We start from the raw sequence: 70,324 nt of genomic DNA on the forward strand, positions 1-70,324 counted from the left end.
AACGCAGGACCTTATGCTTGAGAATCCAATGTTTTATCCACTGCGCCAACTCCTGGACCACTCTTGCCTATTTTTATTTTTTGCCTCCAGGGTTATTGCTGGGGCTTGGTGCCTGCACTATGAATCCACTGCTCCTTGGAGGCCATTTTCCCCATTTTGTTGCCCTTGTTGCGCTTGTTGTAGTTGTTATTATTGTTGTCATAGCTGTTGTTGTTTTTGGATAAGACAGAAATGGAGAGAGGAGGGGAAGACAGAGAGGAGTGACATCCTGCAGGTGGGGAGCTAAGGGCTCAAGCCGGGATCCTTACCCTGGCCCTCGAGCTTTGCGCTATGTGCGCTTAACCCGCTGCGCTGCCCAGCTCCCAGGCTTGCCTATTTTTTAAATAATAATAATAGTTATTATTATTATTTGCCTCCAGGGTTATCGCTTGGTGCCTGCACTATGAATCCATTGCTCCTGTGACTTATTTTTCAATTTTTCTTTTGATAGGACAGAGTGGTTGAGAGGGGAGGGGAAGATAGAAGGAGGAGAGAAAAACAGACACTTGTAGGCCTGCATCACAGCTTGTGAGGTGACCCCCTTGCAGGTGGGGAGCCGGGGCTTGGACCAGGATCCTTGTGCTTTATACTATGTGCACTTAACCCAGTGCGCTACCACCTGGGCCCGTGGCTTTTTTTTTTCCCCCACTGTTGTTGCTGCTGTTGTTGGATAGGACAGAAAAATTGAGAGAGGAGGGGGAAAGACACTTGCAGACCTACTTCATCGCTTGTGACACGAGCCCCTGCAGGTGGAGACCCCGGGTCTTGAAACGGTATTCTTGTGCTGGTCCTTGTTCTTGCACTATGTATGCTTAACCCAGGATGCTACCGCCTGGGGCCTTCTATTTTTTTTTCTTAATTATCTACTTATTTACTGGATAGAGACAGAGAAACTGAGAGAAGGGTTTTAGAGAGGCAAAGAGAGATACCTGCAGCACTCCTTCATCACTCGTGAAGCTTCCTCCATGCAGGTGGATACCAGGGGCTTGGACCTATAATTCAGTCCTTAAATTTGTAGTCATTTTTAGGGAAAGAAGTGACATAGGGGTGTTAAACAAATAGATAATAGTATAAAAGTAGCTGTTCCGGGAGTCAGGCTGTAGCTCAGCTGGTTAAGCGCAGGTGGCGCAAAGCACAAGGTCGGCATAAGGATCCCGGTTCGAGCCCCCGGCTCCCCACCTGCAGGGGAGTTGCTTCACAAGCGGTGAAGCAGGTCTGCAGGTGTCTATCTTTCTCTGCCCCTCTCTGTCTTCCCCTCCTCTCTCCATTTCTCTCTGTCCTATCTAACAACGACAACATCAATAACAATAATAACTACAACAACAATGAAAAACAACAAGGACAACAAAAGAGAAAATAAATAAATAAAAATATAAAAAAAAAATTTAAAAAAAAAAAAGTAGCTGTTCCCAGCAGGGAGGCAAGAAAGAATGAATAAAATGACTCATGCTCAGATGATTTCACCAATATGTCCTGGAACCTCATCTCTCCAGAGTCCTATCCAACTAGGGAAAGAGACACAAGCTGGGAAAAAAAAAAAAAAAAAAAAAAAAAAAAAAAAAAAAGAAAATAAGTATGCAAAAGATTTCCATGCCTAAGGCTCTGAGGTCCCAGGTTCAATCCCCAGCACTGCCATATGCCAGAGCTGAGCAGTGCTCTAGTAAAGGGGAAAAAAGAAGTGTTGGGGGCAGGCAGTGGCACACCTGGTTAAACACACATAGTATTGTGCAAAAGGATGTGCATGGACCCGAGTTCAAGCCCCCGCTCACCACCTGCTGGGGGAAGCAGTGAAAAGGGTCTGCAGGTGTCTTTCTCTCCCTCTCTCTATCTCCCCATTCTCTCTGAATCACTCTCAGTTCTACTAAATAAATAAACAAATAAATAAAAGGGAAAAAAATGGTCGCCAGAAGCACTGGATTCGTAATGCAGGCATGGAGCCCAGTGAGTGGAGGAAAAAAAAAAAAGAAACGGGTTCAAGCCTCCAGTCCCCACTCAAAGGGGGAAATTTTATCAGTAATGAAGCAGTGCTGTGGGGGTCTCTCTTTCTCTTTCCCTCTCTCAGTTTCTCTGTCTCTATCAAATATATATAGTCAGAGAGCTGAGGAGGTAGCATAATGGTTATAGAAAAACTTTCATGGCTGAGGCATGAAGGGTCCAGATTCAAACCCTAGCACCACTGTAAGTTAAAGCTTAACAGTACTCTGGTAAACTAAACAAACAAGAATTTTTTTAAAAGATTTTTTCATATTTATTTTCCCTTTTGTTGCCCTTGTTGTTTTCTATTGTTGTTGTGGTTATTATTGTTGTTGTTGACGTTGTTGGATAGGACAGAGAGAAATGGAGAGAGGAGGGGAAGACAGAGAGGGGGAGAGAAAGACAGACACCTGCAGACCTGCTTCACCGCCTGTGAAGCGACTCCCCTGCAGGTGGGGAGCCGGGGGCTCCAACCGGGATCCTTGAGCGAGTCCTTGTGCTCCACACCACGTGCGCTTAACCCGCTGCGCTACCGCCCGAATGCCAAAGATTTTTTTTAAATATTGATTTATTTATTTATTCCCTTTTGGTGCCCTTGTTGTAGTTATTATTATTGTTATTGATGTCGTCATTGTTGGATAGGACAGAGAGAAATGGAGAAAGGAGGAGAAGATAGAGAGGGGGAGAGAAAGGTAGACACCTGCAGACCTGCTTCACCGCCTGTGAAGGGACTCCCCTGCAGGTGGGGAGCCGGGGGCTCGAACTGGTCCTTGCACTTTGTGCCACATGCGCTTAAGCCGCTACCGCCTGACTCCCAAGATTTTTTTTTTAAGTCAGCCTAGTTGGGGGGAGGGGTTGTCATATAATGAATGGCTCTGCAAAAAAAAAGTTCAGCGGAAAGGCAATTACAGAAGCCAGGCCTCCCACGTTCTTTCTGCACTGCACAATGATTCTGGGTCCATACTCCCAGAAGGATAAAGAACAGTGAAACTATCAAGGGAGGGGATTGGGTTATGGAGCTCTGGGGGTGGGCATTTTGTGGAAATGTACCCCTCTTATCCTATAGTCTTGTCAATATTTCCATTTTATAAATAAAAATGAAGACTTTCATGCCTGGGATTCAAAAGTCCAAGATGCAATGCCCTTCACCTCAGTAAACCAAAACTGAACAAAATAAGAAAGAATCTTGTGGCAAGAGCATTGGGCCCAGAAGCATGAGAGTCCCAAGTTGGATTCCCAGCATCACATATGTCACAGTGATGTTCTGACTCTCCCCCTCTCTTCTCTCATTATTATGTAAGCAAATAAATTATTTTATTTTATTAGAAAGATTTTATTTAGTTATTAATGAGAAAGATAGGAGTAGAAAGAGAAAGAGCCAGACATCACTCTGGTACATGTGCTGCCAGGGATTGAACTCAGGACCTCATGCTTGAGAGTCTAGTTCCTTAGCCACTGAGCCACCTCCTGGATCACAAATAAATATTTTTTAAAAAACACATTAGCCTGGGAGTGTGGAAACCTGGGTTCCAATCTCCTGATAATTAACTCTGTGAACTTGAATAGGAGCCTTGGCCACTTTGGATCTCAGCTTTTATCATCTGTACAAAGATTTGGGGGGATAGCTCCCCCAGTAGAACACACACTTTACCATGCACCAGTGCCCTGGTTTGAGTCCTGGCCACCACATGGGAGCACTTGCGTAGCAGAAGCTTTACAAATGGTGAAACAGTGCTGTGATGTCTCTCCTCTTTGTGTTTCTCTCTCCCTCTCTGTCTCTCAGCCTTTATCACTAAATAAAAGTCTGTTGAGTGTGATGGACTCAGGGGCCAGGTGGTGGCACACCGGGTTAAGCACACACAGTACAAGCGCAAGGACCCATACAAGGATCCATGCCATCCTCCCCACCTGTAGGGGAGCTCGTTGCACATGCGGTGAAGTGGGTCTGCAGGTGCCTGTCTCTCTCCCTCTCTATTTCCCCTCCTCTCTCAATTTATCTCTGTCCTATCCAATAAAATAAAATTTTAAAAAAGCCTCCAGGTGTAGTGGATTCATAGTGCCAACACCGAGCCCTAGTGATAACCCTGGAGGCAAAAGAGAGACAGAGACAGAGAGAGACTCAGTCAGGTTTAAAGCCTCAAAACTTGTTGGCAAAAAAAAAAAAAAAAGGTGGAAGCACGGTGCATTCTTACTGTATGTTCCATGTCCTCTTAAAGCCTGTGGATACATTATTTTATGTATTTCTTTTTTTAAAATACTTTATTTATTTTAATGAGAGATACAGAGAGAGGGGAGAGACACCAGAGCTCAGAGGGGAGAGACACCACTGCTCAGCTCTGGCTTATGGTGGTGCTGGGGATTGAACCTGAGACCTTGGAGCCTCAGGCATGAAAGTCTCTTTGCATAACCATTATGCTGTCTCCCCAGCCCTATTTTATGTATTTCTGATAAAAATTTACCATGAGGGGTCTACTATAATCTCTTTATTACAATAAATAATTTGAACCCAAATGGGCTAAGCAAAGAGCCCCAAATCAAAGGGCCAGTAAGTGATATTTAAGGGCAGAGTCTGATTTCAGCACCAGTCCATATGTCTGACCACTACAAGGCAGCTGCCTTTCTAAAACTAGAATCAAGTGACAAGAGATCCCTAAAAAGCTGTTCAGTCCTTCTAAGATCCTGAAAGTTGGCACTTCTTTGAAGAGTTGTAAAACAGCTTTCCTTTCATATTCCTTGAAGGTATTTCAAAAGCTTTGGCAAGCAGAAAGAAGCAACAATAGGAATTGAGGTCAGACTTCAGGAGGGACTTCCCAGTGACCAGTCGCGTGTGTGTGTGTGTGTGTGTGTGTGTGTGTGTGTGTGTGTGAGAGAGAGAGAGAGAGAGAGAGAGAGAGAGAATAAATGATTCAGAGGACAGTAGGAAACCCTGGAGTGTGAGACCAGAGAGACCAGACCTTAAGGAGACTGCCACCCCTCCCGAATCACTCTCCATGGTCCCCACACCCAGTTCTGCTCCAAAGTTAAGACAGAGGGAAAGGAGAAAAGGCAGATAAGGAAAAGTATCCCTTGAGCTTTCTCTCTTTTGGCAGGAGTGCCTAGAACGAGGTCCTTTTCTTTCTTTCCTTTTTTTTTTCTTGACGATGCAGAATTCACACCTTTTAGGGGGAAAGTGTCTATCTTGGGGAATACTTAGGAGCTTGTGTCAGTGTCTTGTCTTTGTCTCTTATCTCCGAGCCCAGGCGCTATCGCAGACTTTTTGACGCTATCTCTCACCGCTTCTTTGTCTCTCTCCCTCTGCCCATCACTCCTATAGGCTGGCTGCATCTCTGGTACCTCCGTTATCGCTTTTTTTTTTTTTTCCCCTCCTCCTCTCGTCCTCTCCCTCCTTCCCCAGCGCCCCCCGCCCCGCGCCGCCCTCGCTCGCCCGCACACTCTCTCTCTTTCGCTGTCTCTTACAGGCAGATTTATGGTCAGCCCAGGGCCTTTCATTGGCCCAGCGCTGACAGGACTTGATTTAACGCCGCCTCTCATTGGCTGATCTTGACAGGCCGATTTACGAGGCATTCCACCATTGGTCAAGCCGCCCCGGCCCTGATTTATGGCTCAGTGGCTGCAGGGAAGGGGGGCCCTCCGCAGCTGGGCCAGGAGCATGCCCCTCCCCTCGCCGCTGCTTCCGTCTCGCCGGCTTTCTCTGCTTTTTTCTCCCTCCTCTCAGAAAAAAAAATGCATTCCCTCTACCTGTTCCTTGAGCCCCCTTCTCCCCCTACCCCAGCCTTTCTGGTGGGAAAATGGGGTGTGATGGTGGTGGGGACCGAGGCTCTGATGAGGGCTGCAAGGGTGGAGTAGGGACAAAAGGGGAGATTGACGAGGGGGAGAGGGCTCTGCACTGAAGAGGGAAGGGGAAACTGAGGGCGAAAGGGGTGACGAAACAAATAGGGCTTGAGGAGTAAAGGAAGGCCGAGGGAGACAAAGGGCCTGCAGAGAGAAAAAGGGAGAAGGTAGAAATAAAGGACGTGTGTGTGTGTGTGTGTGTGTGTGTGTGTGTGTGTGTGAGTGTGTGTGTGTGTGTGTGTGAGTGTGTGTGTGTGAGTGTGTGTGAGTGTGTGTGTGAATGTGTGTGTGTGTGTGTGTGTGTGTGTGTGTCCCGAGACGGAATTTTCGTGTTCAAATCTCACTATCCAAACTGAATTAGAGATGGGAATTTTCTTTTCATACAGTAGCTTGGCAGAGGAGAGGCTTAGAAGGAGTTAAGCGGTGGAAAAAGAAGTCATAAAGAGGGGAGAGCGGGAAAGGATAACTGGAAGGTACTAGGAGAGGAGAGAGAGAAAAAAGAACCGATGGAGAAGACAGGACTAAGATAGGGTTTCATTGGGGTGGGAAGTGCAGTGAGAGAGAAAAAAAAAAAAAAAGCAAAAAAAGGAATCCTCAGAAGAACTATTCATACAGCTCCCGTACTGTGAACCAAAACCCTCTGGCCTCTGCCAGGAGCGGGGTGGGACAGTCAGGCGCTTCCCCTGGGGAGATGTTCTGCTTCCTCAAGCCTGCAGTAGGCTTCCCACTCCCTACACCTCACTCCTCCCCCCTCGTCCCCACCTCCGTTAAATTTATGAGTTCAGGGTTGGCCTTCAGGAATTAAGAATATGCTTCTTTGAGAGTGAGGTTTTGGAAGGTGATAAATAAGGGACCATTGGGGGGTTGCAGTTAGGGGGCTCCTATTTTTAGCGTAGTCACTTTCCCAAGGCCCCCACCCACCAGTTCCCTCTCCTCCTGAACCAGTGAAGGGAGAACTGAGGGAGGTGGGGAATCAGGGTTTCAGGTATCAAGAAGGGAGCTTGAAACTCCAGGAGAGACACTCAGGACTGAAGAGCTTTGCAGCAGAAACAACTGAAAGAAGATGGGGGAAGGACTGCCCAAGAACCCTGGGGTTCAACGCAGAGAAGCCAGTTTCCCCTCTGCCTCCCTAAGCTCAGTTGCTGAGGGATAGGGGAGAGAAGCCAGGAAATTCAGAAGCGGTTTCTCTCACACATTGCTTTCCTCACCCTCAGGAAGATTTGAATCCCCACACACCACGCCCCTACACCCACCCCCAGACCACTCTGGGCCCCTGGGAAAGGAGGCCAGGAATGTGGGATTCAGGGCATCTCCTAGGAGTCTGAGCAACCCAACCTGACCACCCCCACTGCTGGCTGAGAATTAAAAACAGCCTGTAGTTCTTGATACCCCCTTGCCCTAAGCCTCCAGGAAATGAAGGAGGATGGAGCCACATTCCTTCCGGAATGTTTAACTTCAACAACCAGGAGCCTGAGACCACCAGCCTGATCTGAGGGATTCCCCAGGGAATGAGCAAAGAAGGGGTCAGGTGCAGAAAGGCCACTTAAGTCTAAACAGCTCAAAGAAAGCTGGGACAGAGCCACCTACTCACACCCCCACTTTTACCAAATGCCATCCACTATGGCCTTAGCAAAGGCCAATACTTCTAACAACACACCTGAGCACACACACACACACACACACACACACACACACACACAAGACTGCTGCCCGCCCCCCCCTACACACACACAGACTGCTGCCCCAAATGATGGGAGAAGGGAGAAAAGGGTCTCTCTCTCTCTCACTCTCTCTCTCTCTCTCTCTCTCCTGGCCCTTTAAGAGGCACTTAGGGTCAGAAAGCCTGGGCTGCAGAGAGGGGAAGGAGCTGATGTCAGAAGATGGATGGGCAGCAAGATGGGGATTGATGCTAATGGGGGAGTTAAAGCTAAGTACCCAGACACTCTGAGGGCAGAACTGCATATCTGTCTTCCTTATGCTCACCCCCCCTCCCCAAACCCAGGCTGTAAATCTGCTTTTTCAATTGGGGGGAGGGGAGAGGAAAAATGAGATGTTCTCTCCTTTTCCTGTTTTTTTTTCCCCATACCCTGTGTCCCATTTCCCACCCCCACCCCACCCCCACTGTCCTTTTGTCCTTTCCCAATCTAAGATCCTTCCCCATAAAAATTTCCAGTGTGGAGCTTCCCATAAGGAATTGAGGGGGTTGCTTTTTGCTTGTGAATTGGAAAAGGAAACCACAGAAAGAGCTTCCTCACTAGACCCCAGAGCAAGAATGGGCACATAGCACAAAGCGCAAGGACCAGCGTAAGGATCCCGGTTCAAGCCCCTGGCTCCCCACCTGCAGGGGAGTCGCTTCACAGGTGGTGAAGCAGGTCTGCAGGTGTCTATCTTTCTCTCCTCCTCTCTGTCTTCCCCTCCTCTCTCCATTTCTCTCTGTCCTATCCAATAACAACAACAGCTATGACAACAATAACAACTACAACAAGCACAACAACAACAAGGGCAACAAAATGGGAAAAATAGCCTCTAGGAGCATTGGATTCGTAGGGCAGGTACCAAGCCCCAGCAATAACACTGGAGGAAAAAAAAATCGGTGTGAGGGCTTCAGAGCAGGGTTTGTGGAGGCCCCTGACATACTGAGATTCTTGAGAGGCTAGTGGGCCTCTGAGGGCAGCCAGGGAAGCTGCAGGAGCTGTCCACTGGCAGATATATGGTCGGTTTTCTCGGAAAGTCCTGGATCAGACTGTTCCCTCTCCTTGAACACACACCCTGCTGCTGAGTACAGCCCTGAGTTCAGGCCAATTGTCTGTTTATTATATAGATGGGGTCCAACTATTCCTCAGACCTCTGAGGAGTTGGGGGGTGAGGGTCTCAGATCTTCTCAGAGTGGCTGAAGCTAGTTCCTCTGGGAAGTCCATTTCTTCCTTCACTCGCCACCTCTCCAGATTCAAAGGACGTCTCGAAACTTTACATCAGGCTCAACCTGACGCTGTTGACTGGCTACGGAAGAAGGGCCAATGCTAGAAGAAGAAGGTGAGACCGTCTGAGCTGTTAAGAGCCTTACCTCCCTTTCTTCTAGCAATCTAGGCCTGTTTGTGAGAAGTCCCCAAGTAAGGGTAGATAATGTAATGGCTGTGCAAAAAGACACTCATGCCTGAGGCTCCAAAGACCCAGGTTCAATTCCCTGCACCACCATAAGCCAGAGCTGAGCAGTGCTTTGGTTAAAAAAAAAAAAAAAAATCCCCCCCTTTTTTTTTTGCCTCCAGGGAGGCCCCGCTTAATGGTTATGCAAACAGACTCATGCCTGAAGCTACCAAGTTCCAGGTTCAGCCCCTCCACACTACCATAAACCAGAGCTGAGCAATGCTTTGGTTAAAAAAGAGAGAGAGAAAGAGAGAGAGAGAGAGAAAGATATACACCCACAGTCCTGCTTCACCACTTGTGAAGCATCTCCCTGCAGACAGGGAGTAGGGGCTCAAACCTGTATCCTTGAACGGGTCCTTGTGCTTTGTACTATGTGTGCTTAACTGGGTGCACCACTGCTTGGCCTCAAAAATCCCTTTATGGGAGTTGGGCAGTAGCGCAGCTGGTTAAGTGCACATGGCGCAAAGCGCAAGGACCAGAATAAGAATCTCGGTTCGAGCCCCTGGCTCCCCACCTGCAGGGGAGTCACTTCACAGGTGGTGAAGCAGGTCTGCAGGTGTCTATCTTTCTCTCCCCCTCTGTCTTCCCCTCCTCTCTCTATTTCTCTCTGTTCTATCCAACAACGATATCAACAACAATGACATAAATAACAGCAACAATAATAACTACAATAAGGGCAACAAAAGGGAATAAATAAATAAATAAATATTTTTTAAAATCTTTTTTAAAAATCCCTTTATATCAGAGGAAGCCCTCTCCCTCTCCCTCTCCCTCTCCTCTGTGGCAGTGCTAAACCCAAACTCCTTCCTAGTCCTGAAGACTGTTGGTGGGTGAGTGTGCCCTGTTTTCCAAGTCCTCCTCAGTGTCTTTGAGTACCCTCTGACCACAGACTCATCTCTTCTCTCCTCCAACTTTTCCTTCAGAGGTCCAAAGTTACCTGGAGACCTTATTTTGTTAGTTGAATGCCCAGGTACAAGGGGGAAAGATGCAGACTAGAATGGGAAAAGGTGGGGATTGCAAGCAGGAGTCACTAGAACTAGAACCCGGCCTCCCAGCCTCAAGCCAAACACTCCCTCCCATCCTGGGAGCTTAGCCATTGCCCTTAGCCCTGGGCTCTGGCTGTTTCTCTATCCTGGTGATAAATCCAGTCTTTGTCTCCCCTCCAACCCAGGTCCCAGGAGGCTAGGGGTCAGAGGCTGAGGGAGGGGTCAGTGTGGAGGAGGGAGAGCTACAAGGCAGTGGGAGAAGATGGACAGGAGCAGCTGGTGAGCAGGGGGCTGGGGGTTGGGGGGTGGGCAGTGAGGGACTGGGGCCTCTTGATTCTGCAGATCCTAACTGTGCATTCCTGCAAGTCTGCATTCCGAGCAAGAAAGTAAGAAAGCCAGGCTTGCTGAGATATGGAAATACCTTGGGAATGGTCCCTGAAGTGTCAGGAATACTGGGAGTTGGGGTGCCTCAAGGAAGGAGGCTGCAGAAAAAGAGGAAGAATGAGAATATTGTAGGCATCACCTCTAGTCCAAATACAGATCCTTGCACATGTGTGTAGGGCATGCTCACTCACAGACATGTGCGCGCGCGCGCGCGCACACACACACACACACACACACACACACACACACGATTGATTTATGGCCCATCAGCAAGAGTGAGCCCAGGAGAAGCAGCCTGCGCCTTCCTTGGCCCCTCCCCAGAATCCTCCTCTTGCTGTGACTTTCCTGTCACCACCCCTCTATTCTCAGCTCCCAGCTTTGCTGCTCTCTTCCTTTGTGTTGATTTTGTTCTTCCCCAGTTTGTTTGCTTCAAGATTCCAGCTTGTCTGCTAGTGATTTATTTTATTTATTTTATATGAAAGAGTTTCACAAGGGGAAGGAAGGAGGAAGAAAGGAAGAAATAAAGGAAGAAAGACAGGCCAAGCAGTGGCACACCAGGTTAAGCACAAGCACTACAGAGTGCAAGGAACCAGGTTCAAGCAACTGGTCCCCACCTGCAGAGGGAAAGCTTCTCGAGTGGTGAAGCAGGACTGCAGGTGTCTCTCTGTCTCTATCTTCCCCTCCCCTCTCAGTTTCTGTCTGTCTCTATCCAATAATAATAGAGAGAGGAACTTGGTGGTGGTGAACCTGGTTGAGCAGGGGGGGGGGGGGGGAACAAGCCAGATCATCACTCTGGTATGTGCAGCTCTGAGGATCAAACCTAGAACCTCAAGCATGGAAGTTCAAGCTGGTGAAACTCAATGGATAACTCAAATGGATAACGTGCTGCTTGATCATGTGCAAAATCCAGGTTCAAGCCTAGCCTCCACCATATTGAAGGAAGCTTCAGTGCTACGGTCTTAATTATTTATTATCAGAAGTCTACTCAGCTCTGGCTTTTGGTGGTGCTGGGGACTGAACATAGAATCTTTGGTGGCCTCAGGCAGGAAAGTTCTTTTTTAAAAATTATTTTAAAAAAATATTTATCTATTTATTCCCTTTTGTTGCCCTGGTTGTTTTGTTGTCGTCATTGGGTAGGACAGCGAGAAATGGAGAGAGGAGGGGAAGACAGAGATGGGAAGAGAAAGACAGACACCTGCAGACTTGCTTCACCGCCTGTGAAGCGACTCCCCTGCAGGTGGGGAGCCGGGGGGCTTGAACCGGGATCCTAATGCTGGTTCTTGCACTCTGTGCCACGTGCACTTATCCCACTGCGCTACCACCTGGCTCCCTTTTAATTTTTTTTTATGTTTATTTATTTTACCTTTTGTTGCCCTTATTGTTGTAGTTATTGTTGTTGTTACTGATGTCATCATTGTTAGATAGGACAGAGAGAAATGGAGAGAGGAGGGGAAGACAGAGAGAGGGAGAGAAAGACTCTAGACACCTGCAGATCTGCTTCACAGCCTATGAAGTGACTCCCCTACAGGTGGGCAGCCGGGGGCTGGAACCGGGATCCTTACGCCAGTCCTTGGGCTTTACTCTTAACCAGCTGCACTACCACTAGGAAAGCCCTTTTTGCATAACCATTATGCTATTTCCCCAGCCCTGGTCTCTTTTACTCTCTCTCTATCTCAGTCTTTCTGTCTCTATATAAAACAAACAACCAAACAAAAAAAATCATGGGAGTTCAGTCCTCTGTCAGCTGAGGCATTTCCCCAGCCACATCACTATTTTGTCTTATTTATTTTATTTTTATTGCGAGTAAAGTTATCGCTGGGGTTCAGTTCCTGCACAATGAACCCATGAATCCACCACTCCATATCCCCCCTCCCCACTTTTTTTCTTTATTTGCTAGAACAGAGAGAAATTGAGAGGAGACGGGAGATAGAAAGGGGACAGCTACAGCACTGCTTCACTACTCATGAAGTTTTCCCCCTGTGGATGGGGAGTGGGGGCTTGAACCTGTATCCTTACACATGGTAATGGTGTGCACTTAACCAGGTACACCACCGCCAGGTGCACATTATTTACATATTTATTTATTTATTTACTTGATATAGAGAGAACCAGATCGTCACTCTGGCATATGTAGTGCCAAAGATAGAACTCAGGACCTCATGTTTGAAAGTTCAGTGCTTTACTCAATGCACAACTCCCTGAGCCACTCTCAGTTTTGTTATGCTGATTTTTTAAAAAAATATTATTTATTCCCTTTTTGCCCTTGTTTTATTGTTGTAGTTATTATTGTTGTTGTTATTGATGTCGTCGTTGTTAGAACATAGGGAAAGAGAGAGAGGAGGGTAAGACAGAGAGGGGCAGAGAAAGATAGACACCTGCAGACCCACTTCACTGCTTGTGAAGCGACTCCCCTCAGGTGGGGAGCCGGGGGCTTGAACCGGGATCCTTAGGCTGGTCCTTGTGCTTTGCGCCACTTAACCCACTGCACTACCGCCCGACTCCCTGTGCTGCCTTTCTGATAACTCTGAACCTCTCTTTGTCTTGGTCATTTTTTGGCTCCCATTGTGCTTCTCTTCCAGTCTTCCTATACCTGTACCATCTCTTCTCCTGCTCGTCCTTCTTTCTCCTTCCATCCTGTCTGCTATTGTTTGACTCAGCCATCCCTCTGCCTCACTGCCACCCCAGAACCCTATTTGGCCTGGGTTCAGTGGAGAGTGAAGAACAGTCAGACTGCAAAGAGGAATGAGGAGGAAAGAGGTTCTGAATGAATCCTTGTTTTGGTGAGAGTTCTCAGATCATATTATGTTAACAGTATTGGAGGGAGAGGGGCGCCAAGGTAACCAGGACAGAAGTTCAGCTGAGCAAGGGGGGTTGCGTGAAATGGGAGGGAAGATAGGAAAAAAGAAGGAGGAGGAGGAGGAGGAGTGGGAGTAGATATTATGGCTATGCAAACAGACTCTCATGCCTGAGGCTCCATCAAGTCCCAGGTTCAGTCCCCCACAGGATCATATGCCAGAGCTGAGCAGTGCTCTGGTAAAAACAAACAAAAAACAAGAAAAAAGAAAGGGGGGGGGGGCAGGCAGTGGTACACTTAGTTGAGCACACACATTACAATGCACAAGGACCTGGGTTCAAGGCCCCAGCCCTTGCTCAAAGGAAGAATACTTCAGGAGTGGTGAATTAATGCTGTAGATGTCTCCCTCCCCTCCGAAATAAAAATGAAAGAAAAGGAAAAAAAGAAAGAGCAGGCCTAGTGTTCCCTTTTTTTTTACCTCCAGGGTTATTGCTGGGGCTTGGTGCCTGCACCACGAATCCACTGCTCCTGGAAGCCATTTTTTCCCTTTTGTTGCCCTTGTTGTTACTATTATTGTTGTTATTGCCATCATTGTTGTTGAATAGGACAGACAGAAATGGAGAGAGGAGGGGAAGACAGAGAGAGGGAAAGAGACACCTGCAGACCTTCTTCACTGCTTGTGAAGTATCCCCTGCAGGTGGGGAGCCGGGGGCTGGAACCAGGATCCTTCCGCTGGGTCTTTGCACTTTGCTTAACCCGCTGCACTACCGCCCGACCCCCTGACCCCCTAAGTGTTCCCTTTAAGCATGCTTTGGACCAGTCAGGGGAGAGACAGAAGGGTGTCTACTAAGTCATATCGCCATGAGGCCGCCCCAGAGACAAGTTCTGGAGACCCAGTAAGTGAACACCATACCATGGCTGGGTGGGTTACAGATGCCATGCCCCCCAGGCAGATAGTTCTGAGCCCTCTCACCTTCCTGGGAAGGTCTCACAGACCTCCTCCTCCTCCTCTACCCTGTCCTCCTCCTTCTCCCCTCCCTCCTCTGCAGTCTTGAAGTGGTGGTTCCCTCCTCTCCCCTCCTCTTCTCTCTGTCCTCTCCTCCCCCAGTGAATGACATCAGCTCCGGCTGCCACTGTTCTCAGCCCGCTGATGTCCTCTCCAGTGGGTGACACAGAGGCCAAGCACCTCTACCTCTCCCATGTGTTCTCCAGTCCAGGAGCTGGGACTTATATAAGGCAGCACCCTGGGGTGGGAAAGGAGACTGCTGTACCAGGAAGGCCTCTGCAGGATGTAGGGGTGGGGGTGGTAATGAGCTCCAGGGGGACAGAGAGGAGCTGGAGGAAGGCATTTGACAGAGGGGCTATAGTACTAAATCACCCTGGGGGGGGGGGAGCTCTGGGCCTGAGCTCAGTGGGGTGGGGATAGACATTTGGGGAGGGAATGTTGGGGAGTCGCCACATCTGGCAGGCAGGTGTCTGGCACTGTTCAGGCTGCAGTCACTTTCCCAGCCAAAGGGGAGGAAGCGAGAGAAGGGAGGAGGAGCTCCCCGGGGGGCCCCCTGGGAAAGAAGGAAAAGAGGCTCCACTAAGAGAGAAAGAGACCCAGGGAAGGAGCTACTCAGTGCTCCACTGTGCTTCAGGCATTGCTAGGGGTGGGTAGGCTCATGGTCCTGAAAGAAAATGCTGGCTGGGGGCTGGAGTACAGAATAGGGCAGCAGAATTCCCTGTCTGGTGGGAAACAGAAGGCAGGGCAAGTTGAATCCAGGCCATGCCGGTGATGGACAAGAAGCTCACGAGATGAGAAAGGGAAGGTTGGGTCTACTCCTGGGTCACATCAGGACAAAGAACCTAAGCCAGCCAGCCCCGAGAGCCAACTGTGGGATGGGACACCCAAGCATGTTTCTTTTTCTTTTCTGTTTTTTCTCCTCCAGTGGTGAGGGGCTCCCAGGCACAGGTGCCCCATAGTCACAGAGCAGGCCTCACTGAACAGCTCTGGGTTTCAGTCTTTCCACTGCTGTTCCTTTCTGCCCCCTTCACTTCCTAGCTAAGGCCCTAAAGCAGTCTCTCTCGCTCAGACCTACAACTAAAAGTCCATCTTGTGGGGAACAGAGGTGACTGAGAAGACCTTTCCCATTTCAGCGCAGAGGGGACACACACACACACACACACTCTTCCCCTCCTTAAAATCCTGCAGAGGAAAGGGGAAAGAAAACCAAAGCATTCTCCTGTCGCCGCGGCAACCATAAAACCCCCAGCCAAATCCATCTTGTGAGCTCACCGCCCCATTAAGATGCAGGGCCAGGCTCTGCGCCAGCCCAGCCACATTCATTTGTGCGAATAAAGGTGGAGGAGGGGGAGGGGAGCAGGCTCTGGAGGGACGGGGAAATGGCGAGAAGAGGTTATTTACACCACCGTCCTGACCTTCTGGAGCAGCGCTGGCTCCGATAAATAACCCGCTCAGCGCCATTTCAGAGCAGGAGTGGGAGGTGTAGGAAGGGCGCTGGGCTGCAGGAGAGCCCCACGCAGGTGTGCGTCTCTGGGTTACTAATGGCTGAGGCGGGAGCATGCAGCTGGCTTTGGGGGTGGTGGGGGGGAGGGGGGACTCCATTCCCTGGGACTCCCACTGAGAAAATACCATCCCACCCTACCCCTGGCGCCAATTTCCAGGCGAGGGGACTGAGAGATGCCAAGGAGGCAAACAGCCCCGTAAATTAGGGATTGGGGGCTGGGGGTGGACAATACTAGAGAGTCTCTGAGGTAGGAAGGAAAAAATATTTTAAGACGGGGCGTGTGTGTATGTGTGTGTGTGTGTGTGTGTGTGTTAAGAGGAATGGGAACCGTTGCCAAAAAGAGAGGAACAGAAACATCACACAAAGGCAGTTTGGAAAAAGAAATCTGGTTTATTCGTCTTTGCACAGAGCAGTACATGAAGGTGGCATCTCCTGATTCCGTAGCTGACACAAAAGATGCCCCTTGAATGTGTCCAGTTACCCACCCCACCTCAGTCTTGAAGAATTGGCAGTTGGAGGGTGGGACAGAATGTTTTAAGTCTCAGGAAGGTGTTTTGTTCAGTTTTGAGACATTTTGTGGAAAGGTTTAGTTAGGTCAAGGGGAAAGATCAGACCTGAGAGTTGCCAAATCCTCCACCTTCCTGAGGAAATCCAAATCCCAAAGATTTTCTGAAGAAAGTCAGCACTCTCACTCTCTCTTTCTCTCTCACTCACTCACTCTGAACCCTGGGGAGAGGAAGAGCCCAGGCCTACTGTCAGATTGGAAGGCAGAGGCAGAGAAGACAGGGTTAAGCAGCAAGAGATTGCGAGCCGACACAAAGGAGGGAAATGGGTGTGGGGGAGCCAAGGGGACTGAGAGAGCCCAGAGGCCCAAGTCATAAATCCCGCCCCCTCCCCAGGTCTGAGCAGAAACTTCTTCCCAAGATTAGCAAGGAGTTTCAGTTCAGGGACTGGCTTTGCTCCAGAGCACAGGGAGGACATGCCAGGCAAAGATCCCTATGCGTAGGGACAGGACAGTGGAGAGTTAAGGTTATCAGGTCCAGAGCTGCACTTCCCCACAATGAACTCACAGGCTACAGTTCTGAAGCAAAATACCAGGATCAGGGTAGAGAATGTTATCTGTGGCTGAAATACAGACTTTTATAAGCCCTGTGCAATAAAGTTTAAAACACTGCTTCCTCCACTCTGTCTCCTGCACAGGTGCTGCCTGCCCCCAATCTTCTTTCCAGTGCTGGCAGACGGGACATAAATGCTGAGGCCAACCAGTGGGGCTGTCTGGGGCTAGTCATACCTCTCCCCACCCCCACTCTTCCTACAGATAATTCTCTCTCCCTCCCCTTGCTGGATGTATGGGCTGTTGGGATGAAGGCTGGGTAAAGGCAAGGGGCGGAAACACTCAGCACATTCTTTCTCTGGCTTTGATCTCAAGTGTAGCTGCAGTAAAGGGCTTAGGGCTGAGAAGCAACTGTGGGGGACAGGAGAGCACAGGAACATAATGCAGTGTAGGAATGAAGAGGGTGTTTCCCCTCTCCTGCATCTAAATCTGCCAGGAGCTTTACTCCTAGAACTCAAGAAAGAAAGAAAAAGAGGTGGAATGGGAAGCGTGGGGCAACCCCAGATAGGATGGAAATTTAAGGATCCCGTGTGTGATCCCCAAGATGACCCTGAGAGCATCAGTTGGGGGACTGGATGAGAAGTCACAGCAGACATATGGATTCTGGAGGGGGTGAGGAGTCAGGAACAGTGGGGTCTTCACCGAAGGAGTGACCACTTGATCTGTTCTTTGGCTGACTGCAGCACCTGCAGGGACAAGGGGGGGGCATTGAGGGCATGGGGGGGCACAGAGATGGGGGTTGGGCATCTCCTTCCCCTCACTTGCCTTCCCTGTCCTCAGAAGAATGGCAAATAGAAAATCCCCAAGGACAGAGGGATTGGGAAGAAGCTTTCTAAGGCCCTAGAGGACTGTCAGTTTGGGAAATTCCAAAAAAATTCAAATCCACTGGGGGGATGAAGAGAGAAGAGGTATACCTGGGAGGAAACAAAACACAAAAAAACTGGGGGTTACCGGACACATGTTTTAAAAAAAAAAAGGAGTACACATCCAGATGGACTTGCGGGGAAGAATTCCAGGTGGGGAAAAAACAAGACTCCCCCCTTACCCCCCAAATCAGGTAGACAATCTATTTGCAAAGTAGCAGAATGGCTGTGTAAAACCTGTCTGTTTTGGAATATGCATTTCCAGCTTAGCCTTCATTTGAATAATAGAGAGAGTGTGAGAGCACGCACACACACAGACCATCTGCTTAAGGCAAGCCTCTGCTGGGGAATAAATCACTGAATGAGGCAGCAGGCAGGGAGAGTTTGAAGGGTACAGAGCAAAGCTGACAGCCACTGCTCACAGCAAACTGAGTAAGGAGTTGGGGTGGGGGGGGAGCAATTTGGCTGTTATGAGTTCAGTTCTCTAGAACGAGAGGGAGCCAAGGCAGATCTGTCTTCAGCTCTGATCACATTCAGACTTGGCAGGTTGGGGTGGGATGCTATTCCAGGTTTTTTTGGAACCCAGTCTGTTGGAGAGGAAGAAGGGAGAGAGTCCTACCTGAGACACAGTCTGCTCCGTAAGGGGGACATCTTCACCCTGTGGCACACAGAGAGAAGCATTTAGCATCTGGCGCTGCAGTAAGGCCTGACTGCACTTACTGGGAGTGGAAAGGCAGGAGTGGTATTTCAAGCTGAAGCACAGGGAGGATGCCCTAAACTTCTTAGTCTCTTCATGGGACTAGTAGAACCACAGTTTTACATGACCAGAGGGACTGTGAGCAAATAAAGGGTCATTTTATCCACCCTCTGTTTGATGGCAGGACTTCCTAAAAGATGGATTCTATTTCAAATAATCAGCAGGTTATCTGAGTCTCAATTTGGGTGCAAGGGCCTGACTCCCTAGTCAGAGAAGACCTTCCCTGAATATCAATATTGCTGGGGAGAGGATGAGGGGGAGCCAGGGGTAGTTTAATGGATCCCGCAAGGCCTGATGGGTAACGGCAGCATGTTAATTTGAAGAAATAAACTGCTGCAACAGCAGCATGAGAAGAGGAAGGAGGGAGCTGGTGGAGGGGGAACCCTCTCACTTGCCACATAGAGACATATGTTAGAAGATTAAACTATGCAAATGGAGCCCAAGGCAGTTAAGGGAGAAGATTTCCCATTACCCGGCACTGTCAGCCTTCACTCTGTGGAGGTCAGAGCTGGGACATTCTGTGAAAACTCTGACATTTCTGCACTCCCACAGTTTGCTGGTGGGCTCTCTGCAGTTACCATCATCGCATGAGCAGACTTGGACCTAGAAGCTCATTTCTGACCATATCACTGAACTCAAAAGAGAGCTGAGAGTCTAGCAAGTATTTTCTGATGCAGAGGTGTTATGTAAGATTTTGAAAGCCAAGGAAGATACTCTTCTGCCTCAGATGACTAGGATCCACTCCCCAAAGGGAGCCTAAACCAACCTCCTCATGTTCCTTGGTAGTTTCAGAACCTTTGATATTAAAGGATCTTTCACTTCAACACTGATTCCATAAGTATATTTAAAATGGATATTCTGAACAAAAACTGTATGAAATGCTAGGTACCAGGCTGGGGGTAGAAATACATCCATCTCTTTTACTTTCCTTCTCTGGAATAATGAGAATTCAAAAGGGGAAAAGAAGGTTGTATATTGTGAGTCCTGACACTTGGATGCATTCAGCAAGTCTGGACCCAGAGAGTGAATAGGTAGGGGTGGGGGTGGGGGACACAACACAGGGAAGACATTCCTGCTTACCCTTAGTGCCACCCGGTGTACCACTTGCTGGGGATCACTCTCGAGGATCACCCTACAAAGATAAAGAAGAGACAACCATCCACTCCATCCTGGGGGACCAACTTATTTTGGGGGACATTCTGGCCACTCAGCCCACTTGCCTCACAACAGAGGGCAGTTACCTCACCTCCTCATCCCAGGCCAGGGAGATCCAAGCAGCTCAGAGAACTCACCCTCCATCTACAATTTCGTCCACAGCCAAGAAGAGTCCCTCCATGTTCTCCAGCAGAGCTCGCTTTTCTACATTTTTCCTGAGTCCCCAAGAGAAGAAATAAACAAAACAAAGACAGTTGTGTGTGAAAGAAATCTTACTGTCTGAGTAAGGGATCCTAAACTAGGCCAAAAGATGTATATACAACCACACACGATGAAGAAGTAAGGCAAGGTGGAGGTGGATGGTGGGGGAAAAAAAGTAAGGCAAAACAAGACTTTTTTTTTTTTTTTAAGTTAACACCCTCTAAACCCTTTACTACTCTCTTTTTTTTTTTTGCTGAGGAATGTATGGAAGAAGATTTTTAAAAATGCAATCCCTTTCTAACTATTCCGGAGTGATTATCCAGAGCTACTGTTTATTTGCATCCTGCCATGATACTGTTTGTAACACTGATGATACACCCTGCCATCAGTGGGCAGAAAAATAAAATAAAATGGAGCTAAGACTTGGTCTGGAAGTGACAAGAGGTGGAGAGAAGCTGAACAAACTGTTTGCATTCAAACTCTGACAAAGCTCTCTGAAGTCTCTGTCTGCCCTCCTGTACCCAGTTCCTCATCAGCTCTGCTCAAGCCTTGAAAACAAGGCCAACTAGAGGGCTGGAACGGCCAGGGCCTGCATCCACCAACCTCAGATCCGGTGGTCGGAGCATATGGCCACTCACATCCGTCAGTTTGACTTTTTCACTAGATCACCCGAAAAAGAGTCTATTCATTCACCTGGCTAAGAAATAAATCATCCCTTCCTGAGGAAACCTGAGCCATTCACCCTGCTGATTTGGTGGGGCTGAGAGCGCCTGCTGTTCTGTTCCGGATGGCTGCCTGTACTAGGTTCACTTAGGAGCTCCTGGGGGACTGAAGTTCAGAGCCCTAGATGTTTTCAGGAAAACATATCTTATATCTCTTCTATTTTCCATCTGCACGGGGAGGAGTGGACTGGTAGGAGGTGGAAGAGGAGAGATTAAATAACACATATATTTTTCCTGTTCTACAAAAGAGGAAAACTATGGGGTAAGAAATGAACAATTGCTGAATATGGGATGACCTCACTCTCAGGCAGAAGCTGAAAAACAAGATCAGAAGAGAAAACACAAGTAGAACCTGAACTGGAATTGGCATATTGCGCCAAAGTATAAGACACTGGGGTGGGGGGGTGGGGGGGGAGAATACAGGTCCTAAAAGGATGACAGAGGACCTAGTGGGGGTTGTATTATTATATGGAAAACTGGGAAATATGATACATGTACAAACTATTGTGTCTACTGTCGAATGTAAAACATTAATTCCCCAATAAAGAAATTTAAAGAAAAAAAAACAAAACAAGAAGTGAACAATTGAGAGTTCTGCCTCCACCATGATGGTTTCATCTGAAACACTCCCTTACGTTTCTTCTCCTTTCCTCCAGTGTAAAGGCTGAAGCCCAGGAAAGCACCTCCTGAATACTCAGAACTCTCAGAGTCACTGGGGAGTTCAGTCCCCAGCACCACCATAAGCCAGAGATGAGTAGTGTTCTGGTCTCTCTCTCCCCTCTCTCTCTCTAGCTCACATTATAATAAATAAAATACTTAAAAGAGAGCAAGAGAGTCACTGGGGACTATGAGAGGAGACACTGGGTGAAGATGTGCTCTCTGCACAATCCCCTCCCTAAGAAGAATTATTCCAAAGCAGGGACATACCCTCCTTCCCATCCTCCCCATCAGGGCCAATTACTCAGAAACAAGTCCAATCTGTCGAGTTAAATCAAATCCCTCGACCTTCTACTGATACCTTCTTGCGTGTACACACACACACACACACACACACACACACACACACACACACACACACACACACACACACACACACACACACATATACCCACCCACCCTTTCCTGGGTCTAAAGACTTTTTCTCCCAAACAGATGTCAGGAGTGGCCTGCTCACCTCAGCATCTGGCTCAATGAGTCGAAGAGGCAGTTCAGAACAGCCATGAGCATCAGCTGTTGGAATACAGAAGCAGCAGAAGGATAAGGTGCAAGGCCCCGGATGCTGCTAGTTAGAAACAAAACTATCTCATGAAGCATAAAGACCCACAGGCTCATGGTCCGGGAGGTGGTGCAGTGGTAAATCTTTGGACTCTCAAGCATGAGGTCCCGAGTTTGATCCCCGGCAGCACATGTGCCAGAGTGATGTCTGGTTCTTTCTCTCTCCTATCTTACTCATAAATAAATGAAATCTTAAAAAAAAAAAAAAAAAAAGACCCACAGGCTGTTAGAGAGGACCAACAGGACAAGGTGGAAATGAGACCAAGAGAGGAAGAGGACCTTCGCTTCTCACAAAAATTAACTACATGATCCTACAATTTGAAGTCTCTCGTTGGCCAGATTATTCAAACAGAACTTTTCTTCTCCTAACTATGGTTCTCTCCATGTCTTTAACAACTGTAAACATGTTACCTGAAGTCTTAGGTAGGCCAATCACTAGCCAGTCAATAGCTAAGTGCAAAGAATTAGTGCCAAGAACAAGAGCTTTGGAGTCAGTTAGATATGGGCTCAAATCCTAGAGGGACTATTTTCTAGATGTGTGGCACTCCGAGAAAATCAGTAGGTTGAACCACGTGGAACTGCCACTTCTGTTGTTCAATACTGATCAAATGCAAAGAAGCTCATACGGTTCCTCCTGCTCTGGTTTTCCCATCTGTAAAAAAAGACCACTAATATCTACGATTTATACAAGCACTACAAAGTTTAACTGTCAATGTACTTTACAAAGCACTTATAGCAGTAAAAGCTCAATATAAGTTGGTTCTCTCAAACTTTTGCTTTTGCCTTCAACTGTGTGGGGGCATATTTTACTTAGCTACTTTCCTTGACATTGCTACCTGGGGCAGTCTTTTCTGCATAAGCAGGTTAACACTGTACTGACAGTCTTCTTAGGTGCCCCAATCACAGTGAATAGCTTCAACATGGCCCAGAATGTTGGTTAACTGTACCCAACTCAATCAGGTGTGGACCTTCAGAGCATCTCCCTAACCCTGACTACACCTCAGAAAGTCACATTTAGGGCTGAAAAGATAGCTCATTAGGTATGATGGTGTGTGGGACTTGCCATATGCACAACCCAGGTTCAAGCCTCAGCATCACATGGGGAGGAGAGGAAGCTCCAGTGCTGTGGTCTCTCCCTCTCTCTGTGAAAATGAATGAGAGGCTAGGAAGTGGCACAGCAGATGTCTAAGAAGACTTCATGAGGGACTTGGAAGCATGAGTTTGATTTCCAGTATCCCATGTGCCAGAGTTCTCTCTTTCTTCTCCATCATGCATTAGTAATTAAAAACAAATAAAGTAGGGAGTTGGGCGGTAGCACAGTGGGTTAAGTGCACGTGGTGCAAAGTGCAAGGACTGGTGTAAGGATCCTGGTTCAAGCCCACGGCTCCCCACCTGTAGGGCAGTCACTTCACAAGTGGTGAAGCAGGTCTGCAGGTGTCTTTCTCTCCTCCTCTCTGTCTCCCCTCCTCTCTCCACTTCTCTGTCCTATCCAACAATGATGACAATAATAATAACTATAACAATAAAAACCAGGGCAACAAAAGGAAAATAAATAAATACTAAAAAAAAAAAAGTATTAAAAAAAAACTCAGCCTAGGAGCCAAGCAATGGTGCATCCAGCTAAGTGCACATATTACCACGTCCAAGGACCTTGGTGTGAGCCCCTGCTCCCCACCTACAGGGGGTATACTTCACAAGCAGTGAAGCAGGTCTACAGGGACTTTCCCTCTATCTCCCCCTCTTCTCTCAACTTCTCTCTGTCCTATCTAATAAAAATTAGAAAGAAAATAAAAAAGGCCACAAGGATCAGTGGATTCATAGTGCAGGCACAGAGCCCTGATGACAGGGCTGATAGTGACAACCCTGATGACAAAAAAAAGAAAAGAAAAAGAAATTGGGGTAGGCGGAGATAGCAAAGAGATTCTCGTGCCTAAGGACCTGAAATCCCACATTCAATCCCCTGCACCACCATAAGCCAGAGCTGAGCACTCAGTAGCTGGGGAGGTAGGTTCCACAGGATTTGCATGTATGAGGCCTCCAGTTCGATGAACCCCAGCACTACATATGCCAATACAATGTACTATCCCATTAAATAAGCAAAATTGTTAAAAGTAAATAAATAAATTAATTAAAAATAACCACTAGTCAGGAAAGGTCACTGATATTATAAGCTAGTATGTATAATGTGTCACCTACATGGGTAGGGGTAGATTTAGGAAAATTTCCATTCTAGGTTGACTCATTTGCTAGATCTTCTTGTTTATGAGGCTGGCAATGATTTCTGGTAACTTCATTAGCCCAGTAAGAAGCCTGAAGGCCATGGCACTCCCAGGGCCCAGAAACAGCAATTGTGTCACTTGCCTGCAGTTTGGAGGGAACTATCAGAAAGAGCAAAGAAGGGTGGAGATTCTCACCTCATTTTCATAGGAGCTGCCGATCACATAGAAATAGAGATCAATACTGCTTTTGTATACCACTGTCAGGCCTTCCAAGAGGGCGATTTCACCTGAGGGGGAGGAGGGTAGGGAGTAAGGGCAGAAACAGGAGGTGGTTGAGATAAGGAAGTAGGACAGGAGTTACCAAAGCATTCCCAGGATCCAGCTGCTTGGAGCTGAGGTAAGAATGAATCCCAGAGACGGAAATCTGACCAGGGACCAGATGGTGGTGCACCTGGTTGAGAGCACACACATTACAGGTTCAAGTTCCCAGTCCCTACCTGCAGGGGAGAAGCTTCTTCATTAACAGTTACGCAGTGCTGGCTGTAGGTCTCTAGTTACCTACCTACATACCTATCTATCTATTTATCTATCTATCTATCTATCTATCTGTCTCCCCTGCCCCTCTTAATTTCTCCATCTCTATTCAAAGCAAATAAATGAAAAAAGAGGAAGAAAACAATAAAACTAAGTAAGAGTCTCTTTTTTAAAAAAAATAGTAATAAAAAAAAAAGGCTAAATTTAGCCTGTTTTCCTTTGGGGCAGCTGTAGAAGCAGGAAAGTAAAAACTTCGAGGAGTCAAAATGTATCTTCTCCTCTAACTACCCTCCCCCACCACTCCCCTCATTTCCCCTCCTTGTGTATGAGACAGGATACTAGTCGATCCTTAGGAGGTGAAAATGCAGAGCGGTCACCTTTACAGACTTCCATTTACCTGCCCTAATGGATGCGGTACAATAAGCAGAGCTGCAGTTAAATTTGTCAAGTGAGGCTCATAAATCCAGGGACTAGACAGGTAGCTAACAGCCAACCTTCCAGCACGGTATTCCCGCGTGAGGTACACTCACCTCCCCATTACATTTCTGAAGAGTTTATTATATGAGGGGAGGGGGAAGGAGGTAGTCATTTTATCCTTTCTCCGCAGTCCTGCCACCCCCACCCCCCTTCCCACTACGGTGGTTCCACCAACACAGGGAGTCGTGCAAAGAAAGCAACTTACTATCAGTTCGATGAGTCTTGTTGAAAATGTTTTTCTCAAAGGCCTTTTGCTCCTTGACACTTGGGTAAGTGTCGTCATAGTACTGGTCAGAGGAAAAAGGAGACGGGTTGAGTCATTAGAGCTGGGAGCCCAGAATGATTAGTGACTGTTTTTTGCCCTGGATCTTGAATTTCTCTCCCTCAAGCGTGGAGTGTGGGAGACATATTAACCTGAAGCAGGAAAAACTGTTGAAGCAGAGAAGGGGCACTGAGTAACTAAACACCAAAAAGAGTTTAAAGGACTCTGCTGTAAGCAACCTCACATTTCTAAGGCTGTATGGACAGGCCTGTGTGCTGATGGGGCTCTGCCCATCCACCCTGTGGGAGGCCCATCCTGAGAGCCCTGGCAAGTGCTCTGAGGAGCTGCACCATGTCAGCCAGCAGAGCTAGAACACAAAAGGCACTAACAGCACAGAACAGTTCTTTCAGAACTTCACTCACTGTACAGAACTGAGGAATAGGGAAAAGGCCGCAAAAGAAAGAAAAAGAAAAAAAAAAAACCCTTTAAAAAAGGAAACCCAATGGGAGTCGGGCTGTAGCGCAGCGGGTTAAGCGCAGGTGGCGCAAAGCACAAGGACCGGCATAAGGATCCCGGTTCGAACCCCGGCTCCCCACCTGCAGGGGAGTCGCTTCACAGGCGGTGAAGCAGGTCTGCAGGTGTCTATCTTTCTCTTCTCCTCTCTGTCTTCCCCTCCTCTCTCCATTTCTCTCTGTCCTATCCAACAATGACGACAACAATAATAATAACTACAACAATAAAACAACAAGGGCAACAAAAGGGAATAAATAAATATTTTCAAAAAAATTTTTTAAAAAAAGGAAACCCAAATCATTTCACAGCCTGATTTCTCTTTCTTATGTTTATTTTTATTTATTTATTTATTTATTTAGCAAACTGAAAGACGCAGGAGGTGATCTAGCATGCTAAGCCCACTCCAAGCTCTCCTGGCAAAAGGGCGGAGATGCAGGCTGCTAAATCGCTCTGCTCTTTAGGGGCTAATCTGTCGCAGTCAGCTGAAGACCTATGACAGGCCTGGCATTTAGTAACCGGATAACTGTTTCAAAAGGTGTCTTGCATAGTTACATCCAATTACAGGGAGGAACAGCTGGTGAATTCTAAACTAATCTCTACCTGCTGATTGATTTATGCCATGCTCATCCAGAGTTAACACACCAGGGACAGAGGGGAAAATCCTACAGCAGGGGAAGAATATGAAGGGACAGGAGAGATATGTCCTTTCAACAGCTTCAGAATTAGAAACATTCTTCTGAGGCGACCAGTGGGGAAATAAGCTTGGTGACTGCAGACCTAAGGCTGGAACCCTGGAGCTACAAGAGAATTCCCTGGATAAACCCAGGCAGGGTGACATGGTGGAAGGAAAAGGGATAAAAGTAATGGATATGGGCAGGTGCTTCTCACATAAGATGCTGCTCTGTTTAAAAACCAAGGTTTCAAAGTTTTTCTCTGGTTTCATGCTGGTAACAAAGGAGTTCAACGTCTAAGGGTGACTCAGGGCCCCCCAGAGATAGAAGTTATTTAGGTTTGATCTGGCATCATCATGCCAGAAGAGAAAATAATTTTTCTAGGACTGAGGAATATGAGTTAGTAGGGGCAGCCCCAAGATTCAGATCTCAAAATAATAAGGCTGTGTCTTACCCCTAAACTAATCTGAAAAGGAAATCTCACCTTGGCGAAAAGTCGATCTCCATCATTGTCCAGAATCAGGATGGCTTTGACAGTGTACAGGGAGGGTTCCTGAAGAGATAGGAATATAGACTTTTAGACCTGATGGTTCTTGCTGCCACTAGCAACTAGATTCCATTCTCTATCCCCACTGGGGCTGCGTGGTGATACAGAAGTGACTCTGAATATGCCCCCAGTCCCAAACTGGTCAGAGTTCGACATTTCCCACAGAGAATGGCCAAGTGGTGAACTGAAGGAGGGGTTACTTCAATAAAGGATTCTGAAGCAGCATCAGAAAAGTAGTTTCTCTAAGCCAGATTCACTGAAGGCTTAATCAAGGCAGGTCACATTCTTATTTCCAAATATTATATACAGTTATTCTCCAAATGATCCTCCTTCCCTGGTCTCCCATGCACAAGTGGGTATGGAATCTGACCAGATTAATAAACAGACACAGTGAACACTCCAGTGTACTTGGAAGCTTCTGCAGTCCTAGTGCAGTAGCAATGCAGAGGCATAAACACCATTCAACTTGCCAGGATTAAAATCCATCTAAAATTTTGGGAAAGCTGAGAATGGGAAAGTGATCTAAGAAACACTCAGAGAGGGAGTCGGGCAGTAGCGCAGCAGGTCAAGCGCACAGTGCGAGGCACAAGGACCGGCATAAGGATCCCAGTTGGAACTTCCAGCTCCCCACCTGCAGGAGTCGCTTCGCAAGTGGTGAAGCAGACCTGCAGGTGTCTATCTTTCTCTCCCCCCCTCTGTCTTCCCCCCCCTCTCCATTTCTCTCTGACCTATCCAACAACAACGACATGAGTAGCAACAACAACAATAATTACCACAACAATAAAAAAAAAAAAACAAGATCAACAAAAAGGGAAAAAAATGGACTCCAGGAGCAGTGGATTCATGGTGCAGGCACCAAGTCCCAGTGATAACCCTGGCAAAAGAAAGAAAGAAAGAAAGAAAGAAAGAAAGAAAGAAAGAAAGAAAGAGAGAGAGAGAGAGAGAGAGAGAGAGGGAGGGAGGGAGGGAGGGAGGGAGGAAGGAAGGAAGGAAGGAAAAGGGAAGGGAGGGGAGGGGAGGGGAGGAGAGGGGAGGGGAAGGGAAGGAAAGGGAAGGGAAAGGAAGGAAAAGAAGAGAAGAGAAGAGAAGAGAAGAGAAGAGAAGAGAAGAGAAGAGAAGAGAAGAGAAGAGAAGAGAAGAGAAGAGACTCAGAAAACAAGAGCCGCATAGTTCTTAGCCCAGTTAAGCACAGCTGGGAGTGGTGGATTTGTAGTGCAGGCACCAAGCCCCAGATATAACCCTGATAGGGGGGGAAATGGATTTAGATTTATGCTGGCTTCCATAAAGAAATAACTTCAGCTTTAATAATGACTTCAAACTCAAACTGTAAAATATCCCACTTTGTAAAGGCTACAATCCTGACACTACTATAGAACCAACTGAGGGCAGGCAAGGGCCGGTGTACGTGGATACAGATGAGTTCACTTTCCTCCTCTTTCTAATCAACAGATACCTTCCCCTGTACTTATGAGACAAGGCTGTTGCTTTGTTACCTCCCCTTCCTGCCTTAAGTTAGGAAACCCACAGCTCTCGAAGGGGCCAAGCAAATTCTCCAAGTGTGTATTTAACAAAGACTCAAGAGTCAGAACAAGAGAATCACTGTCAAGGATGCAGAAACTGTCAGAAAGGTAAACTGTCCCATGGGGCTATAGGTTTATGGTCATATAAAGAACCAACCTCGCTCAACCAATGTGGTGATGGTGAGAAAAAACAAACAAACAAATAAAAAACCAGAGCTCAGGGATTTAAGAATGACAGTAAAAGGAACTCAGTCTTTTGACAACAAGGAAATAAAGAATTAAATTTTCCCCACTTGAATTCACTTTATTATTTGGAGGGTGCTAAGGATCAAACCCAGGACCTCACTGATTTATGGGAGTCGGCGGTAGCACCGCAGATTAAGTGCACAGGGCGCAAAGTGTAAGGATCCTGGTTCGAGCCCCCAGCTCCCCACGTGCAGAGGAGTCGCTTCACAGATGGTGAAGCAGGTCTGCAGGTGTCTTTCTTTTCCCCTCTGTCTTCCCATCCTCTCTCCGTTTCACTCTATCTTATCTAACAACGACATTAATAACTACAACAACAATAAAAAAACAAGGGCAACAAAAGGGAAAATAAATAAATAAATATATCAAAATATATTTTTAAAAAGATGAAAAAAAAAAAAACTTACTCATTTATGGGGCCAGGTGGTGGCACACCTGGTTAAGCACACACACTATAGTGCACAAGGACCTAGGTTCAAGTCCCTGGTCCCCACCTGCAAGGGGAAAGCTTACCAAGTGGTGAAGCAGGACTGCAGGTATCTCTCTGTCTAATTTATCTCTGTCTCTATCCAATAACAAATAATTTTTTTTTAAATGTATTAATTTATTGAGAGAAGGAACCAGTGCGTCACTCTGACATATTCCATGCTGGGGATCAAACTCAGAAGTCTATGCTCTTAAGTCCAATGCTCACTACCCATTCCTTTATCTTTGAAAAGTACTTCTTGATCAGTTTTATGAGCTAGAGAGATACAGAAAGAGAAAGTACAGACCAGTTCTTTGCCCTGTCATATGTGGTGCTGGATATTATCAGGTATACAAGCTCTTTTTTTTTTTTGCCTCCAGGGTTATTGCTGGGGCTCAGTGCTGGCACTATGAACCCACTGCTCCCAGGGGCCATTTTTCATTTTTATTGGATAGGACAGAGAGAAACTGAGAGGGGAGAGGGAAAGAGACAGAGAGACACATGTAGACCTGCTTCACTGCTTATGAAGCGACACCCCTGCAGGTGGGGAACTGGAGGCTCAAACCAGGATCCTTGTGCAGGTCCTTGAGATTCGTACTATGCATGCTTAACCTGGTGCAACACCACCTGGCCCCCAGGTATATAAGTTCTTTGCTGATACGATTTATCCTAAGTGTGCACTGACTTATCCTAAGTGTTGAGGAGACTACCTGACATTGACATATAGTAAGCTCAGTAAGTGTCAAATCACTGAGACAGTAAACAGAGTGTGGGGATAAAATAGAAATTTCTTTGTGCAATAAGCAATAATTCTGGTAGGAAAAAAAAAAAGAAAAGCCCTACTCTATCTACATTACTCTAGAATTAATACTCTCATAAACTAAGGAAATGTGTGTCAAGTAAAGAGACATCCTCTTAGAATCTCATCTAAAAAAAAAAAAAAAATCACAAAGGGGTGGTCCGGGAGGTGGCGCAGTCGTAAAGCTTTGGACTCTCAAGCATGAGGTCCTGAGTTTGTTCCCCGGTAGCACATGTGCCAGAGTGATGTCTGGTTCTTTCTCTCTGCTCCTATCTTTCTCATAAATAAAATCTTTAAAAAAAAAATCACAAGTGGGCCTAGGCTACAGCTCAATGGTAGAGCACATGGTTCTCATGGAGGAGGCCTTGGTTTGATCTCCACTATGCAAAACATACAAACCAGCAAATAAATAAAAGCAGCTTCCCTGACTAATTCCCCACAGAAAGAGCTAGTCGTAAAACAGGAGAGAGAAAATGAGAGTATCACTCTGGCACATGTGATTCCAGGGACCAAACTTGGAGACCCCATGCTTGCAGGTCCACCACTCAGCCACTTAGCCATCTCCTGGCAGATTCAGTTCTACAGCAATCTGGATCCTCAGTTCACCAAAAGAGACACAAATGTGAATGAGTTTCCTTAACAAAGAAAAAGAAGTCCACAGGGAAGAATGGACACAGGTAACTAACTGGATCTTGCAGCTAGAGGCTGGCATCCCTAGAAAGAATGGGATCCTGATGAAAAGAAACTACCCTGCAGCTACTAGCCATCAAGTCAGACAAGCCCCTTTGGAACCGACAGAGTGTGAGTGCTTAGCACAGCTGGCAAGAAGAGACATAGATCTCTGGGGTTTTGCTCCTGGCTCTTTTCACTAGCTTCCTAGAGGAAGTCATCAGTGCCCCCCCCCCCCCCCCGCAATAAAAAAAAAATGAAAGAAACACTGTTTTTTTCTGGGATAGATGAAAGACAGGCAAATGAGGCAAGGAGAAGACCAGATCTGACTTATTATTATGGCCCTGCAAGGGGGCAAGAAGCCATTAGAGAAAAAGCTGGTGGTCATTTCAAACGTCTAAAAGCACCCACACTCCATGCAGCTGCGAATCTGAGCAAGCTGCTCTAATCCCCGGCTCTGCTACAGCTGCAGCCAGCAGCGTCTCCTTTACTTCTCCTGCCACCTCCTGACTGCAGCTGGTTCCACTTCAGTCTGAGGCCTTTACCTCGCAGGAGTGGCGAGGGCAGGAGCTCCTTTCATACCATAAAGCCAACCAGTCTAAAGGCTCCGGAAGCCATTACTGATAATGTAATTTCATTTTGATTTTTTTTTTCCCTTTTGCAAAGGGTAAGTTTATAAATAACTCCCAGCTACTGAGAAATGGGTTTCCTGGACATTGTGCTACGTTTGACAGTATAATACATTTAATGCTGATTACTGGGGGAGGAGGGAGTAGATAGCATACTGGTTATGCAGAGACTCTCATGCCTAAGGCTCCGAAGTCCCAGGTTCAGTCCCCTGCACCACCATAAGACAGAGCTGAGCAGTGCTCTGGTAGAAGAGAGAAAAAAAAAGGAAAAAAAACTGATTATGTAGGAAGATTCTATAAGAGCCAGGAAGGTATTGTGGATAAAAAAAAAGACTTGCATGTCTGAGGTTCTGAGTCCTAGGTCCAATCACTGGCACCACCATAAGTAAGAGCTAAGCAATCTGGTAAAAAAAAAAAAAAAAGAGGGGAGTCGTGCGGTAGCACAGCGGCTTAAGTGCACGTGGCACAAAGCTCAAGGACCAGCGTAAGGATCCCGGTTCCAGCCCCAGGCTCCCCACCTGCAGGGGAGTTGCTTCACAGGCAGTGAAGCAGGTCTGCAGGTGTCTATCTTTCTCTCCCCCTCTCTGTCCTTCCCTCCTCTCTTGCTTTCTCTCTGTCCTATCCAACAACAACGACATCAATAGCAACAACAACTACAATATAAGGGCAACAAAAGGGAATAAATAAGTATTTAAAAGAGAAGAAGAGGAACAGGAAAGAAAAGAGAAGGAAAGGAGAAGGAAACAAAAGACCCCTATAAATTTGGGCCCAGGTTCAAAGGATTTTTAAGAAGTCTAGCCCTCCTCCACCCACCAAGTGGGCAGCCGCTGGAAAGCTTTCAAGACAAAGTTCTGTGATGCACTGACTTTCAGAGAGCCACAGCCTGAGTGTATAACAGAACTTCACCTCAAATGCTAATGGTGCCTGAACATGATGTGCAGGCAAACTGTGGGCTGGCGGCTCAGAGAGGTTGCCATGCACGTTTTCTTATCAGGAAAGCTAGACTTCAGGAGAGCTGAAACAACACTGAATAACCAGCAAGGCTGCTGCAAACAGCTCTGATCTCAACCACGGCCTTCTGAAGCCTGGTGGAAAATGTTAACATCTCTTAGTAAGCCCTCCCCCAGCACACAGAACTGGAGGGAGAACCGTTCGTGGTGCTGCCCCCTGTGGGCCTTCTGATGGCCTGCAGTTTCCCTAGGACTACAGTAGTGGGCAAAAGTATTAAACAGGCAGCTCTGGATAGAAGCATCTGTGTGTTTTACAAGCTAAAGCAGAAGAGAAAGGCCCTGAAAACGTACTGAATGAAGTCTGTTCACAACACATAGTAAGATAACACTCTGGGTATGCCAGCAGGAGAGGACTGGGGGAGTGTTTGGGCAGTGGCCAAGATATTGGGGATCTATGACTAACCACTTATATATATAATTTATTTATTATTGGATAGAGACAGAAAGAAATTGAGAGGGGTGGGGGAGAGAGTGAGAGACAGAGAGACACCTGCAGCTCTGCTTCACCAGTCGTGAAGCTTTCGCTCTGCAGGTGGGGACGAGGGGCTTGAACCTGGGTCCTCGCACACTATAATGTGTGTGCTTAGCCAGGTGCACCACCACCTGGCCCCTGACTAACCACTTTTGACTAACTTTGAGGAGTTAGTCGATGCTATGCATGGAGCTGAAGGGCACAGGTAAGAATCCAGCTGGGCTTTCTAAGAGGTTTTTTTTTTTTTTTTTTTTTTCCAGAGCAGTATAGTGGTGCTGGGTATTGAACCTGAGACTTTGGAGCCTCAAGCATGAAGGTCTCTTTGCATAACCATTAAGCTATCTACCACTGGCTTTTCTTTCCACTTTATTTTTACTTGTCAGGACAGAGAGAAATTGAGAGGGGAGGGGAAGATAGAGAGAGAGAGAGAGACACCTGCAGACCTGCCTCACCACTCATGAGGTGTCCTCCCTACAGGTGGGGAGGAGGGGAGAGCTCGAACCCAGATCCTTGCACATGGTGATGTGTGTGCTTTTAATCCAGTGTGCCACTGCCCATCCCCAACCCCCTAAAAGTTCCTCACTTAAAGTCTATGACTTGCCTGGCTTGGCAACAGATCAACTTGATCAGCTAGAAATTAGATGCTCTTCCTTCAATCCTATCTCTAAAGTAAACCCAGAGAGAAAGAACACTAAGAGAACTTCCTAAGTGCCACTTCCAGCTCCACATGGCAAACTCTGACTCTGTGCCAACTTCTTTAAAATAAAAAGCTCCTCTGGAGCTAAGGGCAACAATTTGCCAGCCACAAGCCCAAGAGCCTCAGATGAAAAGAAGCATGAGCTACAGGATTTGACAAGGGAGAGTACATGCTACCCACGAGTTTGCTTCGATTCAAGAAGCATAGTTAGGAAAAGAGCAGAAGCCACGAGTACCAAAGAGCTGCGGTGAGAACAAATACTGGTTACAGAGGGAAAACTCAACACCTAGAGCTCTTTTCTTCAGAGAGAGGGAGGAGAAAGGAGAGGGCAGGCAAGGTCATCTTGCCAGGTGTCTGCATTGCCTTGTGGGTGATGCAGGCTCAAATCTCTGGGATACCACATGGGAGCATAAGCAAGGTGACATGGGGGTTTCTTCCACTCCCTCTCCCTATCTGAAAAAAGGGGGCTCTCAGAAGTAGTGAAGCCCAGTGACAACCCTAAGCAGGAGAGACAGTTCAGCACTGTCCCACCACCCGTAGAGCTCCCTCAGGCCATGGGCGCTGCTCCCATGGGGTCTTGCAGCTTGAACCCAGGCCCTTCTTGCACAAGGGTTAGAGCAAGTTCTACTGAGTAAGCCCCCTCCAGATCCTGAGGACTCTTACAATCCTTACACTGTACGCCAGGCCAGCCATTAATTCCAGTTTCCCCTTTCTCCAGGACTCAGCTTCCTCATCAGAAAAATGAGAGTCCTGACCTGGATCAGTTAAGGTTAATACCTTTCCTGAGTTACAGCAGACCCCTTTGATGAGCTGATGAAATCTATGGACCTTATTACCAGAAAAATACACATTCAGAAATTTTTATGATTTCAAAGAGCTCACAGACCAATGTTTAGAATTAAATGAGATTCTCTCTGAAGATAATAAGATGGTGAGGGAGGAAAGAGGAAAAAAAGGGGTGGAGAGGGAATGAGTGATACTTTTGTAGATCATGCCCTCTCCTCTGCCTAGCACCAAGCAACCACTTCAATAAATACGTGTGTGGCCTCCGCAAGGCCATAAATATGATGGAGAAAACTAGCACAGCCAGCAGGGGGAGCAAAGGTCAATTCTACATCCCTTCAGCTCCCAAAGACTAAATTTGGAGGTTGTGAGATAAACAAGACAGAGATAATGAAGTTCCAAGTGTTTCAGCAACACAAAAATCTCAATACCTCTCTTAAAATTCTCATAACCTGCCTGCTGGGAAACTATTGCCCAGGAGTCACACAGCTTATTCCTCAACTATTACAGAACTGAAAGAATTATAAAAGGGAAGGGAAAGGAAGAGAAGGGAGGGGAGGGGAGGGGAGGGGAGGGGAGGGGCAGAGAGGGGAGGGAAAGGGAAGGGAAGGGAGGGGAGGGAAAAGGAGGAGAGGGGAAGGGGGGAGGAAAGGAAAGGTGGGGGAGTGGCATACACAAAATAAGCAGTCCTATTGGGAAGAGATCAATTGAACAAGCACAATCTAAATACCCCAGGTGGGGGGAGATACCATAATGGTTATGCAAAGATATTTTGACGTCTGAGGCTCCCAAATCCCAGGTTCAATCCCCCGAATTACCATAAACCAGATTTGATAAGTGCCTTGGTTAAAAAAAAAATTTTTTTTTAATGGGGCCAGGTGGTCTGGTTGAACACATGTTACAATGTGCAAGAACTCGAGTTTGAGCTCCTAGTCCCCACCTGCAGGGGAAAGCTTTGAGAGTGGTGAAGCAGGGCTCTAAGTGTCTTTTTGTCTCTTTCCCTCTCTATCATCCTTTTCCCTCTGACTGTCTGGCTGTCTTTATACAATAAATAAATAAAGATAATTAAAAAAAAAAACCTAAATACAACACTGAATGCTGAGCCTGAAAGCAACATTAGAACTTTTGAAAAAAAAATTACTTATTAATATGAGAGTGGGAAAGAGAGAACCAGAATATCACTTTGGCACATGCAATAGCAGGGGTCAAGTTCAGGACCTCATACATGCAAGTTCAGCACTCCACTCACTGCATCATCTCCCAGGCCACCAGTTCAGGAACATAAACCCTTACTTAAGGATTACTCAGCAGGGCTAGGGAGGTGGCTGAGTCGGTAGAGTACACACACGCCTCTCTTTCTTTCTTACAGTTTATTTATGGGAGAGAGAAACAGAGAGACTGAGAATACTAGAATATCACTTTAACATATGTGAACCTTTAGACTGAACTAGGGGGGTTCGTATTTGGAAGTTCAACACTTACTTACCCACTGCACCCCCACAAGAACATCTGTACTCCATGTGCACAGCCCTGGGTCCCATCTCTGGCACCACACGAAAGCATCAAAGATAAAAATGGGTAGAACTCCATGGGCAGTGGAATAGTGCTTTGGTGTCTTTGTCTCTCCTTCACTCTTTCCCTCTCTCATAAAAAATGTAAAATACTGGGGAGTCAGGCGGTAGCACAGCGGGTTAAGCGCAGGTGGTGCAAAGCACAAGCACCAGAGTAAGGACCCTGGTTCGAGCCCCAGGCTCCCCACCTGCAGGGAATCGCTTCACAGGCAGTGAGGCAGGTCTGCAGGTGTCTGTCTTTCTCTCTCCCCTCTGTCTTCCCTTTCTCTCTCCATTTCTCTCTGCCCTATCTAATAACGACGGCATCAATAATATCTACAACAATAAAACAACAAGGGCAACAAAAGGGAATAAATATCTAATATATATATATATATATATATATATATATAATGTTGTGAGTGGGGAAAATAGCATAATGATTAAGCATGCAAAGAGACTCTCATGCCTGAGGCTCCAAAGTCTCAGGTTCAATCCCCAGCACCACCATAAGCCAGAGCTGAATAGTGCTCTGATGTGCCTGATGAAATAATAATGTACTATTTGTGATTGCAGTGATGCGAGTGAGGATGGATTCCAGAGAAATCTGGGAAACTGACCTACAATTAGTAGGAAGAGGCTATACTTTAGGTATGATTCTAGGGAATTGACTGTCTACGGTATATTAAGTTTTACCTGGACAGCTTTATGTATAGGAGATAGCATAATGGTTACGCAAACAAACTCTCATGCCTGAGAGGTCACAGATTCAATCCTCCACACCGCCATAAACTAGAGCTAAGCAGTGCTCTGGTTTAAAGAGAAAGAGAGAGAACAATATGTGTATAAGGATCTTGTTGTCAGTCAAAACTAATATTGGCTATGTAAATATATTTCAGTATATATATATATATATAACTGGAGAGTGGGGTGTCAACAAGATAGCTCACCGGGCAGGGTATATGCCCAGTTTGAGCCCTGGCACCACTTGGGAGGTGCTATGGCTCCAGGAAAGTTCCAGTGCTGTGATGTCCCCATCTCCCTGAGCAAAGATAAAGACCAGGAGTGGTGAAATCATGCAGGCCTCAGGTGCGCGCGCGCGCGCACACACACACACACACACACACACACACAGAAGTGCTGAGAAGTGGCTCAGTAATACAGTGCACATATGAGGTCCTTGGTTCCATCCAAGAACTGTATTTAAAGCTTTTTGAGTGGTGAAGCAGTATTACAGGTGTCTCTCTCCCTCTGTACCTCCCCCATTCCCTCTTGATTTCTGGTTGCCTCTATCAAATAAATAAAGATAGTAAAAAAAAAAAAAAAATCAGCTGGGCTGCCAAGAACCTGGCCCTCACTGCACTTCGGCAAGTTCTGGTGCTGCGTCTCTTCAACTGCCTCTCTCTGCTTTTTCATCTGTCTCTTTCTATTGGGGGTGGTGAGGGGAATCATCCAGGAGCAGCAAAACCAGCAGTGACAAAAAATTAAAAACAAAAAAAGTCAGTCATGGGGCCTGGGGGTAACACATCAGTAGAGCACACATTACCGTGTGTGAGGAACAGGGCTGAAGCCTCACCTGTAGGTGGGAGGTGGGAGGCTTCAAAAGTGGTACAACAGATGTCTCTCCCACAACCCACCCCCAATTTCTGTTTTGACCAAAAAGAAAGAAAAGGGGGGGAGGCTGTTAGGAATGGTTGCTGGTGGTAGGGGGGATTTAGATAGCATAATGGTTATGCAAACAGACTCTCATACCTGAGGCTCTATAGTCTCAGATTCAATCCCCAGCACCACCATAAACCAGAGCTGAGCAGTGCTTTAGTAAAAAAAAAAAAAAAAAAAAAAAGGGAGTCGGGTGGTAGCACAGTGGGTTAGCTCAGGTGGCACAAAGCGCAAGGATCCGCTCAAGGATCCCAGTTCAAGTCCCCAGCTCCCCACCTGCAGGGGAGTCTCTACACCGGCAGTGAAACAGGTCTGCAGGTGTCTTTCTCTCCCCCTCTCTATCTTCCCTTCCTCTCTCCATTTCTCTCTGTCCTATCTAACAACAATGACATTAATAACAACAATAATAACTACAACAACAATAAAGAAACAAGGCAACAAAAAGGAAAAATAAATATATAAAAAATATTTAATAAAAAAAAAAAAATCAGCCAGGGAGGTGACTCAGAGGCAGGGCCCCCAACTTGCACACATATACTACCACATGTGCTAGAGTGAAGTTCTGGCTCTCTCTCAGTAAATAAATGGATAAGTGATTTTATTTAAAAATTAATCAACCAAGGACTGGTGGAAGGATCCCAGTTCGAGCCTCCAGCTCCCCACCTGCAAGGGAGTCCCTTCACAGGCGGTGAAGCAGGTCTGCAGGTGTCTATCTTTCTCTCCCCCTCTCTGTCTTCCCCTCCCCTCTCCATTTCTCTCTGTCCTATCCAACAATAAAAACAGCAATAATTACAACAATAAAAAAAAGGGCAACAAAAGGGAATAAATAAATATTAAAAAAAAATTTTTTTAAAAATCAACAAAGGAGGGCAGGCAGTGGTGTGCTCAGGAGAGCAGACATGCTCCTAGTCTCCATCTGGGGGGAAGCTTCACCAGCAGTACAGCAGGTACTATACATGTCTTTCTTTCTCTCTTCATCTCTATTCTCCCCCCACCCCCATTTCTCTCTAGGTTTCTATCCAACCAACACATAACATTTTAAAAAATAGGGAGTCAGGCGGTAGCGTAGCAGGTTAAGCGTACGTGGTGCGAAGCACAAGGACCGGCGTAAGGATCCCGGTTCAAGCCCCCAGCTCCCCACCTGCAGGAGAGTCGCTTCACAGTCAGTGAAGTAGGTCTGCGGGTGTCTATCTTTCTCTTCCCCTCTTCTCTCCATTTCTCTCTGTCCTATCCAACAATGACGACTACAACAACAATAAAAAACAACAAGGGCATCAACAAAAGGGAAAATAAATTTTTTTAAAAATTAAAAACCACTTGAGAATTGTGTTGTGATTAGAAGAGATTAGATTGTTGAACCACATCCCCGCTCATCAATAAAGAGATACTGCTTCCCAACTCTGCCATGAGTCCCTGGTCGTCTCTCTCTCCCACCCGGGAAGCTAACATGACACCCCCCCCATTTAAAAAAAAAATTAAAAACCACTCAGCAGCGTGAGAAATCGAATGAGGCTAGCCCCATTTCTGCTGAGTCCTTCACCTGGATTTATAGCGTGATTCACTTCCCCACCGTCTCACATGCTCCTGAAAACAAAATGCTTATCTTTAAAACATGCAGTTGAATATCTCTGTTCATCTTTCAGCCTCTTTGCCTCCCCCTAACCCCCATCAATCCATGGCAAAAATGATGTCCTCTTAAGTTTCAGACTTCCTCTAAGAGGTACACAAATAGCACAAAATTTGAGAAAATTGGTAAGCAAACCAAGTAGCTATGAATGGGCAAATCTGCCTTGATAGTGGGAAATTGTTTAAAGGCAAAGACGGCACTGGCTTAGTGTGCAGCCTGTATGCCTTAGGTTACACGAGAAGACTACCTGAAGACTTGAAAAAGGTGACACTGGCTGGAGAATCTCAGGTCAGGAGAACACCTCTAATAATCTGACCCGCGAGATAAGTCTATTTTGTGGAGAATCAGGGAGGTAGAGTGTAAGAGGGCCCTTGTCAGTACAGGCGTCTTATAAGGGATGTGGCCTGGTCCTCCTGATTCATCTTAATAGCTGCACATGGACACTCTGGCTTCTGTCTTGCAAATTCATCTAGCCTATGGGGCTGGCAGTGGCACACCCAGTTAAGCGCACGTTACCGTGTACAAGGACCAGGGCTTCACGACCCCAATCCCTACCTGCAGGGGAGAAGCTTCGTAAGCAGTAAAGAAGAGATGCAGATGTCTCTCTGTCTCTCTCTCTCTCTCCTCCCCCTTTTTTTTCCTCCAGGGTTATGGTTGAGGTTCAGTGCCGGCACTACAAATTCACTGCTCCTGGTGGCCACTTTATCCATTTTATTGGATAGGACAGAGAGAAACTGAGCGAGAAGGGCAAGATATAGATAGATAGACAGACAGACAGTCCTGCTTCACAGCTTGTGAAGCTTTCCCCCTGCAGGTGGGAAGCCAGGAGGTTGAAACTGGATCCTTGCACTTAGTGCTGTGTGCTTAATCGGATGTGTCAACCCCCAGCCCCCCATCCTCCTTCCTTCTCAATTTATCTCAGTCCTTTCAAATAAGTAAATAAAAATGAAAACAAAGACAAATTCATCTAGCATATGCAGGTAGAGATGTACTGGCTCTTTATTCCTGTTGTGTCTTCTACTTGCTTCTCTGGTCCTCCTTACCATAACCAATTTTCTTGTTGATATCCTGACTCTACCAAGTCCTGCTGATGGAGTCAAGTAAAAAACAGTAGCAGAGAGTTGGATGAAAAAAAGACCTTAAATCTGCCACCAGGCTCCTGGCAATACCTGGATAATTGCATTCATCCTCTGCCTCCCGGGAGGACCTGGCTCCACAAGGGTCTGGCTTTCTTCACCTGGGGGACCCCCTCCTCTTCTTCTGACTGTGTGACAACTCCTCTAGACCTCTGCTATAATTTATACCTTGCTGGGGACCAACTCTTTCCCACTACTGTGAAGGAGAGGGAAAAAATATATATAAATACGTCGGAAATCTGTAACAAGGTCTTCTTGGAGGGCAAGACATGGGGAGAGTTAGAAGCAGCGTCAATTGCTCTTTGGGGGTTTTAGTTCAAGCCAAGGTCTGCTTCCAGCAATCAACCATTAAAACAAGCCGGCCAGAGTAACAGCACAGTTTATTCTGATCATTTAATTTGAAGTGTCAATAAATTAAACTTCAATCAATTAAACTAGGTGTGCAATAACCCAGATGGACACCCCGACACCAACATAATCACAATAAAAATGTTTATGGCTGCCGGGGGCCTCACCGGGGGCAGTACTGGCACTGCTCACACCCTAGCTGAGAAATACATCTCCACACTGCAGGAACGGGGAGATTGCTTCGCCTAACGAAATGGAGGGGCCAGGCACCGGCAAGGACGCAGCTGGGAGAGGGGCACAGGGGACTGCCAGGAATGAGATGGGAGTGCTTTGGGGGCTTAATGTAATTGATACCTTTGCCCAGAGCAGGGGGAGGGGGCATTTAGGCCAAGTACCTCTACTGTTAGTGCCAAAGGAATTTAACAAAAGCCCCATTAAAATGATTCAGGAAGCAAAGGCCACAGAGCAGTATCAACCTCTCAGAGTCACTGATGTATTCTGCATAGTTTTTTCCTCCACATGGACACAGGCTTGTGCACTCTGGATGGCCTGATTTCTGAATGAGGCTTAGCACTCAAGGTTTGGTCACTGTTTGGGGAGGAATAAAAACTAGTATGGGATGAGAAAGAACACAATTAAACAACCTAGTCTATGAAGCACTGGAAAAACACTCAAAAGTGAATCCAGAGAGGACTAGGAAAAATGAAACCTGTGAGGACAGACGTAAGGATCTAGACAGTTGGCGTGATTCAGCCTTATGGGGGGAAACTGGTAAAGAGGAAGGAGCTAGTCATTATCTTTTAGTTTCCACAGACTATTAATGGAGAGTGATGACCTGCACAGCTCCCTCTCCATTCACAACTAAGACAAAGCAGAGCCAGCAGAAAACAGCAGGAGAGAGGAAGCTGAGTCCAAGACGCTGGCTGGAGGCATGCTTATTAAGCACCAGAAAAGGAAGAAGATGAAAGGTCCCTAGAGGCTACAGGACCTGAGAAAAATCAGACAAATCTGCCTGAAGATCCGAGCTGGAGTACTTAATTCAAGAAACAGAGGTGACTGGAAAACAGCTCACCTGTGGGCCCTGAATGCCTGTAGGTCTTGATTCAATCCCTGATGTGGAATGTACTGAAATGATTCTTTGACTTCTCTCTCTCAATAAATCTCTTTTTTGAAAGGTTGTATTTATTAATGAGAGAGCCAGTTAGCATTCTGGTACATGTGCCGCCAGGGATCAAACTCAGGGATCAAACCTCATGCTTAAGAATCCAATGTTTTAGCTACTGCACCATTTCCCAGAACACTTTATGCTTCTTTCTAAAATAAATAAATACATAAATAAATCAGAGGCCAGGTGGTGGCAAACTGGGATGCATGCACATGTTATTATGTGCAAGTACCAGAATTCAAATCCCTACTCCCCACCTATAAGGGGGAAGCTTCACAAGTGAAGGAGGTCTACACGTGTCTTTCTCTCTCCCTACCTCCCCGACCCCCTCAATTTCTCTCTGCCCTATCAAAAAAAGAACGGTCCACTGTAAAGTATCTAAATGAAGGGACCCTGTTAGTATTAATTCCCAAATTGAATTTTTTTTTTTTTTTTTTTTTTTTAACCAGAGCACTGCTCAGCTCTGGCTTATGGTGGTGCAGGGGATCGAACCTGGAACTTTGGAACCTCAGGCATGAGTTTGTTTGCATAACTATTATGCTATCTGCTCCTGCCTGAATCAAACTTCAATTGATGATTCTTCTAGCTCACCTTTCCTTTCTTCTCAGTGTCCTATAGCAGCGTGCCTTGTAGAAGAGAGGATAAAAGAAAATGCTTCTGGTCACATTTCCCCAGAGATCCAGGGGAAGAAATGTAAAAGGAAGACATCTACAGAACTTCAGAAGGTGTGCACCCTTTCTAAGGAGTTGGGCTGTTAAATGCTACCCAGGCAGGCTTCCTGCATTAGAGAACTAAAGAAAGACCCAGGGAGCCCTCACACTCTCATATTGAAGATAACAATCTAAGACTCAGGAAATGCTACTGAGTACACAACCAAGCAGATGACATAAGAAGGAACTGTGAACAAGGATGATTTTTTTTATAAGGACACACACACACACCCAAAGTTCTAGTGACATCACTCCAAAGAGACAAGAATAACTGGGAGATCAGCTGGAGTTAGTTTGTGGGCCAATATGAGAAGGTAGTGAAAAGAAAAATAAAAAACTTAGGAAATATCTCCAGACTCTCAACTCAATCTCCTCATGGGGACCACTGAACACCGAAATTTAAGGGCCGGGGGGTAGGTAGCATAATGGTTATGCAAAGAGACTCTCATGCCTGAGGCTCCAAAGTTTCATGTTCAATCCCCCACACCACCAAAAGCCAGAGCTGAGCAGTGCTCTGGTAAAAAAGAAAAGAAAAAAAGAAAAAAAAAAAACACTGAAATTTAAAAGACGATTTTTCAACTAGTGTCACTGTGAATACAGAGGAAAGAAATGGATTCATCACAGACTATGAATACCTTAGAACATTAAGGATGCATTCTCTTCTGGGACTCCAGCAAAAACTAGAATAGTGCAAAAAGTATATAAATTATTATTTCTTATTCTTTTTCTGTTGTTGTAGCTGGGGTTTCACTGCTTGTGGCTGCCTTTTTTTTTTTTTTCCTCCAAGAGAGAAAAACACATCCTCCAATGTGGGAGAGGCTGGGCAGTGCATATGGCAAAACAAGTACATTATCCAGGTGAGCTATTGTACTAGCCAGTAATATATTTTTTAACAGTTTCTGTATTTATTTCAAGAACACCATTCCTGGGGCCAGGTTGAACACATTATAATGTACAGGGATCTGGGTTCAAGCCCCAGGTCCCCAGCTGCAAGGGGAAAGTTTCACTAGTGGTGAAGCAGTGCTACAGGTCTGTCTCTGTCTCTCTCTGTCTCTCCCTCTTTCTTAAAAATATTTTATTTATTTATTTACTTACTTACTTACTTTGGATAGAGACAAACTGAGAGGAGGAGGAGGAGGATATAGAAAAGGAGAGGTCCAGGTGATGCAGTACATAGAAAGGGAGAGAGGGGAGTCAGGTGGTAGCGCAGCGGATTAAGCACAGGGGGCGCAAAGCAAAGTGCAAGGACCGGTGTTAAGGATCCCGGTTCAAGCCCCCGGCTCCCCACCTGCAGGGGAGTCACTTCACAGACGGTGAAACAGGTGTGCAGGTGTCTATCTTTCTCTCCCCCTCTCTGTCTTCCCCTCCTCTCTCCATTTCTCTGTCCTATCCACAACAATGCCATCAATAACAACAATAAAAAAAAGGCAAAAAAAGGGAAAATAAATAAATATTAAAAAAAAAGAATAAACCTTAATAACTGAAAAAAAGGACTAGAAAGAAGTGATGCACTATAAAGAAAATATTAAGTTTAGTACCCTAAGGACTCTGGACACTAGGACATGAATTCATATCTGTTGGTACTTTGTCCCAAACAAAAGCGTTCTATAATTGATGGTTGAAGGTACAGTTTTGCAGACTTACGTGGCAAAAAGGTGATAAGAGAACCTACAGTAACATGAGTCAGAGACCTTGTCCAGGAGCATGAAGAAGCAAAATCGAATCCGTTTTGACACATACGTCCTCGGGCAAGCTTCCTTATACCTTGGCTCTGTCCTAACCTGATTACATAGGTTCCTCATGACAAAGAACCAGCATGGTTTGTAAAGCAAAATTCAAGGGTAACTGATCAGGTAAGCAGGGATCTGTAAGTGCATGTCAAAATACAATAGGGTAGCTGGAGGTGGCTTAGAGGTAGGCAGCAGGATTTCTACACATGAAGCCCTGAGTTCAATTCCCAGCACCACATATGCTGGGACAATGCTGATTTTTTTTTTTTTTAAACAGAGCATATGGTGGTGCCAGAGACTGAACCTGAGACCTCCAAGTATGAAAGTCTGTTGTGTCAATGTCTAATGTCTACACTATCTCTATGATTCACTGCTATTTATTTGCTACCTGGGTTATCACTGGAGCTTAGTACATGCATGATAATCAAATGCTGCTGGCAACCATTTTCCCTTTCTTCCCCTCACCCCCTTCCTTTCTTTTACTTAATAGGACAGACAGAAGTTGAGAGGGAAGAAGGGAGAGAAAGAGGAAGACAGACATCTGCAGATCTGCTTTACTGATTGTGGAGCTTCCCCCTGCAGGTAGGGACCAGGGGCTTGAACCTGGGTCCTTGCACACAGTAACAAGTGTGCTCAACCAAGTGCAGCACTGCCCAGGGTTTTCATTCTTCTTAGCTTTCTCCCTGTAAATATATGAAAAACAAATCTTTTAATTTATTTTTTGGTCACTCTGAGTCAACTTTTTTCAGATAGATTCAGAGAGACACAGGGGGAAACGCCATACCACCAAAACTTCCTCCAGTAGTGAAGGGCCCAGCTCAAACCTGGGTTACAGTCATGGCAGACTAGGCTTCTTCCCTGAGTTATCATGCTGGAACAGGAAGGAAAATATATATTTACCAGAGCATGGACCAGTTCTGGCTTATGTAGATGCTAGGGACTAAACCTAAGGCCTCTGGTACCTCAGGTATTAGAATCATTTTGCAAAACAGCAAGGGCAACAAAAGGGAAAATATATATACATATATATATAGCAGTGGATAAAGCATTGGACTCAAGCATGAGGTCCTGAGTTCAATCCCCGGCAGCACATGTACCAAGGTGATGCCTGGTTCTTTCTCTCTCCTCCTATGTTTCTCATTAATAAATAAATAAAAGCTTTAAAAAAATAATAAATATAAAGAAAATGGATACAAGGAGCTGGGTGGTGGCGCACCTGGTAGAGTGCACATGTTACTGTGCTCAAGGACCCAGGTTCAAGCCCTCAGTCCCCACCTGCAGGGAGAAAGCTTTGCGAGTGGTGAAGCAGGGATGCAGGTGTCTGTCTCTCCCCACCCCCTTCTCTCTCGATTTCTGATTGTCTCTATCCAATAAAGATAATAAAAATTTTTAAAAAGAAAAGAAAATGGATATAAAGAAGCTGGAATATACTTCTCCGAAAGCAGAGACTAAGAACTGAAGAGAAAATGCGACAGACTTTCACATATTTTACTTTCACTCCCTCAATTCACCAGACGATCCCTTGTTCAGATCCAAGGATGACAGAGGACCTAGTGGGGGCTGTATTGTTATATGGAAAACTGGGAAATGTTATGCATGTACAAACTATTGTATTTACTGTTGAATGTAAAACATTAATTCTCCATTAAAGAAATTAAAAAAAAAAAAGATCCCTTGTTAAAAGGACTCCAAAGTAGCAGCACACTTACTCTTTTACTTTTAAAAGGCCTCTTTCTAAAAAGAGGCAAGGAGTGATCTAACAACTTCTAAAAACTTCCAAAGAAATTAGTTCCCTAGAATTTATCCTTGTGTGTCAACTAGTTAAGAATACTACTTAACTGCACTGTACAGAAAGTAACCGGTTAAAAAAGACACTGAGTTTAAGCTTTCCATCTACATTTAGCTAACCTGTATAAGAAAGAATTGTCTTTATTTCTGCCATTCTGAAAGAACTGAAACCTGATAACCTCTTTCACCTGATGAAAGAAAAGACAAGAAAGCTTTGAGCAAACACACACACACACACACACACACACACACACACACACACACACACACACACACACACACACGCCAAACAGGGCAGCTCTGATAGAAAAGCCTTGTGGTCTGCTTCCTTTTTTTTTTATCTTTATTTATTTATTTTGAATAGAGACAAAGAGAAATTGTGAGGGGAGGGGAAAATAGTGCGGGAGAGAGAGACACAGAGCCACCTGCAGACCTGCTTCACCACTAGTGAAGTTTTCCCCCTGCAGGTGGAGACCAGGAGTTTGAACTCGGATACCTGCGCACTGTCCTATGTGCGCTTAACCAGGTGTGCCACCGCCTGGCCACCCCTGTGGTCTGCTTCTATAGAAAGGAAAGTAGTGTTTTGTTTGCGTAAGAAGAAAGGATAAAATGGACAAGGAGCTGACTGCCAAATTCTCATATAACCCGGAGTCAGAGAGTTAGCATCTCAGTCAGATCCTATGGTAACAATTCCTAAAGTCCATGTTGGCAAATAAAAAGGAGAAACCAGGTGTCTGGACAAAATATTCCATAACTCATGCTAAATGCATTACATATTCCAGAAGTTTACTGGAATGCTGATTAGGATGGATTATCAGGAAGCCAAAGTAAAAGGAAGTTTTGTCGTTTTTATTTTATTTTATTTATTTATTTGGATAGAGACAGCCAGAAATCGAGAGAGAAGGAGGTGATAGGGAGAGAGACAGACACCTGCAGCCCTGTTTCACCACTTGTGAAGCTTTCCCCCTGCAGGTCGGAGCCAGGGGCTCAAACTCAGGTCCTTGTGCACTGTGACAAGTGTGCTCAACCAGGTGCGCCACCAGCCGGCCCGTTAGTTGTTTTTTAAGGAATCTAACAGAATTATCAACAGTGAGTCAATGTGTGACAAATATCTGGAGGACCCCTACTCTAGTTTTGCAACTTGAGGCTAGTTTGACGATTTAGGGAAACTCAAACCCAGATATCACCCACCACATTCTCACTCGGCAAACAGGAAGGATCGCAGTCCTGTACGCGTGCCGCCCTATGTGTCCCAGTACGCCCAGCAGCCCCTCCAACTTTCCTCCGATTGCGCCCTCTCCCCGGCAACAGCTTCCTACTCTAAGCCGGGGCTTTTGCTCCTGCACTAGGCCACAGACTACTCCAGGGGCTGGCAGAGCCTTCACCCCCTGAGGATTACTGGGAACTCCCCCTACTTTCCACCCTCCCAGTCAGGTTGAGCCCCTACTCCCAGCCCCTCTAGACACGGCAGCGTCTCGGTTGACCCTCCAGCTCCTACCAAAATCAGTGCCTCCATCTTGCCCCGCAGCTGGTGCCGACGTGGAGTCTCAAAAGCAACGCCACCACTGATTGGTCCTGAGTCCTTGTTAAGTCCCGCCCAGAAGGAAGATTATTGGGCTACTAGGTGCCAGCTATTGCTCTACTGACCAATAAGTGGACTAACTCTCTTAGAGAATTCAAGGTGTCCAGCCAGAGGAGCAAGCATTTGATTGTCAGCTCAAGTACCCAGTAAGACTCTTAAAATCTCACGACTAAATGGAGTGGGAGGATAAGTGAGCGGGGTTGTTTCCATGGGGAAGAGAGGAAGAGATTATTAATTTTCAATTGGCTGGGTATAAAGCACGTGATATCTTGCCCGATTTAGTCACTTTAATTCGCACTCCCTGTAGGGGGCGCTATGTCTCCTTAAGCCCTTAACACCGGTAGTCCCTGACCAATCCTATTATAACCACCCTTGTTCCAAAAGTTCCCAGTACGTCTGTGATATCCGCGGTTGTTTTGGCAAAACTTTAGCTTTGTTCTGAAAGTCCCCCAAGTCGCTTCTGAGTCCTCACGGTTAAGTCTGCATAGCGTGAAGCCAAGAGATCCCCAGCGTGTTTACTACTGATGATAGATGAACTATGGCCACCAGAAGTTAATCGCCACATAGTAACAAACTCCCTAAAATTCGTGGAATCCAAAAAAAAAAAAAGCCAATGGGTCTTTTTGTTTGTTTTTTTGGGGGGTCCTTGTTTATGATTGTTTGTTTTTGTTGACATAATGGGAAGTAGAAGGAGAGGCATCAGAGTACTGCTCAGCTCTGGTTTATAGTAGTGCAAGTGACTGAACATGAGGCCTCTGAGCTATATTTGTCTTATCTGTTGTGCTATATTTCCAGCTAGTGAGTTTTTTCTTTAAAATGTATTTCTGTGTGTGTCATGAAAGATGTTGGACCCTCAAGCGTGGTGGTCATGATTTGATCCTCAGTATCACATGTATCATCTGTTTTCCATCTACACCATGCCTCGGCCTCGCGTGAGCTTAATGTGCGGCTTGACGATACGAGAATCCGGCATGAAGCCCAGCCAGTCTATCTTGGTGTTACTCTCGATCGCACCCTGTCATTTCACGAACATCTCATAAAAACTGCAGCAAAGGTGGGCGCGAGGAATAACATCATTGCAAGACTGGCCAGCTCCTCATGGGGTGCGAGCGCTTCCACACTACGATCATCCTCTCTGGCATTATGCTATTCCACTGCAGAATACTGTGCCCCAGTATGGTTCCGTAGCCCCCATGTCCACTTGGTCGATTCCAAATTATATTCCTCCATGAGGATAATTTCTGGAACCATCCGTGCCACCCCGGTTCCATGGCTGCCAGTTCTTAGCAACATCGCCCCGCCAGATATTTGTCGGGATGCCGCATCATCTAAGTTCATTTCCCACGTCTACGCTCGACCGGACCTGCCAATATACGCGGATATCTTCGCCCACCCTGTCCAACGCTTGACGTCTCATCACCCAATCTGGTGCCCTACGCCTACACTGAACTTCTCTGTTCCAGACTCTTGGAAACAGAGTTGGCAGTCAGCTGAGGTAAAGAACAAACACCTCATCACAGACCCCTGCGAGCGTCAACCCGGCTTTGACCTAGCACGTTATGATTGGGCCCTCCTCAATCGCTATGGAACAGGCCATGGCCGGTGCGCCGCTATGTTCCATCGCTGGGGAGCCAGAGACGACCCGAACTGCCCCTGCGGCTCCAGACAGACTATGACCCACATAGTCACCAACTGCCACCTCTCCAGATTCAGAGGAGGTCTCGAAACTTTACATCAGGCTCAACCTGACGCTGTTGACTGGCTACGGAAGAAGGGCAAATGCTAGAAGAACACATGTACCAGAGATGTTCTCATTCTCTATCAAACAAATAAATCATGTATTTTACTAATTTTCATGAGAGAATGTGCACTAGCGACCAGAGCTCAGTTTCCGTGTATGAGATGCCAGGAAAGCCAGTCTTGTGCCTCTAGTTGAAATAGAATTTAAAAACTTTGGAAAACAGAGAAGAAAGAGTAGGAGGGACAAAGAGGTAAAGACTCCAGGATAAGAAAGTGTGTAAGGAACAAGGTCTGTGGTTTTCCAGTAGGGACAAACTGTTGTGAAATGAGAAAAGAGAAGCTTACTGAGTGTAGGGATTTCACAATACGTGAGGGTTTTCGTGAAGTTCAGCTTTCAGAGCTCTACTCCTTGGTTCCGTTTGGACCCACACTCCTCCTTCCTTAGGTCAGGGGCACCTTTTGCTGCCGTATCTTATTCCCAAAGGGATTTTCCCCAATCTCTATATTATCATTATTGTTATTATTATTATATTTAATGAGAAAGATAAAAAAGAGAGAGAGGCAGAAGAGACAGACCAGCTAGCTCTAGCTTATGGTGAATAGGGATTGAACCTGGGACCTCAGAGGCTCAGGCATGAAAAGGCTTTTGCATAACTATTATGCTGTTTCCCCAGCCCTTTTATTATGTCTTTTAAAACAAAAAAAAAAACACCTTTTTTTAAATTTATTTTCCCTTTTGTTGCCCTTGTTTTTTATTGATGTCGTCACTGTTAGATAGGACAGAGAGAAATGGAGAGAGGAGGGAAAGACAGAGAGGGGGAGAGAAAGACACCTGCAGACCTGCTTCACCTGCAGGTGGGGAGCTGGGGGCTCCGACCTGGATCCTTACCCTGGTCCTTTTTGCGGGTCCTTGTGCCGGTCCTTGAGCTTCACCTGCTGCGCTACCGCCCAACTCCCTCTGTTATGTCTTTAAAAGCTTGTCAAGTGGTCCGGGGGGTGGCACACTGGCTAGGGCACTGGACTCTCAAGCATGAGGACCCGAGTTCGATCCTCAGCAGCACATATACCAGAGTGCTGTCTGGTTCTTTCTCTCTCTCCTCCTATCTTTCTCATTAATAAATAAATAAAATCTTTTTTTTTCCAACCCTAACTCCTCCCCTCCCTTCCGACTCTAACTGCAAATAAAAGCTTTTTTTTAAAAAAAAAAGCTTGTCAAGAAAAATGCTCAAACCAACCCAATAGAAAGAAGGTGTAAAGAGAAAAGTTTAAAAAAAAACAGGTGGGGGTATAGCATAATGGTTACGCAAAGAGACTTTCATGCCTGATGCTCTCAAATCCCAGGTTCAATCCCCCATACTGCCATAAGCCAGAGCTGAGCAATGATCTGGTAAAAAAAAAAAAAAAAAAGGGGGGGGTCGGGTTGTAGCACTAAGGATCCTGGTTGGAGCCCCCAGCTCCCCACATGCAGGGGAGTCGCTTCACAGGTGGTGAAGCAGGTCTGCAGGTGTCTATCTTTCTCTCCCCCCTATCTCCCCTCCTCTCTCCATTTCTTTCTATCCTATCCAACAACGACAACAATAAAACAACAAAAGGGAATAAATAAATAAATATCTTTAAAAAAATTTTTTTAAAAAGGGTGGGGGTATAGCATAATGGTTATGCAAAGAGACTTTCATGCCTGAAGCTCTCAAGTCCCAGATTCAATCCCCCACACCGCCGTAAGCCAGAGCTGAGCAGTGCTCTGGTAAAAAAAAAAAAAAAAAAAAAAAAAAAAAAAAAGGACTAGCTCAATGAGTAGGCTGGCTACCTTGCAATGCAGACCACTGAGATTCCAATCCCAGCTGATGGGGGTGGGCAGCAATGGTTCTGTGATGTCGCTCCCTCTCTGTGTGTGTATCTAAATGAAAATGGTCCCGAAGTGGCAAACTGGGCCTGGACAAGGCTCCTACTAAGCTAATTTATGCTATAAAGGTAGATATATAATTTTTTTAACTATAGGTTTTTTTTTTATTTGTTATTGAATAGAGACAGAGAGAAATTGAGAAAGAAGGGGAAGATAGAGAAGAAGAGAGAGACAGAGACACCTGCAGACCTGTTTCACCACCTGTGAAGCGACTCCCCTGCAGGTGGGGAGTCAGGGGCCTGAACCAGGATCCTAACTGGTCCTTGCGCTTTGCACCACGTGCTTAACCTGCTGCACTACCATCCGACTCCCTCTTTTTCTTTTTCTTTTTTTTAAAACTATAGTTTTTGGATTTTTTTTTTAAGTCCCAGGTGACAAACCTATCTAGCCTCTAAATGGACAGTAATTCAAACATTTAGTATTGTGCTTGACATCACCAACTTGACCTTAGCTTGACAGTTTGATGATAATACTAATATTTATTGACCATTTACTATAGGCCAGGTACAGGGCTAAATATTTGAGTGTATTAATTTTTTTTAAAACCCTGTAAAATAGATGGTTATCATTCCCATTTATAGATAAGAAGGGTGGAGTTTAGAGAACAGTTAAAAATTTTGCTAGTAATTGACAGTCACACGTTTGAGGTTAGAAGATTTGGTTCTGGGAGTCGGGTTAAGCGCACCTGGTGCAAAGCTCAAGAATCGCTGTAAGGATCCCGGTTTGAGCCTCCGGCTCCCCACCTGCAGGGGAGTCGCTTTACAAGTGGTGAAGCAGGTCTGCAAGTGTCTATCTTTCTCTCCCCCTCTCTGTCTTCCCCTCCTATCTCCATTTCTCTCTGTCCTATCCAACAACGACAACATCATCAACAACATTAAAAAAACAAAACAAAGCCAAAAAAAAAAAAAAAGGGCAACAAAAAGGAAATAAATAAATGTTAAAAAAAAAAAGGAGATTTGGTTCTAGGGCTGAACTATTCATAGATCATTTGGGTAATGTGCTGCTTTGTCATAGGCTTGAGCTTGACCCCCATTTACACTGAAGGATATCTCAGTGCTATGGTCTCTCTCTGTGTCTCTATCAAGAAAAAAAGTCTAAAACTAAATACTTATTTTGTTGTTCTTTTAACATTTCACTGGGGGGCTTGAACCCAGCACCTTGCATGGATCCTTGTGCTTTATACTGTGTGCACTTAACCAGGTGCACCACTGCCTAACTCCCTTATCCAACAATGATGGCATCAACAATAACAATAATAATAAGAACAACAAAAATAATGGCAACAAAAAGGAATAAATAAATAAATAAATATTTTAAATACTTAAAAAAAAGTCAACTTGCATAATTGAGGCTCCAGAACCTTCAAGTTCAATACTCTTACCATCTTATGCCAGAGCTGAACAGAGTTCTGGTCTTTTTCTCTTTAAATAAATAAATATTAAATTTTAATATATATGTTTTTAAAAAGATTCACGGGGGGGGGGGTCAGGGACATACTATAATGGTTATTTAAAAATACTTTCATCCTGAGGTTGCAAAGTCCTAGGTTCAATCCCCAGAATTTAGCAGTGTTCTGGGAAAAAGAACAAAAAGAAACCTGCTCTAGGAAAAAAAAAAAAAAAGCACTTTTTTATTTTAGATTTCTAGCAGCAAGGTATGAAGTTTCTAGTTTTCCCCCATACTATCACTAGAAGGTACTTTTGTATTATCTTTATTAATTAGATAAAGACAGCCAGAAATCGAGAGGGTAGGGGTTGATAGAGAGGGAGAGAGAGACACCTGCAACATTGATTCACCATTTGCAAAGCTTTCCCCCTGCAGATGGGGACCAGGGGCTCAAACCTAGGTCCTTGTGCACTGTAACATGTGCACTCAACCAGATGCACCACTACCCAATCCCCCCTTTTTTAAAAGTCATTCTGGTTGTTATGAAGTGGTGTTTCATTGTGGTTTTGATTTGCATTTCCCTAGTGACTAATGATTTGAGGATCGGTTTGTGTGTCTGTTGACCATGAGAAAGAGTATTTTCTGGGGGTCAGGCGGTAGTGCAGCAGGTTAAGCACACATGGCACGAAGCGCAAGGATGGGCTTAAGGATCCCTGTTCCAGTCCCGGCTTCCCACCTGCAGGGGAGTTGCTTCACAAGCGGTGAAGCAGGTCTGTAGATGTCTTTCTCTCCCCCTCTCTGTCTTCCTCTCCTCTCTCCATTTCTCTCTGTCCTATCCAACAACAACAACAGCAACAACAATAATAACTACAACAGCAATAAAACAAGGGCAACAAAAGGGAAAATAATAATAATTTAAAAACAAAAAGAATATCTTCTTTGAAGAAATGTCTAGTCAGAGGCCAGGCTGTGGCACACCTGGTTAAGTGCACACATTACAGTGTGCAAGAACCCTGGTTCAAGCCCATAGTCCCCACCTACAGGCAGGAAGCTTCACAAGTGGTGAACTAGAGCTGCAGGTGTCTCTCTGTCTTTCTTGCTCTTTACCTCTCTTTCCTTCTTGACTTCTGGCTGTCTCTATTCAATAAATATATAAATATAATTTTTAAAAAATTCTAGTCAAATGATTTTTTTTTCTTTTACCAGAATATCGAAAACCTCTAGCTTATTTTTTTTTTAATAATTTATTTCTTTATTGGGGAATTAATGCTTTACATTCAACAGTAAATACAATAGTTTGTACATGCATAACATTCCCCAGATTCCCATTTAACAATACAACCCCCACTATGTCATTCATCATCTTTCATGGACCTGTATTCTCCCCACCCACCCACCCACCCCAGAGTCTTTTACTTTGGTGCAATACTCCAATTCCATTTCAGGTTCGACTTGTGAAAAACCTCTAGCTTATGATGATGCTGGGGATTAAGCCTGGGACCTCTGGTGTGTCAAATATGAAAGTCTATTATTGGGCCCGGGTGGTGGCACACCTGGCTGAGGGTACATGTTACAATGTGCAAGGACCCAGGTTCAAGCCCCCTTCCCCACCTGCAGGGGGGAAGCTTTGCAAGTGGTAAGGCAATACTGAAGGTGTCTCTGTGTCTCTTTCCCTCTCTATCTCCTCCTCTGCTCTCTATTTCTGACTGTCTCTATCCAATAAGTAAATAAAGATAATACCAAAAAAAGATAAAATAGAAAGAAAGAAGGTCTGTTGCATAGGGCCTGCTGGATAGCTCACTGGGACAGTCCACTTGCTTTGTCATGGGCATGCGTGACCCAGGCTCTAGCCCTGAGCCCACTACACTGAGTGAAGCTTCAGTGTTTTTGTGTCTTTCTCCCTGCCTCCCTCTTTCTGTGTCTCTTTCTATCTGAAAAAGTCATCTTTGATCAATGAAGCCCTTTTGATGACCAAAAATGTCTGCCTGGGAGGTGGCACAGTGGATTAAACATTGAACCCTCAAGCAGGAGATCCCAAGTTTGATCCCAGGCACTGCATATGTCAGAGTGATGCTTTGGCTCCCCTTGCCCCTCCTCTCTCATAAATAAATAAATAAATAAATAAATAAATAAATAAATAAATAAATAAATCTTTTGAAAATATGTACTTATTTATTTATTTTGGATAGAGACAGAAATTGAAAGGGATTGGGGAGATAGAGAGAGGTGAAAAGAAGAGGGAGAGGGAGAAGGAGAGGGAGAGGCATGCAGCACTGCTTCACCTCTTGTGAAGTTGTCCCTTTTCAGGTGGGGAGTGGGGGCCTGAACCCAAGTCCTTGCACACTGTAATATGTGCACTCAAGCAGGTGCAGCATCACCTGGCCCCAAATAGATAAATTTTAAAAAGAAGGAGATGAAAGTCAGTTGCATGAACTTCTGTGCTATTTCCCCCAGCCCAAATACCCACTCCCCCCTTTTTATTTTTTAAAGAATTTATTTATTCATGAGAAAGACAGGAGGAGATAAAGAACCAGCTGTCACTCTGGTACCTGTGCTGCCGGGGATCAGGACCTCATGCTTGAGAGTCCAATGCCTTAGCCACTGCGCCACCTCCCGGACCACCTTTTTTTTTTTTTTTTTAATTTGATTATTAGCCTTTATGTTGCCCAGTTCTACACATCCTCCTCCTCTTCCTCCTCCTCCTCTTCTTCTTTTGCCTCCAGGGTTATTGATGGGGATTGGTGCCTGCAGTACTAATCCATGGCTCCTGGAGACCATTTTTTCCATTTTGCTGCCCTTGTAGTTGTTATTGTTGTTGATGTCGTTGTTGGATAGGACAGAGAGAAATGGAGAGAGATGGGGAGACAGAGAGGGGCAGAGAAAGATAGACACCTGCAGACCTGTTTCATCGCCTGTGAAGTGACACCCCCTGCCGCAGGTGAGGAGCCATATACACTTAACCTGCTATGCTACAGCCTGGTCCCCAGTTCTACAAATTCTTTTTTCTGGGTGTTAGATATGTTATTTAAAAGTATTGTCTTCTATCCTGTAGATTGTAAGGAAAACACTAAATAACTGTGTAGGAAGGACTGGAGGAGTGATGAAAGGCAGGAAGACCAGCTAGAAAGTTACTGCAATTCTCCAGCTTTCAGGGAACACAAAATAATATCAGCAGGGAAAAGCCTCCCCTCCCCAAAGATTGTGTCCCACCAGAAAAATTAAGAAGAACCAAAATGTAATGGGTGAGGTCAGCTTTATGTAGAAGAATCAAATGACCCAGTGAATTTTCAGGAAAGCATAATTTATTTTTTATTTTTTGCCTCCAGGGTTATCACTGGGGCTTGGTGCCAGCACTACAAATCCACTGCTCCTGTTTTGTTGCCCTTGTTGTTATATAGCTGCTGCTGTTGTTGGATAGGGCAGAGAGAAATGGAGAGAGAAGGGGAAGACAGACAGGGGGAGAGAAAGATAGATATTTGCAGACCTGCTTCACCACTGCAGGTGGGGAGCTGGGGGCTCGAACTGGGATCCTTACGCTGGCCTTTGCGCTTCGAGCCATGTGGCTTAACCCACTGCGCTACCGCCCAGCACTGGAAAGTATAATTCTATCAATCTATTTAAAGTTCTAGTAGCCTAATCACTTAAAATAAAATGGCTGGAGTCCTAACACAATCAGCGCCTAACCCAATCAATTATAATAAAATGGCTGAAGTGAACAGAAGCGGAATCTATTAACTTAGCTAGAGCTGGAAACCAAGTCAATTGAATTGTACCTTATTTTAAAATGTTTTATTCATTTGATAGAGACAGAGAGAAATCAAGAGGGATGGGAGGGGGGAAGAAGAAGGAGGAGGGGGAGGGGGGAAGGGAAGGAAAAGGGGGAAGAAGGGAGGAGGAAGAGGAGGAGGGAAGGGGGGAGGAGAAAAGGAGGGGAGGAGGAAGGGGAAGGAGGAGGGGGAGGAGGTCGGGGAGGAGGAAGAGGAGGAAGCAGCCGGAAAGAGACATCTGTAGTGCTGCTTCACTGCTTGTGCAGCCTGCAGGTAAGGATCAGGGCTTTGAACCTGGGTCCTTACACATTACAACATGTGCATTCAATAGTTGCAACCACTGTCCAGCCCCTTGAATTGTACCTTGTCTTCACAGAAAGAGGCAATGGTCTACAATAGGACCCACCCCTTCCCAAACAAACAAAAACTGTTGTCACTATTTCTCCAATCAGTGACATTTGGAGAAGTTTCCCTGCTTGATCAACAGAAGGCGATTAGGGCAAAATCACTAAAAGTGATTAATGGCAGCCTGGGAAGCTCAGCAGATCAAGTGTCACTGTCAAGAGTGAGGTCCTGAATTTGATCCCCAGTATCTTGTATGAAAGTCATTCTTGTGTCCTCTCTATTGTTTTTTTTATATTTATTTATTATTTATTTCCTTTTGTTGCCCTTGTTTTATTGTTGTAGTTATTATTGTTGTTGTTACTGATGTCGTTGTTGTTGGATAGGACAGAGAGAAATGGAGAGAGGAGGGGAAGACAGAGAGGGGGAAAGAAAGACAGACACCTGCAGACCTGCTTCACTGCCTGTGAAGCGACTCCCCTGCATGTGGGGAGCCGGGGGCTTGAACTGGGATCCTTATGCTGGTCCTTGCGCTTTGTGCCACCTGCGCTTAACCCTCTCTATTGTTTTTTTTTTTTAATTTCTTTATTGGGGAATTAATGTTTTACATTCGACAGTAAGTACAGTAGTTTGTATATGCATAACATTTCTCAGTTTTCCATATAACAGTACAACCCCCACTAGGTCCTCTGTCATCCTTCTTGGACCTGTTCTCTATTTTTTTTTAAAGTGACAAACACAATTTGTGTTTTTTGTCCATTTCTTTTGTTACTGGGGTTTTCACTGGGACTTCACGCCTACATGATTCTACCATGCCTAGTTTGTTTTTTTGTTTGTTTGTTTTGTTTTGTTTTACAAGACTGAGGTGGGTTACGTGTCATAACTTAGGAGAGACTAAGTTACACGGAAATAAATTAACACACACGGTGGGAGTGGGGACGAGGGAGGAAGCCAGGGCCCTCCAGCAGAGCGCAAGGCCCCCATATCTGTTTCCAGGTACCTGAGGAACAAGACTGAAAACAACAACAACAAAAAAACAAAGATAAAAAAACAAAGTACAAGTACCCACCACCCAGCCCCCCCCCCGTTTCTCTCCCTTTCTATCACCTCCTTCCCTCTTGATTTTTGGCTGTTTCTATCCAATAAATAAAGATAATTTTTTAAAAGTTTTTTTTAAGAGACAAAATAGGTTACATTAAAAAAAAAAACAATAAACCCAGACAATAATTAGGATCCACCTGCATATCAGATTTCAGGCTCAGGCAGAAAAAAAAAACAAAACACTAGTATAGCCACAGGCCCTTTGGAATATAACTAAAATATGGCTACTAGCTATCTACAAAATGGAAACACCACCCCCCACACACACACACACTCTTCATCTGCAATATTACAGCCTTTAAGTCCATGATTGGTCAACAATTTGTTTGGCTTTGTATGTTAACTCTCTTTTCAGCCACCAGGTTCCAGATGCTAGCACGATGCCGACCAGACTTCCCTGGACAGACAACCCCACAAATGTGTCCTGGAGCTCTGCTTCCCCCTAGGGAAAGAGAAAGACAGGCTGGGAGTATGAATCGACCTGTCAATGCCCATGTTCAGCAGGGAAGCAATTTTTTTTTTTTTTTTAGATTTTATTTATTTATAAGAAAGATAGGAGGAGAGAGAAAGAACCAGACATCACTCTGGCTCATGTGCTGCTGGGGACTGAACTCGGGACTTCATGCTTGAGATTCCAAACTCCTATCACTGTGCCACCTCTTGGACCACAGCAGGGAAGCAATTACAGAAGCCAGACCTTCCACCTTCTGCATCCCACAATGACCTTGGGTCCATACTCCCAGAGAGTTAAAGAATATTAAAGCTATCAGGGGAGGGGATGGGATACAGAGTTCAGGTGGTGGGAATTGTGTGAAGTTGTACCCCTCTTATCCTATGTTTTAGTCAATGTTTCCTATTTATAAATAAAAATAAAATAAAATAAAATAAAGAGAGAGGTAGAGAGAGAAAAAGAAACAGGCTGGGATTATGGATCAACCTGTCAACGCCCATGTCCAGTGAAGAAGCAATTACAGATTCCTACCTTCAGCACCCCATAAAGAACTTTGGTCTATACAACCAGAGGGGGAGAAATGTCAGGGGAAGACTATCAAAGGGACTCTGACCCAGAGAGAGAACAGGGAGGACATTTGGAAGTAGCAATAGGTGTGGATGTGACTTAGAGGGGAGGGGATGAGAGAGCAGGACCATGGAAAGGATGGGCAATGTGTATATATGAAAATAACTGACAGCCCAGATTCCAGTAGGGAGTCAGGAACACAACTCTGGTAGTGGAGCAATGTGAAATTATACCCCTGTTATCTCATGATTTTGTAAATCAACATTAAGTCACTAAAAAAAAAAAGTGGACCGGGAGGTGGTGCAGTGGAAGGAAGGAAGGGATGAAGGGATGAAGGGATGAAGGAAGGAAGGAAGGAAGGAAGAGGGTGGGGGTAGATAGCATAAGATATGCAAAGAGATTCTCACGCCTGAGGCTCCAAAATCCCAGATTCAATCCCCTACACCACCATAAACCAGATCTGAGCAGTGCTCTGGTAAAAAAAAAAAAAAAAGAAGATGAAAAAAAAAAAAGATGGAGGAGGGGGAGGAGGAGGAAGGAGGAAAGACAGAGAAAGAAACCATTGCACTGTGCTTTGGGAGGTGGCACAGTGGCCAAGGCACTGGACTCTCAAGCATGAGGTCCTGAGTTTGATCCCCGGCAGCACATGTACTGGAGTGGTCTGGTTCTTTCTCTGTCTCTCCTATCTTTCTCATAAATAAATAAAATTTTTAAAGAATAGAAAAGAAACCATTGCACCAAAGCTTCTTTCAGTGTAGCGGTGTGAACTTGGGCAGCACACATGGCAAAGCAGCACATTCTCCAAGTCAACTTTTTTTCTGGCAGCACATGTGCCAGAGTGATGTCTGATTCTTTCTCCTCCTGTGTTTCTCATAAACAAACAAACAAACAAAAATCTTTAAAAAAAAAAAAGTGGTGAATGGTGGTGGGGGAGGCAGGCAGAGTGTAGTCACCAGCAGAGGCCTCTGTGGAACTTGATTTATTTCACAAGGTAGCTTGAACTCAGGTCCTTAAGCATGGTAAACCCTTTACTGGATGAGCCCCTATTTATTATTATTATTATTTTAAAGAGATTTCTTTTTTTTTGGGGGGGGGGCTGGGCAGTAACATACCCAGTTAAGCACATATGTTACCAAGCACAAGGACTCCCTGCTCCTCAATTGCTGGGAGCTTCACTGTGCAGCAGGTCTGCAGGTGTCTTTCTCTCCCTCTTTATATTTCCCCATCCTCTCAATTTCTCTCTCTTCTATCTAATAAAAATTAGAGTGGTCCAGGAAGTGGTGCAGTGGATAAAGCATTGGACTCTGAAGCATGAGGTCCTGAATTCAACCCCCAGCAGCACATGTACCAGAGTGATGTCTGATTCATTCTCTCTCTCCTCCTATCCCTATCATTAAGACAAATATATATTTTTTAAAAAGTGAAGCCATCTTTAAAAAAAAAAAAAAGGAGTCAGGCGGTAGCGCAGTGGGTTAAGCACACATGGTGGTAGCACAGCGGGTTAAGTGCACGTGGCACAAAGTGCAAGGACCGACTAAGGATCCCGGTTCAAGTCCCTGGCTCCCCACCTGGAGGGGAGTCGCTTCACAGGTGGTAAAGCAGGTCTGCAGGTGTCTATCTTTCTCTCCCTCTCTGTCTTCCCCATCTCTTTCCATTTCTCTCTGTCCTATCCAACAACAAAGACATCAATAACAACAACAATAATAACTACAACAATAAAAAAAGGACAACAAGAGGGAAAATAAAAAAGATAAATATTTAAAAAAAAGAAAAAAAATAGTCACCAGGAGCAGTGAATTTGTAGTGCCAGCACCAAGCCCCAGCAATAACCCTGGAGGCAAATAAAAAAGTAAATAAATAAATGAAATTATTTTTTTTAACTATTTATTTGTTAAGACAGGAAGAAATTGAGAGGGAGAGAGAGGGCAGAGAGACAGCACAGCACTATTTCCCCACTAGTAAAACATCCCCCCTGAGGAGTTCAAGGGGGCTTTTACTTGGCTCCTTGATCACGTTAATACAGGAACTTAATTAACCACCCAGCCCCTATTATTATTATTACTTTTTCCAACCAGGGTTGTTCCTGGGGCTCAGTGCCAGCACTATAAATTCCACCTCTCCAATGGCCGTATGTTTTCTTTTTTAAAATTTATTTATTTTTTCTACATTATTGGATAGGACAAAGAAATTCAGAGGGGAGAGGGAGACAGAAAGACACCTGCAGACATTCTTCATCTCTTGTGAGGCTTCTCCACTGCAGGTGGGAAGTGGGGGCTTGAGCATGGTTTATTATTATTATTATTATTTTGTAAAGATGTATACACTTATTCACTAATGTAAATGAGAACTTTAAAATTTTTTTATTTATTTATTTTCCCTTTTGTTGCCCTTGTTGTCTTTTTATTGTTGTTATAGTTATTCTTGTTGTTGTTATTGATGTCGTCATTGTTAGATAGGACAGAGTGAAATGGAGAGAGGAGGGGAAGACAAAAAGGGGGAGAGAAAGATAGATACCTGCAGACCTGCTTCACCAGCTGTGAAGTGACTCCCCTGCAGGTGGGGAGCCTGGGGCTCGAACCGGGATCCTTAAGCTAGTCCTTGCACTTTGCGCCACATGCACTTAACCCGCTGTGCTACCACCGGACTCCTGCAGAGCATCACTTTTACTAATATGATGCCAGGGGCTGAACTCAGGATCTCATGACTACAAGCTTAGCAAGCCTAGCACTTTATCCATTGTGCCATCTCCTGGAATGCACCATTTATTTAGCTATTTGTTTGTTGTTTTTACTAAAGCACAGCTCAGCTCTAACTTACAGTGGTGCAGGGGATTGAACCTGGGATTTTGGAGCCTCAGGCATGAGAGTCTCTTTGCATAACCATTATGCTATCTACCCCATCCCCTTTTCTTCTTTTTTTTAAAGACATTTTAAAAAATATTTTATTTATTAATGAGAAGGGAGGAGAGAGAGAGAACCAGACATCACTCTGGTACATGGGCTGCCAGGGATCAAACTCAGGACCTCATGATTGAGAGTCCAATGCTTTATCCACTGCACAACCTCCTGGACCACCCCTTTTATTCTTTCTAAAAAAAAATGATTTTATTTTATTTTTTTATTGCCCTTATTGTTTTTTATTGTTGTAGTTATTATTGTTGTTACTGATGTCATCGTTGATAGATAGGACAGAAAGAAATGGAGAAAGGAGGGGAAGACAGAGGGGGAGAGAAAGATAGACACCTGCAGACCTGCTTCACCGCTTGTGAAGCAACCCCCCTGCAGGTGGGGAGCGGGGGCTTGAACCAGGATCCTTAGGCTGGTCTTTGCGCTTTGCACCCCCCTTGTTGTTTTGTTTTGTTTTTTTAATTTTTTTATTTAAGAAAGGATTAATTAACAAAACCATAGGGTAGGAGGGGTACAACTCCACACAATTCCCACCGCCCAATCCCCCTTGTTGTTTTTATCATTGTTGTAGTTATTATTGTTGTTGTTGCCAGATAGGACAGAGAGAAATAGAAAAAGGAGGGGAAGACAGAGATGGGGAGAGAAAGACACCTGCAGACTTACTTCACTACTTGTGAAGCGACTCCCCTGAAGGAAGGGAGCCGGGGGCTCAAACTGGGATCCTTATGCCAGTTCCTCTAGTTTCACGCCATGTGCGCTTAACCTTCTGCACTACAGGCCAAGCCCCCTCCCCTTTTATTCTTTTTTAAAGTTTTTTTAATATTTATTTATTTATTCCTTTTTATTGCCCTTGTTGTTTTTCATTGTTGTAGTTATTATTGTTCTTGTTATTGATGTCATCGTTGTTAGATAGGACAGACAGAAATGGAGAGAGGAGGGGAAGACAGAGAGGGGGGAGAGAAAAATAGACACCTGCAGGCCTGCTTCACTGCTTGGGAAGCAACGCCCCTGCAGGTGGGGAGCCTGGGGCTCGAACCAGGATCCTTATGTGGGTCACCTGCGTTTAATGCGCTGCGCTACCGCCTGACTTCCCCCTTTTATTCTTTTAAAGCAGTGTTAGAGCTCAAACTTAAGGCTTCACACATGCAAAGCAGGCACTCTGTCTCTGAACAACAGTTCCAGTCCCCAAGGTAATTCTTTTAATTTAGGTATGTAAGATATATATATGGAGAGAGAGAGAGAGAGAGAGAGAGAGAGAAGTCACATTACCAGAGTTTCCTCTGGTGCTGTGATACTCCTTTGTGGTACAAGGCTATGGTGGGGCAAAGCAGGCACCCTATTCTGGTAATCTCTCCCTAAGTCCCTTTAAAATATTTAAGCAAGATTCAACAACTAAGTGAGGTTATTAATTTTCTGTAATATATAAGTCTTGCCCAAAGGAGTTAGACAGAAGAAATATATGTATAGGCTGAGCCAGCCAGGAAAATTACTGCGGAGCTAGATTTTGAACTGAACTGAGCCTTGGAGAATGGACAAGGGGGAGAGATCTGTGTGTGTACTTGCTGAATAGGCACTGTGTGTACATCAGTCCTTCTGCTTCCTCTCAACAGTCTGTGCTGGAAGCTCTGTCCTCCCTGCTTACCAAGGGAAAAGTGAGGCTCAGATGGAGCTGAACAATTTGCCCAAACCCATATTGTTAAGGGTGAACCCGCTAAGGGTACTCCGTGGAAGCAAGGTGTGTCTTCTACTGTGTCCTGCCTTGAGCTGCTAGAAAGAACTGAATCCACTGAAAGGGAGTAGCAGGGCAAAGAAAGGAGGCTGGAAAGAGGAGGCTGCTTGTGCAAAGAAATAAATAAACAGGCAGGGAGCCATCTCTCCTCTAAGGAGCAAAGGGTAAGACTTCCTAGGCAGCTTTGTCCAGCAGAGGGTTGCAACAGAGTGAGGTGGAGCTACGGGTTCTGGGTTCCTGGAAGGTGACTGAAACCCATATGGCTGGCCCTGTGCCCATTGCGTGGCTAAAACCAGCCGCAGGTCAACAGTGGTGGAGTGGGAGAAGCCTGGCCTGGGGGCTAGTTCCTGGAAGCCTAGCCACCACTCCAGCACTCTCCCCCAACCCCTCCAGCAATACTGAATCCTAGATTCAGGCTGCTAGATTCACTTTTTTTTTTCTTTTTAATTTTTTAATATTTATTTATTCCCTTTTACTGCCCTTGTTTTATTGTTATAGTTATTGCTGTTATCGTCATTGTTGGATAGGACAGAGAGAAATGGAGAGAGGAGGGGAAGACAGAGAGGGGGAGAGAAAGATAGATACCTGCAGGCCTGCTTCACCACTTGTGAAGTGACTCCCCTGCAGGTGGGGAGCCGGGTCCTTGAACTGGGATCCTTATGCCCGTCCTTGGGCTTCGCGCCACGTGCACTTAACCCTCTGCACTACCACCTGAATCCCTTAGATTTACTCTTATTGGTTTAATTTTATGTTCCAAACATCTCTACTTAACATGTGCTACCATTATCTCCATTTTTTTTTTCAGGTGAAGAAATAAAACTCAGAGAAATTAGGTGGTCCAAAGCCACATAGCTAATAAATGTAGGGACTGAAGTTCCATTTTTGTTTTGTTTTGATAGAGACAGAAAGAGAGAAGGGGGAGCTAGTCATGAAGAAAGGAAAGAGAGACACAACATTGATTCTTTTTTTTTTTTTCTTTACCAGAGCACTGCTCAGCTCTGGCTTATGGTGATGTGGGGACTGAACCTGAGACTTTGGAGCTCAGGCATAAGAGTCTGTTTGCATAACCATTATGCTACCTACCCTCTGCCCCCAATATTTCTTCATAGCTTGTGGCACTGTCCTCCTGGATCCTTGCACATTTTATTTTATTTTATATTTTACTTTATTTTATTTTATTTTTTCCTTACTAGAGCACTGTTCCGCTCTAGTTTATGATAGTGCGGGGGATTGAACCTGGGACTTTGAAGCCTCAGGCATCATGAAAGTCGCTTTGCAGGAGTCGAGTGGTAGTGTAGCGGGTTAAGCGCATGTGGTGAGAAGCCCAAGGACCGGCATAAGGGTCCCAGTTTGAGCCCCCAGCTCCCCACCTGCAGGGGAGTTGCTTCACAGGTGGTGAAGCAGGTCTGCAGGTGTCTATCTTTCTCTCCCCCTCTGTCTTCTCCTCTTCTCTCTATTTCTTTCTGTCCTATCCAACAACAAAGACATCAATAACAACAACAATAACTACAACAACGATAAAACAACAAGGGCAACAAAAGGTAAAATAAATAAATAAAAAGAAAGTCGCTTTACATAACCATTATGCTATCTAACCTCACCCCAATCCTTGCACATTATAACATGTCAGCTCTCTCTGGTCTTAAGATTCAGGATTGGGAGTTGGGTGGTAGCGCAGTGGGTAAAGCACAGGTGGCGTGAAGCACAAGGACCGGTGTAAGGACCCGGGTTCAAGCCCCCAGTTCCCCACTTGCAGGGGAGTCACTTCACAAGCGGTGAAGCAGGTATGCAGGTGTCTTATCTTTCTCTCCCCTTCTCTGTCTTCCCTTCCTCTCTCCATTTCTCTCTGTCCTATCCAACAACGACGACATCAACAACAACAATAATAACTACAACAATAAAAGCAACAAGGGCAACAAAAGGGAATAAATAAGTAAATATTTTTTTAAAATTCAGGATCTGGCCTTTCATCACTCTACTCATTATCATTCTTTTTATAGAATCTACCTCTCTTTCTCCATTGTGAATTAAATTGGGAGTGGGAGAGGTCATTTCTTCTGGATTATTCTAGACTAACCTTCCAGCCTCCACCCCCTTGAGGCCCAGCACCAGGCTCCCTTAGAAGGTCCTGACTCTTAGGTACCTGGGTCCGCAGACCTTAATCCTACCCAACTCCCTGGCCCCTTGAAAGACTGAAACTCTTTTGGTCTGACAGTGGGGCACAGTCTTCCCACTATGTCTGAGTCTGTGGGAATTTTTATCTGGGGAAAGGGATGCTCTGAAAGATTTATTTATTTATTTTTTAATCCTATCCTCCTTCCCCAGATCAGAACAAACAGAGAAACCAGTGGGCAGCTCAGGAGACCTGAGCTCATCATCTGGGCCTCAGTTAAAACCACCCTCACCCTCAAACACACATGCACAACCTGTAATAAGAGAGGCCTCACTATTCCCTGGTCCCCAACTCCCTCTGCCACCTCCCGCAGCCATCCGGGGTAACCGCCAGACTGTGCTGCCTAGGATAACGCCCCAGCCCTCCCTTTGCCTTCTGTGGCTGCCTCCTCTTTCCGTCTGTTGAGAGAGGAAGCCAGGGGGTGGCGGGTGCAACCCTGCAGGGCACTGATAAAGGGCCAGCCCTGCCCCCGCCCCCTGGGGACACTGCGGTCACACCAGCAGGCAAAGCAGCCAGCTCCTTCTGGGACCCACTGCCCACCCCAGGTTCCACCTCACCAGCCCCACCCTACACGGGAAGCCGGTTGCATAACTCAGTGGGGTGTTTGGCAACATTACTTGTGGCTTGACCTGATCTGGTGGGGGTAAGCACAGGAATTGGGGTGAGGGTAGGGGTGGTTTGACCAGGAGTGACAACAAGCCAGCCCTTTGGGGGGAGATGACCAGTGGATGGAGAATGGTATAACAGAAAAGATAGGTAACCACCTTCTCTCTCTCCACTACTTGGCTGGAGTGGGAGGATCTTGGATCTTGGTGACTCCTAGGCTAGTTGGTATTCTGCCTTGCCTGGCCCAGTGGTTCCATCAAACTCCCAGTCCCCTGCTGGTCATGAAGCTAGCAAGGGTGACCTAAGGCAGGTGAAGGGTGCTGACACTGGGCCTGAGGAAGGGGCTGTAAAAGTGGTTTCTGGAGATGGGACATAGCCTGGGAAGCACAATGGTGCCCTCTTCCTACACAAGCAGACTGGGACAGGTGGGCCAGCTGCCTAGATTCAGGCTGTCTGTTCATTTCGCTCACTCCACATTTCTACATGACCTGTTTGTCCTACACAAGCAGTCAACTGCTTCTGCCTCTTTTTTTTTTTTTTTTTTGCCTCCAGTCACTGGGACAGCACTATGAATCCACCGCTTCTATCAGCCTTTTTTTTTTTTCCCATGTGATGGGACAGAGAAAAATTGAAAGGGGAGGAGGAGATAAAGAGAGGGAGAGAAAGATGGATACCTGTAGACCTGCCTCAGTGTGCACTTAACCCAGTGCGCTACCACCCAGCCCCCCTTCTGACTCTTCGCCACCTTCCTGTTGTTTACAGGTGAAACACAAACTCCCCAGCTTGACTGACTTCTTCCTCATTTTATTTATTTACTTATTTTATTTTGTTGTCTTATTTACTGGATAGAGACAGCCAGAAATTGAGAGGGAAGGGGGTGATAGAGAGGGAGAGAGACAGAGACATCTGCAACACTGCTTTGCTGCTTGTGAAGCTTTCCCCCAGTGGGGGGGGGAGCTGGGGGCTCGAACCCAGGTCTTTGCACATTGTAACACATGCTCTCAACCAGGTGTACCACTCCCAGCCCCTATTTTTTTTTTTTTTACTTTGTTTTTCCTAGAGCACCACTGTTCAGCTCGTGTTTGTAGTGGTGCTAGGGGTTGAATTTAGGACCTCAGAGCCTCATACATGAAAGTTGTTTGTATAACCATTATGCTGTCACCCCAGCACTTATTGATTTATACTTTATTTGTGATTAATAGGTTACAATATTGTCATATTACACTGTATTGTTCCATACCACACCTACTACCAAATTTCTGTGCCCCCCACCCTCCCTCTAATTTTATATATTAATGAGAGAGAAAGAGATAGGAGAAAGAGAGACAGGACACTAAATATTACTTTTGGTGTAGATACACTGCCAGGGATGGAACTCAGGACTTCATAGTTGAGTTTAACACTTTATCCACTGCACCACATCCCAGACCATGATTTTTCTCAACTTTCTCTCTTCTCTTTTTCAAAACCTTTTTCTTTTTTTTAAATTTTATTTATTTTAGGTTAATGATAGAGATCCAGAGAGAGAAAGACCAGAGCACTGCTCATCTCTGGTTTGTGGTGGTGCTTAGGATTGAACCTGGGACCTTGGAGTCTTAGGCATGAAAATCTTTTGCAGGGAGTTGGGCGCTAGCACAGCAGGTTAAGCACATGTGATGCAAAGTGCAAGGACTGGCATAAGGATCCCAGTTCAAGCCCCCGGCTCCCCGCCTGCAGGGGAGTCACTTCACAAGCAGTGAAGCAGATCTGCAGGTGTCTGTCTTTCTCTCCCCCTCTCTGTCTTCCCCTCCTCTCTCCATGTCTCTCCTATCCAACGATAATGACATTAATAACAACAACAATAATAACTACAACAATAAAAACAACAAGGACAACAAAAGGGAATAAATAAATACATATTTTAAAAAAGAAAAGAAAATCTTTTGCATAACCATTATGCTGTTTCCCTGCTCCCTAAATTGACTTTCAAGACACTTAACAATCAAGCCCCAATAATCTTCCCATGCTTATCTTCCTCTACTTCCTATCCCATCCTCACCCTAGAAAGCCGGAAGTACTCTCCTTTCGCTGTCTGATGAACTCCTAGTCATTCTTGACAGCTCAAATTAATTGTCATCTCTTCTGGGAAGCCTTCCTTGAATTTCACCAGGAAGAATTTGGATCCTCAGAACTTTGCACACTCTTTTGTTATTTCCCTACTAGACTGTGAATGAGGATCTCATCTTGGTGTGCCTGGAGTGTAAATCTTAGTAAATAAAATTATTTCTTAGATCGAGATCTGGGGTATGGTACAGTGGTGAGAGCACTGGGCTTGTGTGCATGAGGTCTTAAGTTCATTCCAAGCATCATATATGACAGAGTAATGTTCTGGTTTTTCTCTCTCCCCTCCCCCATGCTAATAAATAACTACATTTTTAATAAAAATAGGGGCAGGAGAGATAGCATAATGGTTATGCAAAAAAAAAAAAAAAAAAAAACTCATGCCTGAGGCTCTGAGTTCCCAGGTTCAATGTTCCCACTCCACCATAAACCAGAGCTGAGCAGCCCTCTGTTTAAAAAAAAAAAAAATCAAAATAAATATATGTTGGGCAGACTATGAGGTTTGCACTATCCATACTTGTATCTGCAATGTCACAGGGTCCTGAACTGCGGGTTTTCATTCAATGAATGTTTGTTGACTAGCTGCAACCAATAACATTATTTAGTCTGCTACAGGTATAATCAGCACCACACCTCATGTCCTCAGAGGTGCCCAAGTAAGTGCAAGTGAGAGAGCCGTGTCTAGATGTCCATGTATGTGACACAGATTCATGTGCAGGTACATCATCAAAGAGATTCTGAATCCATGTGGAAGGAACTTACAGGTCATGTCCTGCTTTACATAGGTCATGCCTGTCAAGTCATGAGTTCCTCAAGGTATGGAATTCAAAAAATGGAGCCATGGTTTGGGTATGGGCATCAGTCCACCCCTCAGATGTAAGTTGCCGTTAGGTTCCACACCTGTACTGAGCTGCCTCTTGAGTTGCTTGGTGGTATTGGTGGGTAGTGGGGGTTCCAAAGGGAAGACTGGGGTGTAGTCATGTTGATTCTTTCTCCACTGGGACAGAATACATTCATTCTCCTAACAGTAAGCACAGTCCTATCAGGCTCACTGAATACCAGGCCAGCCTTACAGATGGGGAGCCAGGGCTTGAACCGGAATCCTTAGCCGGTCCTTGAGCTTGGCGCCACGTGCGCTTAAACTGCTGCGCCACCACTCGACTCCCTGATGCACTATTTCTATCTCACTCAGAAAGAAAAAAAAGGGGTAGGGGGAGTCGGGCGGTGGTGCAGCGGGTTGAGCGCACGTGTGGCCAAGCTCAAGGACCAGCGTAATGATCTCAGATTGAGCCCCCAGCTCCCCACCTGCAGGAAAGTCGCTTCACAAGCAGTGAAGCAGGTCTGCAGGTGTCTGTCTTTCTCTCCCCCTCTCTGTCTTCCCCTCCTCTCTCCATTTCTTTCGGTCCTATCCAACAACGATGACAACAATAATGATAACTACAACAACAACAACAAAAAGATAACTTGGTTTTATGTGGTCTGGAAGGTGGTGCAGTGGGTAAGGCTTTGGACTCTCAAGCATCAACTCCCGAGTTCAATCCCCGGCAGCACATGTACCAGAGTGATGTGTGGTTCTTTTTCTCTCTCCTATCATTTTTCATGAATAAATAAATAAAATATTTGAAAAAAAAGAAAAGAAAAAGAAAGGGTGATCCAGGAGGTAGCACAGTGGATTAAGCATTAGACTTTCAAGCATGAGGTTCTGAGTTCGATCCCCAGCAGGGCATGTACCAAAGTGATGTCTGGTTCTTTCTCTCTTTCCTCCTGCCTTTCTTTTTCTTTCTTTCTTTTTTTTTTTAAGTTTATTTATTTATTCCCTTTTGTTGCCCTTGTTGTTTTATCAATAATAAATTGATGTTGTTGTTGGATAGGACAGAGAGAAATGGAGAGAGGCGGGGAAGACAGAGAGGAGGAGAGAAAGACAGACACCTGCAGGCCTGCTTCACTGCTTGTGAAGCTACTCCCCCTGCAGGTGGGAAGCCGGGGGCTCGAACTGGG

General features: G+C 45.5%; 1 protein-coding gene across 1 annotated transcript; it reads right to left on the reverse strand.

Annotated features, from left to right (window-relative positions):
- Nucleotides 1–16,032: 16,032 nt before the first annotated feature.
- On the reverse strand, nt 16,033–47,606 carry COPZ1 (COPI coat complex subunit zeta 1). The gene is made up of 9 exons (XM_007518145.2): nt 47,472–47,606; nt 26,910–26,978; nt 25,185–25,266; nt 24,164–24,255; nt 21,649–21,704; nt 19,689–19,766; nt 19,477–19,528; nt 18,259–18,297; nt 16,033–17,462 (listed from the first exon to the last, which is right to left on the reverse strand). Exons 1-9 carry the CDS (start codon nt 47,487–47,489, stop codon nt 17,415–17,417), a joined length of 534 nt encoding a protein of 177 aa, XP_007518207.1. The 5' UTR covers nt 47,490–47,606; the 3' UTR covers nt 16,033–17,414.
- Between the last annotated feature and the right edge of the window lie 22,718 nt (nt 47,607–70,324).

The sequence above is a fragment of the Erinaceus europaeus genome, unplaced genomic scaffold, assembly GCF_950295315.1.
Source record: "Erinaceus europaeus unplaced genomic scaffold, mEriEur2.1 scaffold_377, whole genome shotgun sequence".
Taxonomy (NCBI): domain Eukaryota; kingdom Metazoa; phylum Chordata; class Mammalia; order Eulipotyphla; family Erinaceidae; genus Erinaceus; species Erinaceus europaeus.

Coding starts and splice junctions, on each gene's coding strand:
- COPZ1 (XM_007518145.2), bottom strand. Junction 19,767..21,648: donor TCATTGAGCCAGATGCTGAG/GTGAGCAGGCCA, acceptor TTGGGGACTCAG/GAAAAATGTAGAAAAGCGAG. Junction 19,529..19,688: donor GACGAAATTGTAGATGGAGG/GTGAGTTCTCTG, acceptor TTATCTTTGTAG/GGTGATCCTCGAGAGTGATC.